Below are 72089 nucleotides of genomic sequence, written 5' to 3' on the forward strand. Positions count from 1 at the left end.
CTGCTACTTGCTTTTTGAGTCTGACACTCATCTTCATCCAATAATGCTTGTAATTGTTGGTCTTCAAACTTTTTTTGGTTGACCTGGACATTCTTTGTCTTTCACATCAAAATCACCACTTTTAAAATGTTTAAACCAATGTTCACGAGTATCTTGAGAAGGATCATGTTCACCATAAGCTTCCTGAAGTATACAAAAACTTTCAGCAGCACTTTTCTTCAAAATAAAGTAATGAATTAAAACTTCCCACAAATGCTCTTTTTTTGGCACAAAATTTGATATTTTTAAGTGTAAAAATATCTATGATGTTAACACCTTCAGAAAATTTGACAATGAAGTTTTGAAGCTTGTTGTCAATAAAACAACATAACATACATATCAAATTGCATATATATATATCAACATATGTGTAACTCTATCTATTGAAAAAAAATCCACATTATTAACCAGTACACCTGGTATCTGAAGACCAACTATTGGCACAATGTACCTCTGCAGCCAAAAGAAAGCAGCATCATCAACAGAAAATGTCTGAAGACCAACTATTGGCACAACATACCTCCAAAGCTGAAAGAAATCAGTGTTGTTGCCAGAGTATGTCTAAAGAACAGCCATCAACAAGTACTACCAATACTGGTAGGAACTGCCTTCACATAAAAAATGAAGTAAATGAGGATGCAATTATCGAACATAGTTGTGGCAAAATGACTGTTACATGTAAATTTTGCCTATCACTAAATTTATATGATGAAAAACCATCTGAAGGAAAATTTACTCAATGTTGTAGCAAAAGTAAAGTTTGTCCAAATGATATATATTTTCCAGAATACCTGGCATATTTTTAAAAAAATAATTATAAATGAAGATTCTCATTTATGATAAATTTTCCAGTAAAAATTTTATGGAAAATATTCGTTTGATAGTTCTTTTTCTTTTGCTTCAATGGGTGCAAATATTGCATCACCATCAGGATATGAGCCATGTTTTAGAATACACAAACAAGTTTAGTATCACCGTACTGGAACTTTACATCCTTTGGATGGTGTTTCTCAGAAGTTTGCTCAACTATATATTTTAGATATGGTCAAAGTGATGAGTAAAAGATTAGCAATGCCAGAAAACCAAGGTTGCTCAGAAAGACTCATGATCAACATCAACAACCTCATGCATGAAAAATAAACGAATTAACAAAATCATACAAGATGCTACATGAGGTAGAAAAGGAAGCCCAATCTGAAGCAGCAGCAAAAGGCATTGCTCCCATGGAAGTAACAATGGTGATTAAATATGATCATAATAATAATAGGTATAATTCTCCACATGTAACCGAGGTTGTTGTCATATTCAGAAATGAGGATGGAGAACCTCCTTTTGAAAGGGACTTGCTCATTCATTGTAAACTAGATCCCAATAATCTGAATGCCACTAAAATGAAACAAATCAGTATCCTGTTTCCTACATTAGATGCAATGACATATCCTATTCTTTTTTCCACATGGTGAAAAAGCCTGTGAAATGGATATTGCATTAAGACTCAGAGACGACAGTGTAATGGATATTGCATTAAGACTCAGTAGACAAAATGTAAGGACATGAGTCACACAAATACAGTATTATAGATTTCTTCTCTCTGTCTGGGACACATTCAATCTTATTTTAAATGCAGGAAAGTTAACTCAACAGTATATTGTCGATTCATATTAAAAATGGAAGCCAATTGGATAAATTTCATTAAAGCAAACCTATCTAAGTTGAGAGTTGAAAAATATAGTGGTTTGATGAATTATCTCACATCGAAACCTGAAAATGACAATGTGCAATGTGCCGACTGGTAAAATGATAATAGTTCCATCATCTTTTGAGGGTAGCCTCAGAAATATGCAGTGGCAATATCAGGATGCTATGGTAATTATAACAAAGAATGGCAAGCCTGATTTATTCATAACCATGACATGCAACTCCAAATGAGCAGATATTACAAACAATTTACAATGCATGCAAAAAGTTGAAAACAGACCTGACTTGGTAGCCAGAGTTTTTAATATTAAGCTGAATGTTCTTTTAAATTATATATATAAATTTCATTTATTTGGCAAATTAATAGCTAAAATTCATGTCATTGAATTTCAGAAACGTGGGCTGTCTCACACTCACATATTATTCATATTAGATAGTGAATCCAAATTACAAACAGAAGATAACATTGACCATATAGTTAAGGCAGAAATTCTGGATGAAGACTTTTCAAATTGTAAAATCAAATATGGTGTCCTCGACTTTTTCAAATTGTAAAATCAAATATGGTACATGGACCATGTGGAATACAAAATCCAAATAGTCCCATGTATGGAAAATGGAAAATGTTCAAAGGGATATCTGAAAGAATTTCAAAATGTGACCATGGAAATATTGATGGATATCCCAAAAACAAACGAAGATCTGGTATCACCATGTCTATTGGAAATAAAGTTGTTGATAACACTTGGATTGTCCCTTTTAACCTATATTTGTGCCTTAAGCATAACTGTTATATAAACATTCTAGTCTGCGCATTGATTAAAAGTGTCAAATATTTATTTAAATACATCTATAAAGGGCACGATTGTGCAAATATTCAAATTTCTGAAAAAATATTATCAATATGACAAAATACAGGACTTCATTGACTCCAGGTATCTGAGCACTCCTGAGGCTGTTTGGAGACTTTTTGCAATGCGAATGTATGACCAATCTCATGCAATCACAAGATTAGCTATTCATTTTCCAAATGTTCAGAATTTTTATTTTCATACTGATGATTTTGCTGAAGTTATAGATAGGGCTAAAAGGCATAATTCAACTTTGATGGCTTGGTTCTTATTGAATAGAGAAGATTCTGACATGTGTAATTATTATTATTGGGAGATTCCACAGCATTATCTATATTAATAAAAGCCTAGGTGGTCCTCGTGCCCTCGTAAGATGGCTGCCCCCATGTTGTCACAAGATGGCTGGCAGGGGAGGGCAGTTGGGGGTGATCAGGCCAGCAGGGGAGGGCAGTTGGGAGCCATCGGGCCAATAGGAGAGGGCAGTTGGGGGCCATTGGGTCAGCATGGGATGGCAGTTGGGGGCAATTGGGCCTGCAGGGGAGGGCAGTTGGGAGTGACCGAGCAGGCAGGAGAGGGTAGTTGGGGGCCATCAGGCTGGCAGGGGAGTGGTTAGAGGGCGATCAGGCCACAGACAGAAGCAGTTAGGGGCAATCAGGCAGGCAGTCCCAGATTGTGAGAGGGATGTCTGACTGCAGGTTTAGGTCCGATCCTGCTGGCCTAAACTGGCAGTTGGACATCCCCCAAAGGGTCCCAGATTGGAGAGGGCTGAGGACACCCCTCCAGTGCACAAATTTTGTACACCGGGCCTCTAGTGTGTTTAATAATTCTTTGTGGACAAAACACCAAATGGGAGGGAATAAAGTATTAAGTAATTTGTTCACTGTGAGCTTTAGAGAACCAAAACGATATTACCTTAGACTTTTGCTTCTGCCTGTAAAAGGTGCAATAAGTTTTGTTGATCTGTGAACTGTAGGAGGTGTAATTTATGATACATTTCGTGAAGCTGCTAAACATCGAGGATTATTATTCGATGACACTATCTGGAAAGATACAATTGATGACGCAATCATCCTTAATATGCCCAAACAACTATGGCAACTTTTTTGCATATATATGTGTGTGTTTGGATGTCCTTCTGAAGCAGAGAAATTATGGGATGAGAATAAATCTCATTTTATTGAAGCTTTCTGTTGGAAATTACACCGAAGAGAAGGTGCCTGTGTGAACTGTGAAATACATGCCCTTAACAAAATTCAAGAGGTATTCACATTGCTTGGGAGGAAATGTTCACATTTCAAACTTCCGGACTATCCTTTATTAACAAATACAAATACATGTGATGAATTGTACAAGCGACAACAGGCAGAGGTTTTGATAAATTCTCTGAATCATGAATAGTTGGCAACCTTTCAGATTATAACTTCAGCCATCAAAGATCAAACTGTACACCCCAAATGCTTTTTCTTGGATGGTCCAGGTGGTAGTGGAAAAATCTATCTTTATAAAGTTTTAATACATTATATTAGTGGTCATGGTGGTACTGTTTTACCCACAGCGTCTACAGGAATTGCTGCAAATTTACTTCTCAGTGGAAGAACCTTTCATTCCCAAAATAAATTACCAATTCCATTAAATGAAACTTCAATTTCAAGATTCTATATAAAGAGTGAAGTTGCTAAAACCATTAAAAAGGCCAAACTTCTCATTATTGATGAATCCACCATGGCATCCAGTCATGCTATAAACACCAGAGACAGATTACTAAGATAAATTATGAATTTGAATGTTACATTTGGGGGGAAAGTTCTCCTTCTCAGAGGCTATTTTCAACAATGTCTCAGTATTGTACTGCATGCTATGTGATCAGCCATAGTACAAACCAGTTTAAAGTATTGTAATGTTTGGTGTTTCAGAAAGTTGTCTCTTAAAACAGATATGAGATCAGAGTATTCTGCTTATAGTGAATGGTTAGTAAAACTTGGAGATGGCAGACTTGATAGCAGTTTTCATTTTAGAATGGTTATTATTGAAATCCCCTGTGAAATGAATTGTAACAGATCTATTATTGAAGTTATCTTTGGAAATACTATATCTATAGATAATATTAAAAATATATCTAAACGTGTGATTTTTTGTCCAAAAAAATGAGCATGTTCAAAGATTAAATGAAGAAGTTTTGGATATATTCAATGGAAGTTTTCACACATATTTGAGTGATGATTCCATTGATTCAACAGATGATGCTGAAAAGGAAAATTTTCCCATCGAATTTCTTAATAGTATTACTCCTTCAGGAATGCCGTGTCATAAATTAAAATTGAAAATGGGTGCAATCATGCTACTGAGAAATCTTAAATAGTAAATGGGGTCTTGTAATGGTACTAGATTTATTATCAAAAGATTGAGACCTAACATTATCAAAGCTGAAATATTAACAGGATCTGCAGAGAAAGAGATTGTTCTGATTCCAAGAACTGATTTGTCCCCATCTGACATTGGCCACCCATTTAAATTAATTCAAAGATAGTTTCCCGTGATGCCAGCATTTGTGATGACTATTAATAAATCACAAGGACAAACTCTAGATAGAATAAGAATATTTCTACCTGAACCCGTTTTCGGACATGGTCAGTTATATGTTGCTTTCTCTTGAGTTCAAAGAGCGTGTGACTTTAAAATTAAAGTTGTAAATACTTCATCACAAGGGAAATTAGTCAAGCACTCTGAAAGTGTTTTCACTCTTAATGTGGTATACAGGGAGATATTAGAATAAGTTTAATCAATTTATCAGTCATTGTTCGTATCAATATTGTTTTTATATCATGTTTTTGTATCATGTCTTTGTTGTTGTTATTGTTAATTTATTAATAAATTTATGTATTATTTTCATATACATTTTACTAATTTTCTTTCATCTCTGACACTTCTATTATAGAGAAAGGACAAATAGCAATATTAATATATTTCCTCTAATTAATTCCCTTTCAATGTACATGAATTTGAGCACCAGGCCACCAGTATATGCATATAAATCCCCCAGTTAATCTCTTCCTCCCTCCACTCCTGACTTCCCTCTAAGATTCATCAGTCTGTTCCATGCTTCTATGTCTCTGGATCTATTTTGTTCATCAGTCCATTTTATCCACTAGATTCCACATATGAATAAGATCATATGATACTTAACATTCTCTGACTGGCTTATTTCGCTTAGCATAATACTCTCCAGGTCCCTCCATGCTCTCTCAAAGGGTAAGGGATCCTTTTTCACAGCTGCATAGTATTCAATGGTATAAATGTACCAGGTGTTTTTTTTTTTTTAATCCACACATCTACTGATGAGCACTTGGGTGGTTTCCAGATCTTAGCTATTGTAAATTGCACTGCTATGAACATGGGGGTACATACATTCTTTCTGATTGGTATTTCAAGTTTCTTAGGATATATTTCTAAAAGTGGGATCACTGGGTCAAATAGGTCCATTTTTAATTTTTTGAGGAAACTCCATACTGTTTTCCATAGTGGCTGCACCAATCTGCATTCCCACCAGGAATGAACTAGTGTTCCCTTTTCTCCACATCTTCACCAGCACTTGTCATTTGTTGATTATTGCCAATTTTGTAGGCATGAGGTGATGATATCTCATTGTGGTTTTAATTTGCATTTCTCTGATGACTAGTGATGTTGAACATATTTTCATATGTCTCTTGGCCTTCAGTATGTCCACTTCTATATTTAGGTCCTTTGCCCCTTTTTAATTGGATTGTTTGTCTTCCTTTTGTTAGTTGTATCATTTCCTTACATATTTTGAAAATTAACCCCTTATCAGATCTATCATTGCCAAATATGTTCTCCCGTGTAGCGCTCCCTTTTCATTTTATTGATGGTTCCTTTAGCTGTGCAGAATTTTTTTTGTTTTGTTTTTAATTTTCATGTAGTACCATTTGTTTATTTTCTCCTTAATTTTCCTTGCCCAAGGAAATTTATTGGCAAACATATTGCTGTAAGTGATGTCTGAGATTTTTCTACCGATGGCTTCTTTTGGGATTTGTATGGTTTCATTACTTACATTTAAGTATTTTATCCATTTTTGAGTTTATTTTTGTTTATGGTGTAAGTTGGTGGTCTAATTTCATTATTTTCATGTACCTGTTCAATGTTCCCAACACCATTTATTGAAGAGACCGTAACCATGATAAAGTGGGATTTATTCCAGGGGTGCAAGGCTAGTATAATATTTGCAAATCAATAAGTGTGACATACCACATAAACAAATTGAAAGACAAAAATCACATGATCATATCAATTGACACAGAAAAAGCTTTCAACAAAATTCAACACTTTTAGTAAAAGAATTTCTCAGTAAAGTAGGACTAGAGGGAGCAAACCTCAGCATAATAAAGGCCATATATGGCAAACATATAGCCATAATCATACTCAATAGGCAAATACTAAAACCATTTCCCCTAAGAACAAAAATAAGACAGGGATGTTCACTTTTACCACTCTTAGTCAACATAGTATTGGAAGTCCTAGCCACAGTGATCAGACAAGAAGAAAAAATAAAAGGCATCAAAATTGGAAAGGAGGAAGTAAAACTGTCATGATTTGCAGATGACATGATATTGTACATAGAAAAACCTAAAGACTCCACCCAAAATCTACTAGATTTAGTAAATGAGTTTGACAATGTAGCTTGATACAAAATTAACACCCAGAACTCTATGGCGTTTCTATATGCCAATAATGAACTCAGAAAGAGAACCTAAAAATACAATCCCATTTACCAGTGTAACAACAAAATTAAGATACTTAGGAATAAACTTATCAGTGAGATAAAAAACTGTACTCAGAAAACTATAGGATGTTGAAAAAAAGAGATAGAGGAAGATATAAATAAGTGGAAGAATATACCCTGTTCATTGATTGGTAGAATCAACATCATTAAAATATCCATACTACCCAAAGCCATTTACAGATTCAATGAAACCCCTACTAAAATACCAAAGGCATATTTCACAGATCTAGAACAAACACTCCAAAAATGTATACGGAATAAAAAAAAAAAAAAAGACCCTGAATAACAGCAGCAATTTTGAGAAAGAATAACAAAGTTGGAGGGATCACAATATCAGATATCAAGTTATACTATAAAGCCACTGTAATCAAAACAGCCTGCTACTGGTGCAAGAACAGGCATATAAATCAATGGAACAGAATAAAGACCCCAGAAATTGCCCCAAGGCATTAATATTTGATAAAGGAGGCAAGCACATACAATGGAGTAAAGACAGTCTCTTCAATAAATAGTGTTGGGAAAATTAAACACGTACATGCAAAAAAAATGATATTCTTTCTTTATCCAAATCCATTCTAATCTGTTGCTTCCAGTCTCCTATGGGTGGAAAATTAGATCATTCATTTTGTTTAAATGGTGCTTATAATGGACTGGTTTTGGACAGAGGAGTGAATAAGATGAAAAATATGGAAGAAAACAAATAAATGTTAATTGTAAAATCTAGGTGATTGGCACATGACTATTTATTGTGCAATTCTTTCAACATTTTGTTATGTTGGAAATTTGAATAACAAAATTGTTGGGGAGAAAATTGTGCTTATGGTAATAATTAATAATCAATGATTGGTACATGACAGAATTGCCTAAAAATAAAGTGCATGAACTTTCATGGATATGACATAATTTAGTACACTATACTGGTTCCTCAGGTTTTTTTTTTTATTCATTTCAACATTTTTGCTTTCTCAATATGAAATAGTAAAATAAATGGCATATAGTTAACATATTTTAAGGGCCTTTGAAAAATAATGTTAGGCTTTTTTGCTGGCTTGCTTATTTTACCTTTGCTTTTTTATTATATTGGAGTTGGGGCAGCAATAAAACACAAGTGACTTTTCCCTAAAATACAAATCCTATCTAATACAAGAATAATATGCAAATTGACCATCACTCCAACACACAAGATGGCTGCTCCCATGTGATCAAATATGGCTGCCCCCATGTGGACACAAGATGGCCACCACAAGGTGGCCAGCAGGGGAGGGCAGTTGTGAGGGACCAGGCCTGCAAGGGAGGGCAGTTGGGGGTGATCAGGCCAGCAAGGGAGGGCAGCTGGGGGAAACCAGACCTACAAGGGAGGGCAGTTGGGAGTGACCAGGCCAGCAGGGGAGGGCAGTTGGGGGAGACCAGGCCAGGCAGGGGAGGACAGTTAGTGGCAACCAGGCCTGCACAGGAGGGCAATTGGGGGCAACCAGACCTGTAGGGGAGGGCAGTTAGAGGTGACCAGGCCAGTAGGGGAGGGAAGTTAGGGGCAATTGGGCTGGCAGGGGAGCCATTAGGCATCGATCAGGCTGGCAGGGGAGTGGTTACTGGGTGATCAGGCTGGCAGGCAGGTGAGCGGTTGGGAGCCAGCAGTCCTGAATTGTGAAAGGGATGTCCAACTGCCAGTGGGATCGGGCCTAAATGGGCAGTCGGACATTCCTTGAAGGGTCCCAGATTGGAGACGGTGCAGGCTGGTCCGAGGGATACACCCCCCCCCCAACAACCTCATGCACGAATTTCGTGCACCGGGCCTCTAGTCTAAGATAAATCAACATTATACTTGACATTGACTTTGAGTTCCAACCACACTATATTCCTTTAAAATGCAAGAGCAATCTAATTAGTTTGTATAAATCTGAGAGAAACTGCAAAATCAATGGTAGGCAACTGGCAGATATTTGAAATTCAAACCTATCTCTAATGGTTAAATCACATTTAAAAAACTGAATGTACTATAGTAATGACCCAGGTTATAATGGGTCCTGAAGAGCTGATGAAAGACTTGCAATGATAGAATCAGGAGAGAGAAATGGGTGGTGATTTTTTTTTTCTTATTAAAAAATCAGATGAATGTTTAGCCAACTTTTTTTGAAGTGAAGGAAATAATTTCACTAAATTTAATTGAAGTGGCTCAGAGAAAACATGAATATTTTACAAATATTCATTCAGTACCTAAACTGCAATAAGCAATGTAAGTAATTTGCTGTCTTACTTCTGGGCTCTGGGAGCTTTCTACTTGTGTCAGGTGGGAAAACAAAAACAACTTCTACATCAACATAAGAGAGTGGATTGAAAATTGGTCCTGATGGGAAAGGCAAGTAGAGCTTGGCATAGACTATTTCAGAAGCTTATCCACAGCAGTGCGCAGGATCTTGGCAACATTGGCTGTATGAAAAATGCCAAGAGAATCATGAGTCTTTGACTTCTTAAAACAACAGAATTCTATTTAAAAGATTGTTCTGCACAATTGGGCAGACAATGGCCATAGTCTTTCTTCGGTGGTAAGTGTTCAGACCATAAAATTAATTGAAGATGAGACTGACATGAGCAAGAGTCCGGAAGAGCAGTTCACTGAAAAGAAAGCCAAGGCTCTAACAATGTATCTAGGTCCGCACTGTTCTACAGTGATATGGATGGGAGCATTGCATTGCCTGTTATTATTTTTGAATACTTAAAGGAATGGAAGTCCAGCTTCTTGAGATTCATACATAAATCATCACAGACCAGCCTACATTCTGCACAGAGGAAGGCACTTAAAAATGTGGGAGCAGCAGCCCACTTAAAAATGGAGCTAGATAAACCTGTCAGTGGACATGGGATGTCAAAGGGTAGATGGTTGTGATCTCCTCTGGGATCCATCAACCCAAACTCAGCCGCGGTTGTGGAAAACTCTGACAGCATCTGTTTGCCTTTCAACAGCACCCCCAAGGCAGCTGTTCTCTGATTGTGGGGCCACATTGGCAGCACGCCTTCCTGAGTTTAATGCTTTACAATCACTGCTATGTGTGAGGACAGGTGTGGAGGTGAAAAGGGCAAGACCCATCTTTTTAATTTTTATCTGAGGATCATGATGAGAACAAGCCCTTATAATTTGTTGATCCAGGTGACACAGTGATGAGAGCATGGAGAGTGTTTAGGCTCAAGATGTTGCTCAGCCAGTCACCAGCAGTGTGACCTGGCTGAGTCCCACCCCTGGAGGCTGCAGGTTCATTCCATGTGGAGGAGGGTTGATGATGATTTGACTCCTTACACGGTTGGGTTGTTGTGGGGAGTGATAAATGTATTGCATGATGTCTGATACATCAGAAGCGCTCAGGACAATTTTGCTATTTTCATCACAATATTTCAGAGCATTTTCTTTGCATACATCAATCTTTAAAACCATAAGGAGTAGTTATTATTACCCTTTTTACCCATGAGACAACTAAGGCTCTGAGGAGTTGTTTGTAAAAAGGCCTCAAGCTTGTAGAAGATGGAGTCTCTATTTGAACTTAAGTGTGTCTGGCAGTTAGCATGGTCTGGTCCTAGTGTTAGCTCTGTGAGTCCATTGTTCAGCATACCCCTTAGTCCTGGGCAGACTGGGCAGTTGTAACCCCAGTTCTGGTTCCAAATCCTATTGCTTCCCAGTCTTCCATAGCTGGCATCATCATGCCCCAGTCTTAGCTTCTCTTCATTGATTTCTTTTTCATTTCTATCTTGGGCCACATGTACCAATCAATGATAGAGAAGTTACAACAATGCTTTGGGACCAAGTTGTATTAAAACATAAATGTACAGATTGAGCAAAGATGATGTAAGTCAGGACTACACCATTCAGAGCCACATTCCTGTTTTGTTTTTGTTTGTTTTTTTTTAAGAGATCAAGATCATTTGTTTTCTTTTGTGTAACAGATAGAAAACGGCTACTTATTGCCATACATTGTTATAGGGAAGAACTTTTAGTGGTAAAAACATATATTTTTAAAAGGTTGCATTTAAGAGTTGAACTTGTCAGTTATTCCTAAACTGAAGTTAGGAGTACGGGTCATTAGGAAGGGACACAAAGCTTAGTGGTACAATCCGTGACTGTTTGAAAAAAGCCCTGCCTTGTCCCCACCCTCATGGGCACAGAAACAGAAACACTGTGTTCATTCTGTCCTAAAAGTTCCATCACAAGTTGGGTAAATCCACTCAACATAGACACATTCCAAATATTTGCTTAATGGGTGGGCACAATTACTTAAAATAGAAATTTAGCTAGCTGAAAATTTTAGTAACTTTAATATTTTCACTGATTTTTAGCTTCAACCTGTATATACATATATCTGCAAAATATGATTTTGAAAATTCATGTCCAGGCAGAAGAAGAATAACATCTGTGAAAACTCACAAAAGCTTAAAGACATTGTGCTTTTTATTCCATGGAAAAAAATGTGGAATTGATTCATTCTTGAGCTGGAATATATTTCCACGTGAAAATAAAATTTGCCTTCAGTTTTAGAGGGAGTGTTTATTGTGAGAAAACCATCCAAAAGGGAAAAAAAAAGGTTTTTTTGTTACTAGGCATGTGAAATGGCATAGAATAGCATAAGGGATATTGGGCAAAATTCCATGGCATTCAGGAAACAGAGCTATGTTGGTAATCTGGTGTTCACTTTGACCCAGACCAATGAAACCCAATGATGACCTTTGTCTGTAAATGATCAAATATGTTAACAAACTTAAATAAAATTTGGCTAGCACTTGGAAGATGACAAGTATTTCCTGTGTATTATTATGGGAAAAAATAAACAAATATGTGAGTAAATTCTCAATGAGAGGAATAGGAAATCATGATATGGTATTTTTTCAGCCATCCTCTCTTCATAGCAAATCAATTTTTTTCAAAGCAAAGGAAGAGTTTTAGCATATATCAAGTGTCCCCTGTTTCTCATTCTCTGTGGTTGTGATAGCACATAGATATTCCATTCATTCTCAAAAGCATGCCTGCATGGTGAGTATTGCCACTCTTACTTGCCAGTTAGGAATCCAGGTTTAGAGAAGTCACACAGCCCTCTTAGGGATCCTTGGGAGCACCCTGAGGTCAGGCCTTAGCATTATCTGTGACCCTACTGAAACGCTCATCATTTGCTCCACCAGACCTACTATTCAGAATCTGCACAGAACACCATTCCAGACAATGCAGATATATGCCTGGAGATAGTCCACCTGTTCTATGCCATATGGCTACTGTACACCATGATCTCATGGAGCATTGTCTCAAATAACCAAGAGACCCCATGCCCAGTCTTCCAGCATAGACCTAGGACCTGAGATCCAGTGCCTGGGAAACTCAGGTCAGTAAGGCCTACTTGTCAAATGTAACTTTTTCAGTTCCAGGCACTTGTCTGCTCTGATATATAATTACTGCAGATATTCAGTCAAACATAGGGATCCATCCAAAATCTCAGTTACGTTCTCAAGTTCTTGAAAGTTGATGAAATTACAACCCAATTTAGTCATGGTTCTAATAGCTAGAGAGGCGTGAAAATAATTGTTACAGCTTCTGCTCAGGACAAGAGCTTTTATCACATGGAGGGTACTGTTAGCTCTTTCAACTTACTATGTATGGTAAGAGGAAAACAATTTCAAAGTTGATACACCTTTTCTAGGTTAGCTAATGGTAGTAGGTATGAATGATGTAGATAGCTTTCTATTTTCTTCTCCACATGAAGTCATTCCTTTTATTCTCTTCTTCTGCAGGGATGGACTTTCTCTTACCACCTGTGTGTTTTTTAATAAATATCTTTGGGACACAGAAAAAGGCATCCTATGTTCAGACATAACTAAATCAGTCTATTAGTAGGTAAAAATGTTATTTTAATTTTTTAACAGTGAGATTAATTTTAATAGAATACAACTTACCTATAATGTGTATTCATAGGTTATGTTTTTTTAATTTCTTTATTGATTAAGGTATCACATATTTGTCCTCATCCCCCCATTCCCATTCCAAAACCCTCCCCACCCATGCCCCCACCCTCCCCTGTTGTCCGTGACCACTGGTTATGCTTATATGCATGCATACATGTCCTTTGGTTGTGTTATGTTTTAATGATCAAAACTGACTCAGATGAAATTTGTTCTGTACTAATTTCTTACTTTTTAAATTGCCTCATTATTTTATTTTGAATCCAGAATAAGTCAGTAAAATATTCCCAAACTCTTATAACCCATTCTAGCTTTGGGGATGTTATTGCAAAGATAGATCATTATTGCTGAGGAATAACCGGGTGATCAAACTCCATAAATATAGAAATACAAGTGGTAGCCCAATTAGCAGATTTACTTTGTATGTTTTGTTGTTGTTATATGGTTTTAAAAAATATTTACCTTTTTCTAGGTATGCAATGTTGTCAATCCTCCTAATAGTTCTGACGTGTCAATATTTAGAATCAACCACGTTTTTGCATACAAATACAGTAATGCCAAACTATGGAATCCTGCGTTTCTAAAAAGCGTCATAAAGCATGGAATAGGGCACCTGAGGTCAATTGTCACATGTGATCCTAAAGCTTAAGAAGCCCTTTCTCTCTGTTGGACACACATGGCTATGTTTTGACATAATCAGAGATCAGAAAATAGAATCTTCATTTTTTTTTCTGTTGTAAATGTTTACAAAGTTTAATATTTGAGTTAAATTTGTTCTGCAGAGACCACATGTCTATGGCAGGCCAAATGATTGTGGGTGAATTTTAATAGACAATGAAATAATCTTTCCCTATTTTCTGTTAGCAAACACTGAAATTTTTCACACTATCTCAGATAAACTTTTTTAAAAAATATATCTCTATTGATTTCAGAAAGTGAGGGAGAGGGAAGGAGAGATAGAAACATTAGAAGCATCAATGGTGAGACAGTCATTGATTGGCCACCTCCTGTACACCCCACACTGGGGATTGAGCCCGCATCCTGGGCATGTACCCTGACCCGGGATATTACCATGACCTCCTTGTTCATAGGTTGATGCTTAACCACTGAGCAACACCGGCTGGGCTGATATAAACTTTTAATGTCATTAATAAATAGCTGGGTGAAAAACAGTCATTCGTAACTTTTCTGGAGACACTAGTATTCATTTTTCATAAAGACTAACATTTAATAAAACCAAAATCAATATCTAAGGGGTGTAATTGTCTTCTGCCCACCTCAGACTCATTGTGTAAGTAGATGGAAAGCAGTGCTGTTGGGGAATCATGGCCTTAATTCCCCATTAGACCACTTCTCCCAGGCCTTAGGAATTCACAGTGTACTTCAAAGCCTTGCTGGTCTACAGAGCTGTGAGCCCTCTGACAATCACAGCCCCAGGAGTTTGCAATCACTTTGATCAGATAGTGTAGTCACAACTGCTTTGAAGTAAGCAGAGGAAGTGAATTAGAGAGCAGGGTCCTTTTGTTTCCCTTGCTGGTGACCCATCTGCAGATCACACCCCTGGACACTCAACAGTGGTTCTCACCCTGCTGAACTGCATTAATTGCCTGGGCAGCTTTTAAAGCATACTGGCTCCTACTGTTCTGATTTAATTAGTCTAGGGTGTGGCAATTTCTATAAAGCTCTCCAAGTGATGCTAGAATCACTGTGCTTAAACTTTCCATTTGGAATCATAAGCATTTTCAAAAGAGCAATAAACAAACACTCCCATCTTGAGGAAAAATAAAAGAAGGAATTTACTCTAGCTTGTGATGTGGTGCAAAAAACAAGACAAAACAGAAGAAAAAACAAACAAACCCTGTAGGCAACAACAACAAAAAGAGAACATAAAGAGAGAACTAATCTTTGTTTCTAAAGTTCCAATAAGAGAGCCCCACCCAATAATATTCAAAAGAATATATGAGCCCAGATAAATCCTGATGATCTTCAAGTCATTCCTATGGAGATTGCTAAGAAGCAAAACTCAGCTAGAAAAATGACATCTCATCAAATATCATTACAACATCAGAAACCCAAACTTACTGGACTCCTACAATAGTCTACAATGGAATTCTTTCTTAAGGCACAGAATAATATCCATTTCCATGTGTCTTGCAATCATCGGATCCCTGTTTCCCAATGAAGCCATCCAAATAGCTTTAACTCTAGCTCCTTGTTGCAGAGTAGTTCTCAAATTCCATCTTGTACGAGTCATTCTTTATTGCCCTATTGACTGGCACAGAGAACTGACTTTGATTGATTCCTGTGATTCAAATTTATAAAAGCTAGACAAGCAGAATTGTTTGGACACCTGATGTCAATAGATAAAACAGAAGAAATAGCAAAAACCAAAAGCTAAAATGTGTAGCTATCCCAAATTTTCCTCCTTTACTGTTTACATGAATTATTTCTGCTTCTATTCCCTTAAGACAGAAGTGTTCTCTTCTCCTTACATTTTCTTAGATCTTTAAATGGCCTAGAGAGTTGACTTTAACAAAGAGCAAAGAACACCTCACATTTCTGCTATTACGCAGGTATAACAACTTGGGGTAAGTTATCAAAGAGTGCACAAGGCCTTTTGATTTCAAGAAAGAGAAACTTAGTCAACACTAATTTGAGAGTAGAAGCAGCTGGAATAACACTATCCTTAATCCCCTCTTAGGAACATCTTCACTGGTCTGGAAGGGTCTGTGTCCTCATGTTTCCTGCCTACTTCACAGTCATTTCCATTTAGGAACATCTTCACTGGTCTGGAAGGGTCTGTGTCCTCATGTTTCCTGCCTACTTCACAGTCATTTCCATTTAGGGTCCCTGCCTAAATCACAACCTTTCATCACTGATTCCACCTTCAAGAATATAAGCCAGGATGTCTCAAGGAAATGAGTCAGTGTTGGTGGCATGTTGGCTTGGTCTTCTGTTGCCAGTGAGTACGTCTGCAAGTATTGTCTCATTGTGACAACATGGCGTATGGTTTAACATCCTCACATGGAAAAGGTTGACTCCTTAGTCTCCTGTTCTTCCTGATTTCATATTTCCCCTCTCACTTTTCCTATAAAAACCTATTAATTTATTGGGATATCATGATATGCTTAGCAAAGTCAGGGGCACAAATAAAAAATAATTACCAATTTAGGTTAATAATGTTAGTCAGCTTAGTAAAATAGCATGAGAAAATAAAATGTTTTGGGTAAAATTATAAGTAGGTTTTTATTTGGTCTTGAATTCTCATGAAGTTCCAAATATATAATTAGTACACTTGGTGGGGAGGGGGCAAACTTCAGTGCAGCCTGCTCCCTCTTGCAGTCCAGGAGCCCTCGGGGGATGTCCAACTGATGGCTTAGGCCCGCTTCCTGCAGGGAGCGGGCCTAAGCTGTCAATCGGACAGCCTTAGCACTGCCATGGAGGCAGGAGAGGCTCCCACCACCACTGTTGTGCTCACCAACCATGAGCCCAGCTTCTGCCTGAGTGGCACTCCTCCTGTGGGAGCACACTAGCCACTAGGGGGCAGCTCCTGCATTGAGCGTCATAACAACCGTTCATTCCACCATCATTCCACTGTCAGGCCAAAACCGGCTCTCCAACATCCCCCAAGGGGTCCCGGATTGCGAGAGGGTGCAGGCCAGGCCAAGAGACCCCACAGGTACATGATTGGGGCCGGGGAAGGACGTGGGAGGTTTGCCAGCTCGGGAGAGATGGCAAGAGGGCTCCAGGGAGTGTCCAGCCCATCTCGCTCAGTCCCAATCAGCTGGACCCCAACAGCAAGCTAACCTACTGGTCAGAGCATCTTCCCCCTGGTGGTCAATGCACATCATAGCAACTGGTCGACCAGTTGATTGTCTGCCCCCTGGTGGTCAGTGCACATCATAGTGATCGGTTGACTGCCTTCTGGTGGTCAGTGCATGTCATAGCAAGCAGTTGAGTGGCCTTACCATATCATTAGCATATTACACTTTGATTGATTGAACGGTCGACCAGATGACCAGACACTTAGCATATTAGGCTTTTATTATATAGGACTAGAGGCATGGTGCACAAAATTCATGCATGGGGGGGGGTCCTCTAAGCCCAGCCTGCACCCTCTCCAATCCAGAACCCCTCAGGGGATTGGGCCTAAACTGGCAGTCAGACATCCCTCTCGCAATCCTGGATTGCTGGCTCCCAACAGCTCACTTGCCTGCTTGCCTGCTTGCCCCTAACTGACCCCGTGCCACCCCTCACTGCCCCCCGCACTGGTCTGGTCACTTCTTAGTGCTGCCCCCTGCCAGTCTGATCACCCCCAACTTCCTCCCCTGCTGGTCTGGTCACCCCCAACTGACCCCCTGGTGAACTGGTCGCCCCTCAGGGCCCCCCTGTGGCCTGGTCACCACACGCAGCCTACTGTTCATTCATTTGCTTGTCCCTCACTAACCCCCCTACCGGCCTGGTTGCCCCACGCAGCCTGCTTGTTCAGTCATTTGGTCATCCCTCACTAACCCCCGTGCTGGTCTGGTCATAGACAGCCATCTTATGAGGTTGTGATGGTCAATTTGCATATTACCTCTTTATTATATAGGATGCTAACTATAAGAAAGGAGAAAAGGTACCAATCTATTATTAAAAATGGACACTACATTCCTTATTCCTTTCAGGAAAAGCTCTACATTTGTTTGCTTTTACACATTGTTTTGGGCTCAATCACTATTCCATTTCTTCACCCATCTAGCAAATTAGACTGTTTCCTGCAGGCTGACCGCTAATGCAGACTGTTATGGAAAGCCATTATAGGTACTCTGGACATACCAGCGACTGCCTTATTCAATGCTCTGTCTACTTATTTTCTCATATATTCATATACTATGTGCATTAATATTTAAACAAATGTCAGGGTACATTTTGTAAATTATTTGGTAAAAACACTCTATCATCCTTCATCTATCACTACATGGGACACATACAAATCACTTAATAAACATGTGTTAAATCCTATCTAATAAAAGAGTAATATGCAAATTAACCATCACTCCGCTACACCCACAAGCCACGCCCACCAGCCACGCCCATCAGCCAATCAGGAGCGAATATGCAAATAAACCCAACCAAGATGGCTGTGGCCACAGAGAGCAGGAGGGAGGCTTGGGTTTCCCCGGCAATGGAGGAAGACAAGCTTTCCACCTGTCCTTGCTGGCCTAGGCCTCCACTCAAGGCTACAAAGTTTCAATGATAGAAGATACATAAATGAAAACAGAAATGGTGGCAGCCATGGAGCTGGAAAGAGCAGGAGTCTAGGGTTGCCCCCGGCCATGGAGGAAGCCAAGCTTTCCCCATACCCTGGCCAGCCCAGGACTCCACTTAAGGCTACAAAGTTTCAATTATAGAAGATACATGAATCCCAAGAGAAATGGCTGCTGCCACGGAGCAAGCAGAAGGCTTGGCTCTGCTCCAGGCTACAAAGTTTCAATTGTAGAAGATAAATAAATCCCAGATACCAGGGCCTGTGCTTGGGTCACCAGGGGGGCGTGGCTGGCTTGCAAACCACCACAGGGCCCTCACACAGGCCACCCCACACCCCAAGGGAACCCCCACCCTGATCCAGGACACCCTTCAGGGCAAACCAGCTGGCCCGCACCCATTCACCAGGCCTTTATCCTATCTAATAAAAGAGTAATATGCAGATTGACCATCACTCCAACACACAAGATGGCTGCCCCCATGTGGTCAAAGATCCTGCCCCCATGTGGACACAAGATGGCCACCACAAGATGGCCAGCAAGGGAGGGCAGTTGGAAGGGACCAGGCCTGCAGGGAAAAGCAGTTGGGAGGGACCCAGGCCTGCAGGGGAGAGCAGTTGGGGGGGACCAGGCCTGCAGGGGAGGGCAGTTAGGGGTGACCAGGCCTGCAGGGGAGGGCAGTTAGGGGCAAACAGGCTGGCACGGGAGCAGTTAGGCATCAATCAGGCTGGCAGGGGAGTGGTTAGGGGGTGATCAGGCTGGCAGGCAGAAGCGGTTAGGAGCAATCAGGAAGGCAGGCAGATGAGCAGTTGGGAGCCAGAAGTCCTGGATTGTGAGAGGGATGTCCGACTGCCCATTTGGAGAGGGTGCAGGCTGGGCTGAGGGGCACCCTCCTCCCCCGTGCAAGAATTTTGTGCACTGGGCCTCTAGTAAATGTATACTTGACAGAAGGATGTGAGTGTGTGTGTGTGACATTGCCAGATAAAAATAACTCTAGCCCTAACCGGTTTGGCTCACTGGATAGAGCGTTGGCCTGTGGACTGAAGGGTCCCAGGTTCAATTCCGGTCAAGGGCATGTACCTTGGTTGTGGGCATATCCCCAGTGGGAAGTGTGCAGGAGGCAGCTGATCAATGTTTCTCTCCCATCTATGTTTCTAACTCTCTATCCTTTTCCCTTCCTCTCTGTAAAAAAAATCAATAAAATATATTTAAAAAAATAATAACTCTAGACTTCAGTGAGGAGACACTTTATTAGAAAAGACTATTGGAATAGGGAGAACACATCAACCTCAATCTCAGCCAGCATCTCAGAATGAAGCAGAGGTAGGTGTTCTGTTTCAGGAGGGATAAGCAGTGCTACAGAACTTTGTGGGGTAGGGCCCATCATGGGGCCAGCAGATAGTGTGACTAGAGAGGTTCCATGGGAAAACCTTCTCTCTCTGGTCAGCCAGTTCTGGATTCTCAGGATGAACGAGAAGGGGGGATTTTCTGCCCCTTAGTGCTTGCTCAAGCTTGCAGTCTAGCCAAAGTTGAGGGCCCTGTGGAAATGAGAGAAGCCTAACTTGGGTTTGGTCAAGTCAAATCAATGGGTGAGTTACGGACTATTGTGAACATATAGACTATATTCCAATACATCCAAGACCATGAGACACCAAGCACTCATTGTGCCATGGAAAGAAATACTCCTTGTTACAATATGACAGTAAAGCAATTGGATGAAGAGATAACATGTTTATATATTTTCTCCCAGTATTTAGCCAAAGCCTGCCACAATTTTAAATTCCATAATTATTACCAGTACATGTGTGCCAAGAACCAATTCCAGCATGTAATAATTACAAGAGTTTTACCAAAAGGTTGGTGAAGCTTGGGGAGCTCAACAGGGTTGAGTCACATGTAGTTTACCTGTTGGAAATGGCTAAAAGGCATCTCCCCCAAACCTGAATAAGATGATAGTTAGCTGCCAGACAGCTCAGGGCATTTTATTGCCTCCTGTTGGCCAAACACCTGAACAGCTGTAGGCTATTCCCAAAACTGACAATTTCTGTATACCCTTTGATACCATACCCTTTGATACCATACCTTTTGAAGTGTATATTTCCACCTTGCCTTGGGACAAATTGTGTTTAATAAAAGGACGAGTCCTTGGTCAAATGTAGAGCCTTCTAGCTCCTTCAGTTGGAAGCTCCTCTGACCCCCAATGCCTTTCAAAAATATCTTTCATCCTTGGACTCCTTCTTAATAATCTACGTGCAGCCCTTTCTCCAGAATGCTGAATGCTTTGTAAGGCTGGGAAAAAGAACTCCAGCACATGTGGACAATTTTCAATATCCTATGTTATTTTTATACTTTATTATGAATATTTTTAATAGTCTAGTTTACATATAGTCATTTTTAGTATTATAATTATAATTAACATTTTTTGAAGCGTTTGTAAATTTTTCAGTGTTAACCTATGGATAACTCTTTAAAAGAAGGAATCCATATAGAAGATTATTTGAACAGTTTTTTTTAATTTAATAAATCTTTATTGTTCAGATTATTACAATTGTTCCTATTTTTCCCCCAGAGCTCCCCTCCACCCGGTTCCCACCCCACCCTCTGCCCTTACCCTCCCCCACTGTCCTCATCCATAGGTGTACAATTTTTGTCCAGTCTCTTCCCACACCCCCCACACCCCTTTCCCCCCGAAAATTGTCAGTCCACTCCCTTTCTATGCCCCTGATTCTATTATATTCACCAGTTTATTCTGTTCATCAGATTTTTTTATTCACTTGATTTTTAGATTCACTTGTTGATAGATATGTATTTGTTGTTCATAATTTTTATCTTTACCTTTTTCTTCTTCTTCCTCTTCTTAAAGAATATCTTTCAGCATTTCATATAATACTGGTTTGGTGGTGATGAACTCCTTTAGCTTTTTCTTATCTGTGAAGCTCTTTATCTGCCCTTCAGTTCTGAATGATAGCTCTGCTGGGTAGAGTAATCTTTTTTTTTTTTAAATATATTTTATTGATATTTCACAGAGAGGAAGGGAGAGGAATAGAGAGCTAGAAACATCGATGAGAGAGAAACATCGATCAGCTGCCTCCTGCACACCTCCCACTGGGGATGCGCCAGCAACCAAGGTACATGCCCCTGACCGGAATCGAACCCGGGACCTTTCAGTCCGCAGGCCAATGCTCTATCCACTGAGCCAAACCGGTTTTGGCTGGGTAGAGTAATCTTGATTGTAGGTTCTTGCTATTCATCACTTTGAATATTTCTTGCCACTCCCATCTGGCCTGCATAGTTTCTGTTGAGAAATCAGCTGACAATTGTATGGGTGCTCCCTTGTAAGTAACTAACTGTTTTTCTCTTGCTGCTTTTAATATTCTCTCTTTGTCTTTTGCTCTTGGCATTTTAATGATGATGTGTCTTGGTGTGGTCCTCTTTGGATTCCTTTTGTTTGGGGTTCTGTGTGCTTACTGGACTTGTAAGTCTATTTCTTTCAACAGGAGGGGGAAGTTTTTGGTCATTATTTCTTCAAATAGGTTTTCAGTATCTTGCTCTCTCTCTTCTTCTGGCACCTCCATAATTCTGATGTTGGTACGCTTGAAGTTGTCCCAGAGGCTCCTTATACTATCTTCATATTTTTGGATTCTTTTTTCTTTTTGCATTTCCGGTTGAGTGTTTTTTGCTCCTTTGTATTTCAAATCTTTGACTTTCTTGCGATCCTCTAGTCTGCTGTTAGATCTCTGTATAATATTTTTTTTTTATTTCAGTCCGTGTATGCTTAATTTCTAGTTGGTCCTTTTTCATATCCTCGAGGGTCTCTCTAAATTTATCAGTCTTTTCTAGAAAATTCTTGATAAACCTTATAACTGTGGTTTTGAACTCTATATCCAGTTGTTTGCTTTCCTCTATTTCTTTCATTTGTGATCTGTTACTTTGTCTCCGCATTTTGGCTGCTTCCCTGAGTTGATAGAGTGGCTTTGTGTGCTAGGTGTCCTATAGGGCCCAGTGGCACAGCCTCCCCACAGTTACCTGAGGTGGACACTCTTGGTGCACCCCTTTGTGGGCTGTGTGCACTGTCTTGTTGTAGTTAAGCTTTGATTGTTATTGATATCACTGGGAGGAACTGACCTCCAGGCCAATTGGCTGTGAGGATCAGCTGTGTCTACGCTGGGAGAACTTCTGTGCTAGAGACACCCTTATGAGACAAGACTTGCAAAAGCCTTTGTGCTCAGCTTGGATGGGGCAGAGTCTCAGGGCAGAGCAGACAGCAATGTTTTCCCATCAGCCCTGTCCTAATAGGCCTCTGTGTCTCAGTGCCCCGTGGTAATCGCTGCAAGTACCTCTGAGAGAAAGCCTCCTTCAAGTTCTGCCCACTGCCAGACAGTCCAGTTTCTCCCCAAATGATTCTCGGTCCCCAAAATCTCGCCCAGAATTGGAGTTCAGTGCAGTTGGGACCTTTTGTCTCCCTCCCACTTGAGAAAGCCAGCTGTGTACTCGGTTGCCTGCCCTCTCTGCGTGCACGCCTTGGTACCTTTGCCTTCCACAGTTCCTCAGAGTCTCAGTGTGCTTTTCTCTTTCCTGACAGTCCAGTTTCACCGCATATGAGTCTGGGTCCCTAGAATCTCACCCAGAACTGGAGTTCAGTGCAGTCGGGAGCTTTTGTCTCCCTCCCACTTGAGAAAGCCAGCAGTGCACTCAGTTGCCAGTCCTCTCCACACACGCATATCAGTACCTCTGCCTTCTGCAGCTCCTCTGAGTCTCAGTGTGCTTTTCTCTTTCCTTCTAGTTCTAGAATTTCCACTCAGCCAGCCTTCCTGTGGTTCTGGATGATGTCCGTTTTGTCTTTTAGTTGTAGTTTTGAAATTGTTGTGTGAGGCAGCAGTTTAGGTGTTTACTTATGCTGCCATCTTGGTTTCTCTCTATTTGAACAGTTTTAATAACTCTCCCTACAATTGAATTGGTCACCATAAAAATACATGTTATAAAAATACATGTTATAGAGAAAGCCATCATTTATATTACTGATCTATCCTCTGTCCTGTCTCCTGGGAAGCATCTGACCTTTTGAAGAACAGATTTTTCATTTAATATTACCCAATGTTTTGAACACTAGTTTCAGTTGAAAAATTGGAAGATATAAAATGCAAAACTGTGTGCTCACAGAGGTATTTTATATATTTACTAGAGGCCCGTTGCAGGAAGATTCCTGCAAGAATAGGGCTTCCTCAGGGCTATTTCTGCAAGAATAGGGCTTCCTGCAGCCATCTCCAGCCCCCCTCCTGCTTCCCTCCCATCTCCGCCGCCCCACCTGCTTCCCTCCTGTCTCCGCCACCCTGCTTGCTTCTCCGCAGCTTCACTCCCTTCTGCAGTGTTTGGCTTCCTTCTAAGCTGTCTTCAGTCTTCGCTCTGGGCCTGTATATGCAAATTAACCGCCATCTTGGTTGGGTTAATTTGCATACTCGCTCCTGATTGGCTGTTGGGCATGGCTTGTGGGCGTAGCGGAGGTAAGGTCAATTTGCATGTTTCTCTTTCATTAGTGTAGATCTCAGGTCAAAGAATATCATTAAGGCTTAGATGATAATCATTCTTGGAAACTGCAAATGTATTCAGCAAACATTGGCTTTTCTGTCTTTCCAAATACAAACTATCTTGTCTTCTTGTATAGGCAGAATAAACTTCATGACAGTATTATTTAAACTGAGTTTCTTATTAGCAAAATGTAAAAGTGGTGTTAATAAGATACATAAAATATATTTTTAAAGTAAAAACTTACTTCAAAGAGAAAGAAGCTCATGGTCAGATATGTTTTTGTTTCTCAGTGGCAGCACTGTTCAGTACCTCAATTATGCTACTGCATAGTAAGACATTCTAGTTTGTATTCCTTTTCTCTTGCTAATCTGCATGTTGTCAGTTATTCCATAGACCGAGCTATAGAACCTAGGGGTGTAGACGGAGAGCTTTTCCTTCCCTAAAGGTCTCCACAGAGATAATCAAGTTAAAATGGGCTCATCGGGGTGGGTCCTAACCCCATCTGAGTAGTTTTCTTATAAGAAGAGGGGATCAAGGCACATGCGCATATGGAGGGACAACCATGTGAGGACACTGGGAGAAGACAGCTTTCTGAAAGCCAATGAAAGAGTCTATAGGAGAAATTGATCCTGCTGACACCGTGATTTCTCCACTTAGGGGGAACGCAAGAAGGGTGGTAACAGAGTTTGATGACAATCACATATGAGATGGGAACTTGCAGATAAATCCATTTAAAAATGACCAGAAAACCATTAAATGATGATAAAATATATTTATCAAAATATGATGGAAAACCATCATTGGAAAAATAATGTTAATACTCTCTGTGATTTGAGACTGAAAAATAAACGATAAAACGTAAGTGATCTTAAGATACCAAAAAAGTAAAAGAAAAATAAATGAATAAGTTGCATTGTTTGAGAGCTACAGTGTATCCCTTAGGGCTGTAACACTCAGAAGTGCACAGCCTTGTGCTAACCCTGGGGGAGTTCAGGCCTATCAGGAGAGTCCCATTGCACTTCTTGTTTTAAGGACTTCAGTTCATGTTGAGATGTGATTTGTTTGGTTTTTGTTCTGTTTAATATATGTAGGATGAGGGCCGACTCACTTCTCTACTTTGTTCTCAGGCTCCTGTTTGGGTGGCATGATTCAGATGTTCTGGAAGAGCGAAGAGGGCAGCTTAAGTGATGGGAGTGCCAATGCCTGTGTCAGAGAATGCTGACCAGCTTCTTTCCCTTTCCAGGGCTTTCCTCATGCCAGTCTTTAGCCTTCTGGGTATTTTTCTTTTCAGAGGCCTCCCTCTCTGCTCTGTACATTGACCTTTCTTGATTAGTCATGACATGGTCCTAAAAATGTAATCCAGCCCTGGCTGGTATGGCTCAGTTGGTTGGAGCTTCATCCACATGCACTAGAAGGTCAAGGGTTCGATACCTGGTTTCTGGTTAGGTCCCTGGTTGGTGTGTATGCAGGAGGAAACTGACGGATGTCTCTCACCTCTCTCTCTCTCTCTCTCTCTCTCTCTCTCTCTCTCTCTCTCTCTCCCCTCCTCAGTTTTAAAATATTTAAAAATGTACTTCAGAGCTTTATTCCCTGCTCTCATCACATAGTGAGTTGACCCTTCAATAACCTGTTGGGTTTTGTGTCTGTGTGTGTGTGTGTGTGTATGTGTGTGTGTGTTTACCCCTCTACAAAATTAATCAAAGCTTTTGCTTATTGCATTACTAGTTTTTGGAACTCAGTTGATTTCTTACATTGGTCAGTGGTTCTTGGTAGAAGAAAGGACATATACCCCACTTTCTACTCTTCAGTGGAGCCTGTGTGTTTATTTTGCTGAAATGCTGACAAAGGGTGTTCGTGGATATCGTTGGTGGCTGTCATGGAAATTTGTATTCTTTCATTGGGAAACTCCATATATCTCTTTCTGTTTGTGTTCTTAAGCAAGGCTCTCTGACCCAACTTTTTAATAGAATTTCTGCCAAACTCAACTTGTTGGAAGGAGTGATTTACTATTCTAAGCATAAATGTTAGCAAATTGTGGGGTGAAGCTACACTTTCATGACATTTGCCAAGAACATGTTTATAACATGAAGTCTCTCTCTTAGTCTCCACCCAGAAAGGTCTCCAGGGAAAAGCTACATTTTTCTATCTGGAACCAATTTAGAATTAAATGTGGGACTGGAATGTGCATCTCCTAGTTTAGCCAGTTATTTTCTTCTTTTTAATAATGTAAATCCATTATTATTTCAATAAAGAACAAAATTAATTCTCAAGGGGTTTCTGACAGCTCCTAACTCCTAAAAATATCATTCTATTCCAGCCAAATTTTAGGTTAAACAAATAAAATTGACTGTGCTAACAATTAAATAGTAAAATCAAAGCAGGGAGGCGATGGCTATAATTTAATTGGATTGGGTTCAAGGATCTTTTTAACTTGCTCATGTTCATACTTATAATGTACTGGGGGTATATAAAGTCCAGAGCAATTACTGAATTTTGTTGATAATAGAGAAGGAAAAATTTTTTTGTGAACAAATTACACACACACACATACACACATACACATACACACACACATCTGATATTCTAAGCTTTTTATTTATAGTGTTTCTTATAGAAAAGAAATTGAAAATACAGAAAGCAAGAAAACAAATTTTACATCATTTTCTTTCCTTTGAAGAATTTACTAAGATATACAGGTAGAAAAACTCATTTCTCCATCTCTCCCATTTTAATTTTTATCAGGTTCTTTATTCTGTGTCAGAATAAAATACCCTTAACCATGGTTTTTCTGCTAATAGTTTGGCATTTAGTTTTCCCCCTCTTTGAACATAAATGTGGAGTCTTGTAAATAATAACTGATTTAGAGGGGGAGAATTTATCGACAGAAAGCAAAAGGGAACCTCATTATCATTATTTAAGTTCAAGATGTAGATATCTAATAATTTGCCTCCAAGTGATCAACTCCACTTATTACTCAATTATGTTTTTTTTATGACTTGAACATGAAATCACAATTATACAATAGCAATCTGTTCCAACACTCTGTTGATGGTTCCCAGATTCTATCTAAAAGGGCACATACATGAAAGATGAGAAACTCCTCTCTCTGGGAATACACAGTTTTTCCCACCTAAATCCTATTCAGAATTTCTATATTCTCAGCAAGATGGTGTCACTCAGTATTTCTATTTATTTCCTACATTAATTTCAGCAGCCAAGAAAAACAAAAGGACAGCATTCTTATGGTTATTTATTTTTAAAAAGCATAATGTTCCCTAAAAGTGTCATTCTACCCCCTGCTTATTATTTCCATGTTATTCTTTTTAAGCCTTGAAAAAAGTGCCCAGTTTGAGGCCCCTGCTGGATATCAAACACATCTCTTGGCCAGGCCACCCGCAGGCCATTCCTGTCCTTCAGGCTTGCTGAGGGTGATGTCATGGGGACACGCAAAAACTCATTCTTCCAGGGAGACTCTGAAGCATCTTTTGTTTGCAGGGCCAGACTCACAGTTCCCCAAGAGAGGGTGATGGGTAGACCACTTCCTCCAATGAGCATGATTTAACAAAACATCCCCATAGTTCATGATGCTCAGGATCCCACTGTATGACATCCAGTAACTGGTTTTTGTTTGTTCCATTTCCATAAATGATGCACAAACCAATATTATAACAAATGTCTCTTTTCCCCTCCTTTGACCTCCACCCTTGCCAACTTGCCACATGCTGGCTACACTATCTGAATATCTGAATCCTGGGAGACCAGAGTCTGTGTGGCAGGCACACCCAGCTCCCTGCCCCACTGGCCTTCACCAGTTGCCCTCTGGGTGCTGCCCTACCTCCAATCCACCTCTGCTGTTTAAAACAATTTTTTTAACTGTAATCTGTTTCTTAGAAAATTTTCCTTAGATTGAGAAATATAGTTCTCTGAGACATGTCTTTTAGCAGGGACCACAGGAAACAGAGGAATAGATTTTAAGTGTGATAACTGCAAGTGGAAATATTCGTTATTTTCAATGAACATGAGAAATAATGACAAGCCTTCAATGAGGTATGAAGAGGTTAAGTGGACCACAGAGATTAAATTTCTCCTAGCTAATCCATTGCTGAGAACACCCAGATGATACAATGGCTAACAAAATCTTCAGGTGGAAAAGGGGCTTTCATTGTTTCTCATAATCTTTTTTTTATTTTATTCTTTCAACTGGAAAATTATTCCCATTGAAAATTTTCAATCATTACATACGATGCAAAGACTGTTTAGCAAAGACTGTTCAGTACTGGGAAGCTGTGAAAATCCACTTTCACTCTCAAAACATCTGTACCCCCCATTGGGGTTTTGGCTCTATCTACTATACTTGCCTTCCAGTATAAACACAGGAGAACAGCAATTTCCCATTGACACTGCAGTGCATAGCTACAATCTTAGGAATAAATGAGTAAACACATTACTGAACAGCAGCATGAAAGAACAGAAACAATTGCCTGGTTGTTTCATTGCATAGGGAATTAGTTGACTGTGTTCATGTAGATTTGGGTTCATGCACCTCCTACACACACACACACACACACACACACACACACACACACACACACACACACACACAAGCACATGCTGTTTTAGCCCCAAAATTACAGTGGCTCTAGCCATCTTATCAATAGATATAAACAAACAAAAAACACTGTTTAAACTTCATCATAATCATGGTCAATGCATGCATACAGACAGATAAACTTCCTTTTAATTTGTTGGAACCAATGGCCTTAAGGGAAAGTAATATTTATTGACCTTGTAATGCATCAGGCACAATGTTTACATATTTTAGTCTTTTAATCAGTACACACACACAACTAGCTTTGGTGAATAATTTTTTATTTTTCAATTACAGTTGAGATACATTATTATATTAGTTCCAGGTGTATACCCCCGTGATTAGACATTATTCAAATAAATATCTTTAAGAATAAAATTACCTTCTTTATTTTTATAAAAAAGATGATAGGTTCAAAGAAGTAACTTATCTGAGGTCAGGAAGGTTTATATAATATATCTACACTAATAAAAGAGTAAGATGCAAATTGACTGTACCTTTGCGACACCCACCAGCCAATCAGGAGTGAGTATGCAAATTAACCAAAAAAAGATTGCGGGTTAATTTGCATATGCAGGCGCCCAGCGGCTGGAGGCTGGGAGAAACGCTCCGGGAAGGCCGAAAGGTGGCTCCGGGCCAGAGCAAAGGCGGTGCCAGCAGCCAGGGGAAGGAAGGCCCATTCTTGCATGAATCTTCATGCATCAGGCCTCTATTTATATTTCTATAGCCCAGTATATTACATATTGATAAGATGAACAGATGGTGAACAGAATTTACACATCTTATACTGCATAGGACAGATTTATGTTTTATTCTGATATGGTGACTAGCTAAGCTTTCATTATTTATAATTTACCAATCTATACATTAGCTATAAACAACAACAATCTAATAAAGACAGTCATATTTGAAAAAATGTATTTTTAGATGTTTTTATATAACCATGTTTTAATTGTACAACTTAAAATATCACTTGTTGCCTAGCCAGAGTGTCTCAGTGATTGAGCATCGGCCTAGGAACCAAAAGCTCAAGGTTCAATTACCGGTCAAGGCACATGCCAGGGTTGTGGACTCTATCCCCAGTGTGGGGTGTGCAGGAGGCAGCTGACCAATGACCCTCTCTCACCATTGATGTTTCTATCTCTCTCTCCGTCTCCTATCCTCTCTGAAATCAATAAAAAATATATTAAAAAAATAAAGTATCACTTGTTCTTAGGTAATGGATATTAACTTTATATCTATCAGTTATGTTTTGTTGTTTTTTAATGTATCTTGTTGAAAGTATTACAGATGTCCCCTTCTCAACCCCCATATTGACCTTCTCCCCATCCCCACCCCCACTCCAGGCTTTCACCGCACTATTGTCTGTGTCCATGGGCTGTGCATATATGCATATAAGTTCTTTGGTTAATCTCTTCCCACCCACCCCCCTTAGCCCCCTTTCTTCTGAGATCTGTCAGTCTGTTCCATGCTTCTATGTCTCTAGATCTACTTTGTTTGTCAGTTTCTTTTGTTCATTAGATTCCACATATAATTGAGATCATGTGATATTTGTTTTTCTCTGTCTGGCTTATTTTGCTTAGCATAATACTCTTAGTTTTACATCTATTACTTAGTAAGATGTTTTTGCAGTTAATTAATTTTATTAGCCTCTAAATTTGGTAAATTCTGACTTTATCCTATGATGAAGGTGAAGTGAATATCTTGTTATCCTTTCAGAAGGTAACAAAAGGATTAAAAATGAGATCACATATGTTTGATTGCCCTTTCAATAATCTATCTAAAAAAGAATTAATATTGGCTTCATTAGGTGTTTTTGTATACTATGACCAAAGCCAATTATTGCTTCAGGACTTCAACAAACAATGAAATTTTTGCCAAAACAGCACAGAAGGAGAGAACTGTCAATATTTCACATTCTATTTTTCTAACCAATTAAATTATTAAAAAGGAGAATGCTTAAAGGACATTTGAAATATGTATTGTGGTAAAATTTGGAATTCTTAATGAAAGAAAGACATTACATAGTAATATATTGAGTTGAAGAAGACTAAATGATAAATAAAAAGAAAAAAGGGGATCTGAGGTGCATTTCATGAAAGGAAACTGTCCCTATGTCATTGGGATTCTGTCTGGGATTGCCTAGGAGCTGGGAGCTGTTATGGTATAAAGCACATTCATCTTAGGCACTCAATAGCTTTTCTATCAATTCCTTTACTCATCTTCTTTCTCCTGGACCATCATCCTGAAACCTGATTCTTCTCAGTAAAATGATCCAGGGATCCAATTAATCTTGTAGTGGGAAAGTAAGACTCCCTTTTTGGCAGGCATTTTATAAATATTACTAGAGACCCAATTCATGAAATTCATGCAAGGGGCTCAGCCCCTGCCACTGTGGCAGCCGCCTTTGTCTTGGCCCCTGCCCACCACAGCAGCTGCCTCGGCCCTTGCAGCCCTGGCTTTGTCCTGAGGGTCATCTGGTCTAATTATCATATTACACTTTTATTATTATAGATCTTATTTAGCAGCAAAACAGATCTGCAATAATGTAATAGTCCCCCCACTTTCCACATAACCAGCCATGCAGATGTTTAAATACTTTTTTTAAAGTTACCACCAGGTAGGCACCAGAGAAAGCCTTTGATACCAAGTCTATTTTTCTCCAATGTTTAAGCTATTTCTATCATAGCACCTAATTCAACATAAAAAATTTAATATACAGTAGAATTTCTCAGAAAGAGTCACATGGAGAGAATAATATTTAACCAAAGGGAAGGAATTTTTCAGAATGAAAGTTTAGTCTTTATGACAGCAATCTGGTAGGGTAGTCCAGAGATTTAAAAGCACTTTTTATACAAATCACATGTCACTTGACACTCCATCAGTTTTAAAAATGTGTTCACTTAAAACTCCTTTATACTCTTTAAATATACAGAGGACCCCAGAAATGTTGAGATAGTATGCTATATATCTATCAATCTGTACTGTACTAGAAATTAAAACTGAAAACTTAAAAAATATTTAAGAATGATTTTAAAATTACAATAATAAACCCATTGCAAGTTAACATGACTAACATTTAAATAAAAGTAACTATTTTTCAAATTAAAAAAAAAATTAGTAAGGAGAGTGGTACTTGTTTTATATGTTTGCAAATCTCATAAGTAATAGAAGAACTGAAATTTTAAATGTTTTTTTAATATATTTTTATTGATTTAAGAGAAGAGGGGAGAGTGAAAGGCAGAAACATCCTATCTAATAAAAGAATAATATGCAAATTGACTGTACCACGGCTACATCCACAAGCCACGCCCAGCAGCCAATCAGGAGCAAGTATACAAATTAACCCAACCAAGATGACTGACGCCACAGAGAGTGCAGGAGGCTTGAGTTGCCCCCGGTGATGGAGGAAGCCAAGCTTTCTGCCTGCCCTGGCCTGCCTTGGCCTCCGCTCAAGGCTACAAAGTTTCAATTATAGAACATAAATAAATCCCAGATACCGGGGCCTCCGCTTGGGTCACTGGGGGGTGTGGCTGGCCTGCAAACCACCACAGGACCCTCGCACAAGCTGCCCCATGCCCCAAGGGAACCCTCACCCTGATCTGGGACACCCTTCAGGGCAAACCAGCCGGCCCCCACCCATGCACCAGGCCTCTATCCTATCTAATCCTATCTAATAAAAGAATAATATGCAAATTGACCATCACTCCAACACACAAGATGGCTGCCTCCATGTGGTCAGAGATGACTGCCCCCATGTGGACACAAGATGGCCACCACAAGATGGCCAGCAGGGGAGGAGAGTTGGGAAGGACCAGGTCTGCAAGGGAGGGCAGTTGTGGGCAATCAGGCCTGCAAGGGAGAGCAGTTGGGGGAGACCAAGCCTGCAGGGGAGGGCAATTAGGGGCAAACAAGCTGGCAGGGGAGCAGTTAGGCATCAATCAGGCTGGCAGGGGAGTGGTTAGGAGTGATCAAGCTGCCAGGCAGAAGCAGTTAGGAGCAATCAGGAAGACAGGCAGGCAAGCAGTTGGGAGCCAGCAGTCCTGGATTGTGAGAGGGATGTCTGACTGCCCGTTTAGGCCCGATCCTACCTGGATCAGGCCTAAACGGGCAGTCGGATATCCCTCAAGGGGTCCCAGATTGGAGAGGGTGCAGGCTGGGCTGAGGGACACCCCCCATGCACGAATTTCATGCACAGGGCCTCTAGTCTATATATACATAAAGAGGTAATACGCAAATTAGGCCAGGACTCCATAACGGGTCACAACCAGACAGGAGGAGGTTGAGCCCACAGGTGAGGTCCATAGCAGAGATGGAGACAGAGGCAGGGGGGCCTGCCCAAGCTGATGTTACAGCTTGGGTGGCCCTGGAGCAGACACAGGCAGGGGTACCAGGGGACGCTGTGAGTCAGGTATGGGTCCTGGGTCCCGCGGCTCCAGATGGGACACAGGCAGTGTGGCCATAGGACGCTGCACAGCTGGTGCTGCACAAGTCAGGTGTGGGTCCTGGCCCCTCGCAGGGTGCCTCCTCAAGTGATTTCAATCACACAGTGAGCCTCTAGTCAATGATAAGAGAGAATCATTGATTGACTGCTTATTGCATGCCCCATACTGGGGATTGAGCCCACAACCTGAGCATGTGTCCTGGCAGGGAATCAAACCAGGGAACTTCTTGGTTCCTGGGTTGATGCTCAACCTCTGAACCACACTGGTTGGGTGAAAAACTGGATTTTTATATTTGTTTCAGCATTTCACCTGTTGACTGTGTTCTTTTTGTTGAAGTACATGAAGAAAATTCTGCTTACAGTGACATGTGATTTGAATACAAGAAGTATTTTAATAGCTAATTCATATACTTATGGATATTCTTCTTTGATACTATACAAAATTCAACAAGTGGTCTTTCAAATATTTTTTCTTATGTGGAAACTGAAACCATATCCATGAACTACTCATATTGTTTTACCTGAAAATCCACTGGCTCTTGATTGGCCATTTATAAAATAACTAGAGGTCTGGTGCATGAAATTCATGCAGGGGAGGGATCCCTCAGCCTGGCCTGCACCCTCTCCAATCCAGGACCCCCTGGGGTATGTTTGACTGCCGGATATCCCTCTCACAATCCAGGCCCACTAGAGCCTAACTGCTCATCTGCCCACCAGCCTGATTGCCCCTAACTGCCCTCCCCTGCTGGCCTGGTCACCCCTAACCACCCCTGCCTCGGTCCCCACCACTGTGGCTTTGTGCGGAAGGACATCTGGATGGATGTCCAGAAGATGTCTGGTCTAATTAGCATATTACCCTTTTATTAGTATAGATTATACAACATAAGCTTTAAGGTAGAATTGCATTAGTAGAAATGAAGAGACATTTCATTAAAAAATGTATATTGGTTTGATATGATTCAGATCCACTTGTTTATGACAAAAAATCAAGTCTTTAAGAATAGGATTGCTTGCCCTAGCTGGTTTGGCTCAGTGAATAGAACTTCAGTCTGAGGACTGAAGGGTCCCAGGTTCAATTCTGGTCAAGGGCACATGCCTGGGTTGTGGGCTCGATCCCCAGTAGGGCATGTGCAGGAGGCAGCCGATCAATGATTCTCTCTCATCATTGATGTTTCTATCTCTCTCCCTCTCCCTTCCTCTCTGAAATCAATAAAAATCTATCCTATATAATAAAGAGGTAATATGCAAATTGACCATCACTCCAACACACAAGATGGCTGCCCCCATGTGGTCAAGATGGCTGCCACAAGATGGCCAGCAGGGGAGGGCAGTTGTGGGTGATCAGGCCAGCAGGGATGGCAGTTGAGAGGGACCAGGCCTGCAGGGGAGGGCAGTTGGGAGCGACCAGGCCTGCAGGGGAGGGCAGTTGGGAGGGACAAGGCCTGCAGGGGAGGTCAGTTGGGAGGGACAAGGCCTGCAGGGTAGAGCAGTTAGGGGGGGACCAGACCTGCAGGGGAGGGCATTTGGGGGTGACCAGGCCAGCAGGAAGGGCAGTTAGGGGTGACCAGCTGGCAGGGGAGCAGTTAGGCATTGATCAGGCTGGCAGGGGAGTGGGTTGGGGGTGATCAGGCTGGCAGGCAGAAATGTTTAGGGGCAATCAGGCAGGCAGGCCAGCAGTTGGGAGCCAGCAGTCCTGGATTGTGAGAGGGATGTCCGACTGCCCTTGAGGGGTCCCAGATTGGAGAGGTTTCAGGCTGGGCTGAGGGACACCCCCCATGCATGAATTTCATGCACTGGGCCTCTAGTTTAAATAATAAAAGGATACGAATGCTCTGCTATCAAAGCCAAGTAAGGTGTGTCCTTCGTTGTCCCTGATGAAGTCTGAGCAGCTCAGTAGCTAAGTGACTTCACTGGGTTCTTACCAAATAAAATCCTTGGAGAAGCAACTAAACCACCATGCATTTAGGATATAAAGACCAAAAGTTGGGGAGGACAGAGTGTTTCTGGGGTAGGAGACAGTGAAGGTCAGTTGCTGGGATGTAGGGAAGATGCCAGAATGCCCAGTGCCTGGAAGTACCAGAGGGTCTAGGATATACAAATCTGCTGGGGGGAGGTTCAGGCCCTGTGCTCTGAGAGGTCAGGTGTGGAGGGAGGGCAGGGGTGTGGTTCCAGGGAATCCCCTTCCTGCAAGGTTCCTCCTCCTCCCCTTAACCCCCTAACCCAGCCGTGGGCAAACTACGGCCCGCGGGCCGGATCCGGCTGTTCTATCCAGTTCTCTTGCTCTCCCCTCCGCTCCTTTACTTGAATTTATATTAGTTCACACAAACCCTCCATCCATGCTTTCGTTCCGGCCCTCCAGTCCAGTTTAAGAACCCATTGTGGCCCTCGAGTCAGAAAGTTTGCCCACCCCTGCACCTGTCCATTTGGATAAAGTGGGTGGGAAGCAGGTACACAATGCCTGGGTGGGACGCCCCTCAGTCCCAGATCTCTCTGGGGTTGGGGAGGGGTGTTTTTATTGGTTTATTTGATTCTTTTTACAGGTTGAAAGGGGTGGCAGGGGAGTGTCGGCCAGACATTGTTTCCTTCTGCTTGCTAGCCAGAGCTGCCCTGCGTGATGCCTTTTCCCTTCCTTCCCTGCTGCCCAGAGCTAACTCGCATGAGATCGCCAGCGATGAAACTGGAGCCCCCGTTGTATTGCATGGAGATTGCATTCCACAGGAACCTGTCTAATCCAGGGAGGGTTGGAATCATTCACTACTGGAAAGTTTTGATTTAAACCAAGCCGCCACTTAGATAGGTGCCAGCTGAGCCATTTGCAGAGGGTTTATCATCCCTTCTGGCTGTTTCCTTAGAAACCACAAACTCAAGATAGCAGAGCAGGGGCAGCACGCTTCTCAGTGCTGGCTCTCCTCAGACAGCTGCTGAATTTACTTGAAGGATGTGGACTAATTTGTAAATGATACTAAAGTGTGTGCAATTAGGTCAAAGCATTATGCAATTGTTTCCTATTAATTTGTATGATTGAGGGTCCTGAGTGTTTGAGGATGTCAGCTCTCACAGAGCATAGTGATCTTAACTATTGAATTTAACCAAAGTCTCCAGTGACTCTTTCAGCCTGGAGGCCTCCGGGCCAGGCATAGCGTGCCTGCTCATACCTCTGCCAGTGGCCACTGCTGCCTGGGCCACTCCCAGGCCAGGCGGCACGGCTTGTCTGCTCCCGACCCCCGGTTGGGCAGCCTCCAGGCTGGGCAGTGCCCCCGCCAGTGGCCACTTCTGTCGGGGGCCACTCCCGGGCAGCGCCTGACTGGTAGTGACTATTAAGCACCTGACTGGTTGTGGCTAATTAGTATATCTGGGCTAATTAGCATATCCCTCTTTTATTATATAGGATGGCATCATTAAATGAGTGGACTAAAAAAGCTGTGGTACAATTTACACAATGGAATACTATGCAGCTGTAAAAAAGAATGAACTCTTATCTTTTGATACAGCATGATGGACCTGGAAATTATTATGCTAAGTGAAATAAGCCAGTCATAGAAATACAAATTTAACATGACGTCACTTATATGTGGAATCTAATGAACAAAATAAACTAACAAAATAGGTCTATAAACATGGAGACATGGAACAGACTGACAGATCTCAGAGGGAAGGAGAGAGCGGAGGTGGGAAGAGATTCACCAAAGAACTTATATTCACATGCATAGCCCATGAATACAGACAATAGCGTGGTGAAGGCCTGGGGTGGAGCAGGAGTCGAGTGGAGGGGGGCAAAGTGGGAAAAATGAGGGAAATGTAATATGCTCAATAATAAAAATAAATTTTAAAAAATATTGGCTCACTGACTTGTAAAGATCTTCCAAACGATGAAATGTTTCATTATATAATTTGAAAAAGACTGATTTCTTAATATGAACACAGATTTCATCAGAAAAATCTTCAAATATTGGGAAAGTCTCAAATTCATGGTACCATATAAACATTTTCCAGTATTTTAATTTTCACATGGGTGCTCTAATTTTGTCATTGGCCACAAATACTGTCAGTTGTCTTCCTTGAAGTGACAGGCTCATTTTATTCACTTTTAAGAAAATGTCTATCAAATACCCAGGACTCAATAGCCATATTTTTGTCTTTAAGTCATTCTCCAAGTAAAACTGTCATCACATGGGGAAAGTGGCTAGTTGAGCTTGCAACTCAGTCAGACAGTTTCTTTTCCTCAAGACATTCATTGTATCCTGCTACCGCAGAAGTGCTTTATATGTACTTTCCATTTTTTAACCCAAAATAATGAGAAAACATATATTTGAGAGTGAAGATTTAATAAAATTAATATTTTGTACTGCTTCAACAGGGACATTTTTAAATGCAACTGGCTTTTTTTCTTTCTGTGAGTGCATGGCAGTGAAGAATATGATGACTACCAATACAGTTTGGTGCACCTGTCTTTTTTTTTTTTTTAACTTTTTCTTATTATCATTGATTCCAGAGTGGAAGGGAGAGAGAGAGAGAGATAGAAACATCAATAATAAGAAAAAATAATTGATTAGCTGCCTCCTGCACGCCCCCTACTGGGGATCGAGCCTGCAACCCGGGCATGTGTGGACCAGAATCTAACCTGGGACCCTTCAGTCAGCAGGCAAATGCTCTATCCACTGAGCCAAACTGGCTAGGGCTGGTGCCAAATATCTTTATTTTGAATTTTAATGGAAAGTTATAAAAAGACTGTGGCAGGTGCTCAATGTCTGCTTTTGAATGAATGAATGAATGAATGAATACAAAATATGTGTATACTAGAGGACTGGTTCACTAAATTTGTGCACGGGGAGGGGGGTCCCCTCAGCCCAGCCTGCACTCTCTTCAATTCAGGATATCCCTCTCACAATCCTGGACCACTGGCTCCTAATTGCTCACCTGCCTGCCTGCCTGCCTGGTCACCCCTTACTACCCCCACTGCTGGCCTGGTTGCCCCTAACTGCCCCCCTCCTGTCAGCCTGGTCACCCCCAAATGCCCCCCCCCCCCCGCTGGCCTAGTTGCTCCTCACTGCCCTCCCTTGCCAGCCTAATTGCCCCCAACTGCCCCCCCCTGCAGACCTGGTCACCCCTCACGCCCCCCCCCCCTCCCCCGCTGGCCTGGTCGCCCCACTCAGCCTGCTGTTCAGTCATTTGGTCATTCCTCACTAACCCTCCTGCCGGCCTGGTTGCCCCATGCAGCCTGCTTGTTCAGTCATTTGGCCGTCCCTCACTAACCTCTCTGCCAGCCTGGTCGTAGGCAGCCATCTTGTGATAGCCTGAGGGTTAATTTGCATATTACCTCTTTATTATATAGGATGTATCTCTTCCAGGTATCTCAAAGAGTTGTTAAGGGGCATCTTACCTAATAATAGGCAAACATGTAAATTGACTGTACTTCCGCTACACCCACCAGCCAATCAGGAGGGAATATGCAAATTAGAAGGTCAAAGATGGCAGTTGCCCAGCTGCTCCAGGCGCGGAGTGGTGGGGCAGGGCAGGACGCCTGTTATGAGAGGGAGGGCAGGGGGCAAAGGGATCTATAGGAGTGGCACTCCAGCTGCAGCGAAGACCAACACTGCAGACTCCAGAGTCGTTAGCAAAGATGAAGACGGCAGACTCTGGCCGGAGTCTGTAGCGAAGCAGCCAAGACGAAGATGGCAGACTGTGGCCTGAGTCTGCAACAAAGATGGCAGCAGACTCTCGCTGGAATCTGCAGCAAAGGTGGCATACTCTGGTCAGAGCGAAGGCCTGGGTCCCGGGTGCAGGAGAAAAACCGGTGCTGGAAGCCAAGGGAAGAAAGGCCTATTGCATGAATTTCTTCTTGCAACGGGCCTCTAGTCAAGAATAAAAATCTGTTTATAAATGACAAAATACACAAATGTAAAATACTTGAAAGTTGTCACTATTAGTCCATTTTACCTCCTTTCAGTAATGAGCAGGATATAGCTGAAATCAAAAGTATCTTATTTAGTGCCTTTTATTTGCTTTACATGTGCTCCCTTACTTGCCCCTTCTTTCTGCATTTGTCCTTGTGTGTTGAAATATCTGTCCTGTTTAGTCCATGACTTGTATTGAGCATTGAGTGAATTCAGAGTCAGAAGCCACTCCTGTGAAATTATTCTGGATCCACTTATTGAATGCAAAACATTGTGTGATCTTAAACCAAAGTGGTAATAAAGAATAAAATTTGAATGACTTGGTTGGGGGAAAGGGCTCATAAAAAATAAGGCATTTAAAATGAGATTTAGAAATAATACTAACAAAGTCAAAGGGGTATGATGGTATAGAATGATGGTTAGCACTGAAGGATATACATATGGGTGATTATGCATAGGTGGTGTCAGTCAAGGGAAGACTTAAATTGAGGAAACCTATACAGTCTTTTTTTAGCATTTGATGTGGAACACTTATGAAGAAATGGTGATATGATCCAACCACTCCTTCATTATGCTTACTTGGGTGGTATTGTGGATGATGGATTAGAGACAATCCAAGGAAATATATCCTATACATCAAAGGATGAAGGTGTGAGTAAATAAAAAATGTTAAAAATAATTTTAACTTAGAAAATTATTATTGTGGACCACTGAAAAATAGAAATGCTACTGTAATATTCTTTCTAGCCAATATAATAACTAGTTCCTTTAAGGTACTAGACTTATGGGGCTTCTCTATACATATCTAGACACAGTTCTGATGGTATATTTTTTTGGTAGAAAAATAGAAAGAAGCAGAAGCAACAGTTACTGGTCACAGAGAACAGATTCTCTCAGAGAATGGTCTGAAAACCCTGTATTGTTTCAGCAAAAACCTCCATTCATTTTCTAGCCAGTGAGAAGTGCATCCCATCCTTGTACTTAACTCCTGCAAACAACAGCACAAATTATTGCAAGATGTGAGGCTTGTACAATGGGGTCTTAATTCTGGCTTGTTGTTAGCCCAGTGTGCTCTCTGGCTGGAGAGAGAGCTGTCCTGATTAGCAAAACACGTCGCAGCACGACTCCAGCTTCAGATCACTGTCAGGTTCAGAATAATTGTAGCAGCTATTTATAAAATGCTGTAATTAAAAATAGTCTTGCAGTAGGACTGCTGATTATCCCAATGCTTTTCCCGCTTAGACATTCATTGTTTAGATGACATGCATAGTGCTCTCATGATTACAATATTTAAAATATTTTACGTTTATTATTTGGAAGGCATCAGACACTGGATTTAAGACTTTAAAGCCATTGTTTTATAAAATTTAATGTTCACAAAAACCCTAGGAGATTGCATATGAGAAAAACTTATATGTAGAGGTTAGGTAGCTCACCTAAGTAAGTAACTTCCCAGACTAATTATGGAGCTGGAACTACACTCAATCGTAATTCCAGCGACCATGTATGTCCTTCTTGAGAAGATATTTCTATTTTTTATAACAAAGGATGTGTGCAAAATGAAGATGAAATAAGGTTTAAATCTCAAAAACATGACATACATAGTTTGACATAATTTTATTTTAAATAAAGTTAATTCTATTTACATGTATTCAATGGGTTAAATCAATATCATTCATAATAAAAAGAGATTATTTAGACAGTTACCTGGACCTGCTTTGTGCCAGGTACTATGAGAAGTAACTTTTGCCTCTTTCATTTTATTTAATGTATGTGCAATAGAAATCTCCACCTGTCTTTTGTAAATTAGAAAATCTACACGCTATTGCTCATAGCAGAGCCAGGATTTGAACTCAGATATTTTAACACCAAGTTTCTGTCATGAAAGTGATTCTAGTATGAGCCACTTTAGGAACTGATTTCATTCTAGTGAAACTGGGGGGTGAGTGGATTTCATGTTTTACTTTGAATGTTTAAGAAGAGAAAACCAGGAGGAGGGAGGGTTGTGTCACAAAGTATTTGATAGCAAAGTATTTGATAGTAAAGCTCCTGTGAAAAGAATCCATTCTTTTGCTTAGCATTGAGAATGAGAATCTACATCTTTGTAGGATTTCTCAACTCTGGCCTTAAACCTTAATTTTTTTTTTCTTCTGATGATCCTCTGATAATAATTCTGAAGGTCCTTAGAGATCAGAAGAAAAATGAGTTTAAGAGCTTCATGGTCACCCAATTTTTTTGGCTTTTATTTCAACTCTGACATTCAGAAAATCTGGTAACATTTCCTGGGGCAGTATCTTCTGTGAAGTGAGCTAAGAACCCCCCTGCCACACAGTGAACTCCTTAGGACAGGACCTCTCTACTTACTCTTGCTCAAAACTGAACCCCCAGAACAGTTAGGACAGTACCTAGGATATAGTTTTTCTATGTTTTCACAACTGGATCAACATGCTCCTAGCTGGTAGAAAAAGGTAAGGCCAGAATATGATGAACCACAGAATAAAAACACACTTGTTCAAGATCATTAATTTTACTCAATAGTTTGGGAAAATAACTATTGTAAAGAAAAATCACATTATTGAGAATTAGAATGTAAAATATACATGAAGATTTAGTGAATCAGAATGCAAACTTCACAGCAAGTGAAGGAATCCAGATTCTCAACATTTATTCTTTTACTGATATCCCACAATCTTACTATCAGGAGACAGCATGGAAAGATCTCACTCCATAAAGAAGAGAAACATAGGTCTTGTGCTCAGTCTTCCATGTTTTCAAGTCCTTGAGAAATCAGTATAATAGATAGTTTAAATTGCCTTACTTTTAAAACACACTCTTTTAAATCAACAAGCAGTTTATTACATTTTTTCTTTTTAAGTAAAATTTATTGGGATGACATTAATTAATAAGATTGTATAGGTTTCAAGTGCACATTTCTATGATTCATGATCTGATTATGGCTTTGTGTGCCCACCACCCAAAGTCAAATTGAGAAGGCTAAAAGGCTAATTCCAATGTAACCCTGATGATTGGGGGGGCTAGCAATCTGAATCTGTGCCAGTAACCTAATGTACATTCTTGATAACCTATAATTAATTCACTGCTCCTTTCTCCACAATCTGGTCTTGCAAGACCTGTTACCTAAATGTTCAAATTTTACAGAGGCCATAAACCATGAACAATACACAACCCCCAGAGGGGGTTATCAGCACTAATGCCAGGCCAGGCACTTAGATATGGCCTCAAGGCCCCCATGCCAGCACAGGGGCTTTTAGCAAAGCCCACAAAAGGTCAAGATGCCCCTTCCATATTTGGGAGACAAAGAAACCAAAGGGGATAAAAGAAGAGATTCCACCATATTGGTTTTCTCAGCCTTTGGAGGCAACTCCTCTGATACCGCTGGCATAATAAAGCTGTGTAACTCCATTTCTCTAAGTGTCACTTGGGTTTCTTTGGTTTTCTACAACATCTGGTTCCTTGAACTGGGAAGCCCAACCACGCTGGTATTTCTTGGCCTCCAGTGAGTGGACCTGGTTTGGGGCCTGGGGATATGGGATAGGCCTCCGGGAGGCACGCCCTGCTGGTTTTAGCAGAATTGAACTGATGACTCCGGGTGCTCCCAGAGCTCAGCCTAGGACCTGGCCAGCATCTGCAGAAAATGGATAGACACCTCTGGACCTGTCAACATAAATGGTAAAGTAGGGGCACCACTCAGGCCCACTCCAAGAGAGTGGAAGGGGAGCTTGATCACCACCCAGGAAGTCATATAACACCGTCAGGTAAATTAGTCAGGAATCATCAGGTAGACTGTTTAATCTCTGAGTGACTATCTGGTGAAAGTGTGTGAGTGAGGAAGGAGAGGGCTTGCACTCTCCTATCCATTGTGTGGCTCCATGACCTCGGTTATGGAGTTCGAGTGGACCCTCACCTGGGGTTCCATGATTCATCATAAGGCGTAACGGTGACTCACCCCACTTGGAGGAGACCAGGCCCGGGATTTATATGGGTGCACCTTAGCTAAGATGAATCAATGCTCCGATGAGGGATGCAGCCAGGTGGGCAACTGAGTGGATCTGTGAAAACAGGTCACCCCCTCCCTTGTCTGTCTCTTGCCACCGATCATCATGGGGTTGGGACAAAGTAAATCCACTGTCCTCAAATGCATGTTGAAAATTTTTAAAAAGGGTTTCATTGGGGATTATGGTATTAAAATGGATCCCAAAACACTGAGGAAATTCTGTGAATTAGGAATGGCCAGCCTTCAGGGTTGGCTGGCCCTTGGATAAAGGTTCTTTAGATGAAGGACTGGTCAGGGCAGTCTGGAATGTAGTCACGGGAGACCCCGGACACCCAGATCAGTTTCCCTACATAGACAGCTGGTTAGAAATTGCTCAAACCTTGCCACCTTGGGTCCGGTTCTGTGTCAATATAAAGGGACAGTGTAAGGTTTTAGTAGCAGGAAGAGGAGAGCAGGCAACAGAGAAGAAGGGAACCCAGCCCCCGGTTCTGCAAGGACCTCCTGGAGAAGCTCTGCCAGTTTTACCACCTCCATATGTGCCACAGGTGGCACCTGGTGCTCCCCCTGCTGGTCTGGAAGGTCCAGAAAGTCTAGAAACACTGCCCCCCTCCGTCTCTCCTCAACCAGGATCTCCAGAGCCAGTTGGGCGGTGCTTTCGTTCAGCCAACCAAGGGCCCAAACCACAACCAGCACATCAGATGCCTCTCAGGGAGATTCGGGGTGCCCAAGTACTTGGTGAAGATGGGACCTTGCAGGAGGCAGGGCTGGTCTATTATTATCAGCCCTTTACCATAAGTGACATCCTGAATTGGAAACATCACACCCCAGCTTATTCTGAGAAACGTCAGGCCATGATAGACCTCCTAGAAATGATCTTCCAAACACACAAGCCCACCTGGGCAGACTGTACGCAGTTTCTTATCCTGCTCTTCAACAACAAGGAGCACATGAGAATAGTAATGGAAGCTTGGAAATGGCTCCAGACCCAGGTCCCAGCCGGAATTTTAGACACAGACAGATGAGCCAGGGAGGTCCTCCCAGAAGAAGAACCCAATTGGACTCTGAACTCAGAAGACAGAGTCTAGCCTATATCTTTCCAGAAGCCTGATGAAAATACAGTGGCTTTCTATGAGAGACTATGTGAGGCATACTGGGTCTATACCCCTTTTAACCCTGAGGCCCCAGAAAATGAAACTATGGTAAATGTGGCCTTTGTAGGCCAAGCTTTGCCTGATATAAGGAGAAAATTACAGAAGCTGGAAGAATTTGCTAGAAATCGCAAACAAGGTTTTCATCAACCAAGACAGGGTGGCAAGGAAGGAGAAAGAAAAGAGAATACAAAGAAGGGCCAATATAATAGTGGCAGCTTTTAGAAGTTCAGACAGATCAGAAAGGGAAGCAAGAATACAGATCAGGGGGAAAAGGAAGAGCGAGCCTGAGATGAGACCAGGGTGCCTATTGTAAGGAAACAGGACACTGGAAATATGAATGTCCCAAATGGCAAAGTAAAAAAACAGGGCCCCTTTTACACCTAGTCGCTATCAACCAGAGCCACCAGGAGCAGATCTCATTGGGCTAGCAATGGCTGATTCCGACTAGGACAGACCAGGCTCTTTTCAGCTGGGCCCCCACAAGCCCATGATCAGAATGAAAATTGGGGGCCAGACTGTGGACTTTATGGTTGATACGGGAGCTGCGCACTCAATAGTCACACAGAAAGTAGCACCTTTCTTGGGAAAGGAAGTCACCATTATTGGAGCTACTGGGGATCAGTCCTGTAGACCATTCTGCCACCCTTGCTGATGCCAACTTGGCAGCCACCAAGTAATTAATGAATTCCTGTACTTGCCAGACTGTCCAGTGTCTCTAATGGGTAGAGACCATTTAGCCAAAATGGGGACAGAAATCACTTTTGCTCCAGATGGCCCAGCACAGCTTTGCCTAGGTGAGGAGACCTCCCCAATGATTCTGTCCTTAGCAGTGCCAAGGGAGGAAGAATGGAGACTTTATACACCCAGTCAAAGGCTTCACCATTAGAACCTGAATTAGAGAAATAATTTCCGCTGGCGGAAGGGAATCCTCCAGGCCTGGTTAAGGACCATGCCCCAGTGCTAATCAACTTAAAGTCGGGCACAGTCTGTTAAAATCTGCCAATATCCAATTCCAAGGGAAGCATGCCTAGGAATCCAGGTTCACTTAGACCAGCTGCTCCAGTGGGGACTTCTTAAATGATGCCAGTCACCATGGGACACTCCTCTTTTACCTGTTAAAAAGCCTGGGACTAATGATTACCACCCCGTGCAGGACCTGTGGCCTGTTAATGAGGCTGTTATAATCCTGAATTTGGTGCTACTGAACCCCTACACTCTTCTGGGACTCATTCCATCAGAGGCAATGGTTTACATGTCTAGATCTGAAAGACGCCTTTTTCTGCCTTCAGCTGGCACCCTCCGGTCAGCCCCTGTTTGCCTTTGAGTGGGAAAACGCAACTACAGGGACCAAGGAGCAGTTCACCTGGACCAGACTGCCACAAGGATTCAAGAACACCTCTACTCTTTTTAGTGGAGCACTAGCATCTGATCTAAGTTCCCAAGACAGGACTTGGGATGCGTTCTACTTCAATATGTAGACGACCTTCTACTGGCTAGCTCCACATGAGCTCAGTGCTGGGAAGGAACGCGAGCCCTTCTGAGACTCTTAACTAAAACAGGTTACCGGGTATCCAAAAAAAAGGCAAAAATCTGTCAGAAAGAAGTCAAGTATCTAGGCTTCCAAATCACCCAAGGGAAACAAAGGCTAGGGACTGAAACAAAGCAGGCAGTATGTGCTATCCCAGTCCCTAGCAACCGGCGGCAGATTCGGGAATTCCTGGGAGCAGCAGGGTTCTGTCGAATATGGATCCCAGGGTTTTCAGACCTGGCTAAGCCTATCTATGAAGCTTTAAAAGGGGAAGAGAATGCACCCATCGACTGGGTCCTGAGCAGGAGAAAGCCTTCATCATCATAAAGGCAAAGCTCACTGAGGCCCCAGCACTAGGACTACCAGATGTGACACGGAACTTTAACCTCTTTGTTCACAAGAACAGCGGGGTAGCCCTAAGAGTTCTAACCCAGGAGTTTGAACCCTGGCAAAGACCAGTAGCATATCTCTTCAAGCAGATTGACTCAGTTGCCTCGGGGTGGCCCCGTGTCTCAGCGCCCTTGCAGCCATGGCATTGTTAGTCAAAGAAGTGGATAAGCTTACCCTGGGACAAAACATAAATATAAAAGTACCTAATTCTGTTGTTATTCTAATGGAAGCTAGGGGGCAGCACTGGCTGACTCATGCTCAGATGACCCAGTATCAGGGGCTCCTATATGAAAATCCATGGGGATGACTAGAAGCAGTGAGAACTCTTAATCATGCCACCTTTTTACCCGCTGCTGAGGGAGCCCCTGAGCATGATTGCCTAGAAGTCCTAGAGGAGGTTTATTCTAGCCAACCAGATCTAACAGACAGGCCCTTACAGAATTTAGACTTAGTATTGTTCACAGACAGCAGTAGTCTCTTAGATGAAGGAAAAAGAGGAGTTGGATATGCAGTGGTATCAAACTTTGAGACAACTGAGGCACAGGCCCTGCCTGAAGGATGGTCAGGCAGAGGGCAGAACTTTGGGCCTTAGTCAGAGCCCTAGAACTCAGTAAGGATAAGTGTGCCAACATCTACACTGATTCACTCTATGCCTTTGCTACCCTGCATATCCATGGGGCTATATACAAGGAAAGGGGGCTCCAGACAGCTGGAGGAAAAGGAATAAAAAATCAGAATGAGATCTTAAAGTTACTAGAAGCAGTCTGGGAGTCCAAGGAAATAGCCGTCATTCATTGTAAAGGTCACCAGAAGGGGAAAGACTCAATGTCAGAAGGAAACCGATGTGCTGACACCGCAGCCAAGCTGGCTGGTAAAGAACAAGCAGCACCACATGGATCATGTTGGCCCCCGAATTACCTGAACCTCCAAAATACACTCCTCAGGAAGAGGAATGGGCCCAGCAAGAAGGAGGCAAGAGAACGAAGGAAGTCTGGTGGATACTCCCAGATCATAGGGTCTATGGCCCAGAACAGTTAGCCCATAAGGTAGTCCTCCAGCAGCATGAACTTACTCATTTAGGGAAGACTGCCCTAGAAGCTTTGTTAGGCAGATACTACCTAATTGCCCGTCTTCCCTCCTTGTGTGCCTCAGTCTCTCTGCGTTGCCTCCTCTGTGTGCAGAACAATGCCAAACAGGGTCCTGTAAGACTGATAGGAGTTCAGCGCTGTGGACAAGTTCCCTTTGAGGACTTAGAAGTAGATTTTACAGAAATAGGGCCTAGCGGAGGAAATAAATACCTACTAGTCTTTGTTTGCATCTTTTCAGTCTGGGTCGAGGCATATCCCACTCACACAGGAAAGGCAAGAGAAGTCACTAAGGCATTGCTGAAGGACGTAATTCCGTGGTATTGAATGCCTCTGACCATAGGGTCCGATAATAGCCCAGGCTTTGTAGCAGAAATAGTACAACAGGTAGCTAAAGCTTTAGGAATTAAATGGAACCTACATCCAGCTTACAGGCCTCAGAGTTCAGGGAAAGTAGAATGCATGAATTGGACTCTAAAGCAGGCTATGGCTAAGCTATGCCAAGAGACAACCTTACCCTGGGCAGATATCTTGCCTCTTGTACTCCTGTGGGTATGCTGTACCCTGAGGACCAGGGTAGGTTTCTCTCCCTTTGAAATTCTATATGGCAGACCCCCTCCCTTAATTGGACAAAGGGAGATTTGGGGGAAATAGGGAACTTAGAAACCCAGAAGCAACTACAAGGACTTGGAAAAACTGTCTTTGAGGTCCACAGATGGGTAATTGATTAGTTACCCATCTCTCTAGGAACAGCCGTACATCCTTATAAACCTGGAGACCAGGTTTGAGTAAAGGATTGGAAAAAGAAACCCCTCAAGCCTACCTGGAAGGGACCCTATCCAGTCATATTAACCACACCCATAGCTCTCAAGGTTGCAGGATTGAGCACCTGGATCCACCACTTGCATGTGAAGGCAGCTCATCAGCCAAGCAGTGATCAGTTCGGGTGGAGGGGACCCCAGATCTTGAGAATCCCCTCCGGCTATGCCTCAGCAAGGAAACAAAGGCCTCATCGTGAATTATTGGACTACACCTTGTCATGCCATCCTTGGCTACATCTGCCTCGCAGGAATAGTCATAATACTACTCTTTGTCCTAGCGGTTCCGTGCTGTGGACCCCCACTGAACATGAATAGAGGGAATAACATGCTCCTACTAATAATATCAACTAGCACATACTTGCCTCCCTTAGGGGCCACTACCACGTGTCCTTGCTTAGAGCCTCGCTACCCAAATATGCTAGATCAGGTAGTCTATAGGAAAACCCAATCAAGCCACATTTTTGTTAGCTATACTTACCAGCCTTTGCTGCATGTTATGCCTCTGCTACCGAATGCACATGGGGTGGTGGTGGTGGGATTGTATTGGATGGGAAAAATTAAGCCCAGACAAAAATGGGTAGGGCACATATGTCAAGGAAAACCAGACTCAGTAACTTGCTAGACTCGCTGCATCCATGTTGGCTACCCTGATGGGGGGGCGGTGTCTAAGACCAATCCCAGGAGACAGATATTAAAAAGACTATCAGGCAGCTGTTTGAACATAAAGCACCCAGGTTACCTAAGCTGAAGACTCAGCCGCAGAAGCAATATGATCTAGACCCCCAGCTTTATCAGCTCCTCAATTCAACCCACCACCTCCTCAATATTACCAACCCCTATTTGGCTAGTACTGCTGGCTTTGTCTTCCCCTGGGACCACTCCTATTAATGACTACACTAGTAAACATAACTAAATCAGGGAACTTAACGGAAGAAATAATAGGACCTGACAAGGCTAATATGCAGCTAACTAATGTTGCCCCTATTTGCTTCAACAGTACCCAGGACCAACACCCAACAGGTCACCTCCCAGATGAATTATGCAACTCTATCCTCAAGGCTGAAAACACCACCTACCCCAGGTGCCCCCTGCAGGAACATTCTATGTGTGTGGGACCACTGCTTACCTCTGCCTGCAAACTGGACGGGAGTGTGCACTCCTGCCTACTTAACCCCAGATATGTCTATTATACCCAACAACCAGTCCATTGAGACCCCCATTAAAGCAGTAACTAAATATAAAAGGTCTCTGCAAGTAATCCCCCTTCTAATAGCGCTCAGAATTGCTGGTAGCATAGGAGCTGGAATAGGGGGAATAGCTTACTCTGTCTCCTCTAAGTTTTGACCCAAGAATTTTCAGAAAACATAGAGAGAGTAGCTGAGAGCCTAATTGCCTTGCAGGATCAAGTTGATTCCTTAGCCACAGTAGTACTACAGAATAGATGGAAATTAGACTTACTAATGGCAGAGAAAGGTGAAATCTGCCTCTTCTTAGGAGAAGAGTGCTGCTTTTACACCAACCAGTCAGGCATTGTCAGGGATAAGGCTAAGGATATAATCGAACTAGCAAAAAAAGAAGATAGAAGCTATCCAAGTCCACGGCTGCTTAGGGGAAGGGGGTCTTGAAATGGCTTCTCCCATTGGCAGGACCACTGCTAATGATACTCATAGCTATAACATTAGGACCATGTCTTCTAAATGTCTTAACTCACTTTATCTCATCTCGCCTAGATGCCTTTAAACTTCAGATGGTTCTACAAACCAGAAGAATTCCCTACAAACCCTTCTAAGAGGAAGAAATGGGATGCTAACCCCTTGGTCATTATCCCTTTTCAGCAGGAAGCAGTTAAGAGTGGTCGCCGTCCCTGTTCATTGTAACATCCTGTAGTAGTTGTACCACAAAGCTAAGAAAAGCTTGTGGGACAAGAGGGGAGAACGAGAAGGCTAAAAGGCTAATTCCAATGTAACCCTGATGTTTGAATCTGTGCCAGTAACCTAATGTACATTCTTGATAGCCTATAATTAAGTCATTGTCCCTTTCTCCACAATCTGGTCTTGCAAGACCTGTTACCTAAATGTTCACATTTTACAGAGGCCATAAACCATGAATACACAACCCGCAGAAGGGGGTTATCAGCACTGGCACCAGACCAGGCCCTTAGTTATGGCTTCAAGGCCCCCATCCCAACACACGGGGATTTTTGCAAAGCCCACAAAATGTCCAGAAGCCCCTTCCATATTTGGGAGACAAAGAAACCAAAGGGGATAGAAAAGAAGAGCTTCCACCATATTGGTTGGCTCAGACTTTGGAGGCAACTCCTCTGAGACCACCGGCGTAATAAAGCTGTGTAATTACATTTCTCTAAGTGTCACTTGGGTTTCTTTGGTCTTCTACAACAAAATCATCTTCTGTCACTGTATATTTGGTCCCCTTTACCCTTTACTACACCTCCAACCCCTTCCCTCTGGTAACCACCATACTGTTGTCTGTGTCTAAGAGTTTCCATTTTATATCCCACATATGAGTGAAATCATGTGGTTCTTAGCTTTTTTCTGACATTTTGCTTAGCATAATGTTCTCCAGGTCTAACCATGTTGTGCAAATGGCAGTATTTCATATTTTCTTGTGGCTGAGTACACACCTTTTATTGGACTGAAACTTTGGATATTAAAGAAACCCTACATGTAATTGTTATATTCTTGCTATTTGCTATTTATCCTTAAATAAATTAAAATATCAGTGTATTGAGCTGTAATGTGGCAACTTTTTAAAATTACCTTTAAAATTAAGGCTTTAGTTGTTGAATTTAAACTCCATTATGGTAGGATTGAAAACTTCTGGTGGCATTAGCTTCCTATTGCTACATTACCAAAAATGTAGCATCTTGAAATGACATCCATTCACTAGCTCTCAGTTTGATAGGCCAGCTCAGCTGGGTTATCAGCATAGACTTTCACAAAGCCCGGGGTTTACCAATGAGAAAGCCAACCAGAAGATTCTATCTTTTCAGGTCAAACACACTGAACATGGTAGGGACTCTCTTATGCATGTGTTCAGTTGCCCTTTGCAATGTGCTTCAAGTGATCCATGTTCTTTGATGAGAAAGAGAAAGAGGTTAACAGCTAAGTTAATGACCACTCTATGTCTGGAATAAGTATGCCTCACAGTAACTCTCTGTAGTACAAAAATTAATTACATCCAATTTTGTGTGGAAAATTAAATTCAGATTGAGGAACTCACTGGGCACCTGGTAATGGGTCGTCACTCACAATGTTGAACAAGGTCTTCATCTTAATTTTGCTTCACATAGATTTTTCATTTTATTCAATGGCACAAAAAATTACTGTTAAATATTGCAATAAGCAAGGGAGGTACCCTGAGAGTTTTCAGGAAGAAAGTGAAGAATAAGAAATAGAAATCTCTTCCCATTGGTTAAAATTGTACAAATGTTGGTGCTACTTATAGAACTTGGTCTGTGTTGGATGCCTCCCTCCTCGAAAGGAATGGAGTAGTTGTGGAATTGGAGAAAACTCTGTCACACACAGCCTGCAGCCACAGCTCAGAAAACAACCATCATGAAGTGGGGCAGTAGCACTACGAAGGCCTCACAAGCCTTATGGTGCCATTTCTTCTTTTAATGCTGTTTGTTATACCATCACCACTCCTATTGTTATCAGTGTCCTGAATACCAAGTAGATAAGAGAAGTACATTATGTAGAATTGTGCTTCACGTACTCAATGTATTATTTATAATCCCATTTTCAGAACATAAATTATTTATTTTGCTTCACTCTTCATCTACACTAAAAATTCTTGCAGACTCAAGTGTACTCTCAGAAAACATGGAGGCTTGTTCAGAATAAACAGGAAAGTTAAGAATCATTCGACTCCATTCTGGACATCTGCTCAGAAATCTCTTCTTACCTGGTTTTGATGAAGACTCATGTACTGTTTTCTCAATACCTGGATCTTCAAGACCACCACTGAAAGCTGGAGGACCTCTACTCAGAGTCCTAGAGGAAGAATGACCCAACCAACATCTTGATTTCAGAGTTCCTGCTTTCAGAAGTGAGAGAATACATTTCTGCTATTTTAAACTACCCGATTTGTGGTAACTTGTTATGGCAACCCCAGGAAATAAATATAAACTCTATCAATATTACAAAGGATTTTTGTTTCAGTCTTTACTATAGGGTACTCAAAAGGGAATCATGAAAAAAAAAAGAAGAAGAAAGGCACAGCTCAGTAAACTCTCAAACAAGAAATCATGGAAAATAGAAAAATTCCACAGCTCCATTCCTCAAGTTCTCAAATCCTGTTGAAAAGTTTTGAAACTACCTGCCATCTGGGAACCTCCCCTCCCCTCCCCCATCAAGTCAGGGAAATCCTCAGAAAAATAATGTATTTTAAATATGCTGAAAGTCTTATTTGGCTTCTTTTGAAAGTAGCATCTGATGGCTTCCAAGCATGAAATGATTGAAAACTAAGCCATCTATTTAACTCAAATAACTGCCCCTCTAAAGAAGAAATATCACTGCTGCAGGAGTTGTATCAATTCAGTAAGATAACCAAATACCTTTGAGAGAATTGGTGCCATTTTAACAAAATTGTGTTTCTCACTTAAGAAGTAGAAAATACACAGTTTTATTTTAGAGATTATCTAGACTAAAACTGGTCTTTGGAGAAATGATAGTTTATCCTTAAAGTGCTCACACTTACAACTATTAACTAAACATAATGAGCTGGTTAGCCAACTGATTCTATTGAACTAAAGGCTAGTATCTGAATAAAAAAGATAGAGAGAATTCTGTGTTCTTGTGTTGAGTCCAAAAGCATCATACAGTGTGTTTTATATTAGGTGTTAACACATTCCATTTAAAAATGAATTAAATATAGCTATTACTAAAAAAGAAAATAGCACTGGGCACATTCATTATCTAAGTAATTCTCTAAACCAGTCACATTTGCTGCTATTGTGTGTTTCAGATTCCTATCCATCACATGAGAGTTGGCCCGGATCTTCCCTCAGAAAGATCCTTCCAGGAGGGAAGTGCTCTTTAACGAATCTCCATTCTAGTATCTTCATTTATTATTTATTACACATAAAACTTAGCAGGGCAACCTGAGCCAAAACGTTCAACTCATTTGCATGAAAGTAGGCTCCTTTATAACTTTATTCCTTCTGAGAAAATTATAGGAAGCAAAAAAAAAATTCTTTCGAAATGAAGTAGCTGACACCACATTTATTAAAGCTGTGAAACCTTCAAAGCAGATGACTTATGATATTTCATCCTCAACAATGGTTTTTGCCAGAATGCTGCTACACTTGGAAAGGATGATTAACGGAGCAAACACTCAGGTTTAAAGGCAGCATGCTGCTAATTCATTCCAAAAATAAGTTCAGACTTGCTAGCAAGAGGAAGGCATACAGGAAGACATTTTTCTAAAATCATCTTTTTTTCTAAAATCATCTCTTTGCAATATAAGTCCAAAAGCTCATACAAAATCTAAGTAATTCTCAAAGGGTTTTTACATATGAAAACTGGTAAGTTGTAATAAAAATATAAGTGTTTTGCCATAAGCCCACAACACATTCAAATCCAGGACACTGCATTCTCATCCAAATCGATACAATAGGTAAACCAAAACAAGTAAAAAAATTGTTTAATGCATGCAGTTACCCCCCGTTTTAATGAGTGGTTCTTAATTTGAAGTTTAAAAGGAGAGCTGGAGGAAAAGAACAGAAACTGCACAATTGTGTTAATGCAACCACTGAAGAGTAGCGGTGCCGGACGGCTGATAGGCTTTTCTAAAACACAGACCATGATTAATAGGACAAATTATGCTAATGACAGTGTTGTAATAGCTCTATTGACCTTAGGAAAAAGCATTTAATGACAGTGTTGAGCAAGTGAGGCTTCTCTAAGATCAATACCAAAGGAAGCAAATTGTTGGGGATTGTCCTTATCTATGAATACAATCTATTTCCAAACCACCTGGACTTATACCTTAGGGAATTCAAGATACCAAGCTGGCAAGAACAAATATTTGTTTTAAAAATGTGTAGATGGAGGCAATAACATCAAAACGATGGCCTTAGGTAGATGTGGAAAATTAAGAGTCCTAGAGTAAACTTAAATTTAAATTAGATGAATGAGTTTACTTTTGGCAAAGAGGGAGTAATAGGAAACAGATGTACTCTTCTTCATGAGACAACTAAAATATTGAAGCAAATATATGAACAGTGAACATCCTATCTAATAAAGAGGGAATGTGCTAATTGACCCTCACGCCATCGCAAAGATGGTGGCACTCACAGCCAATAAGGAGGGATTATGCTAATTGACTGCCACAACCTCAAAGATGGCAGTGCCCACAGCCACAATATGGCAGCACCAGTCCCCTCAGCCTCCAAAGTCCCCCAGTCCCTTTAGCCCCCCAGCCACCCAGGGCCAGCCTGAGGTGCAGGCAAGTCTTGGATGGCGGCTGCCAGGCCACCCAGGGCTGGCCCGAGGCACATACAAGCCTCAGATAGCAGCTGCCCAGCCAACCCCCAAGGTGCAGGTAAGCCTCAGATGTTGGCTGCCCAGCTGCCCATGGCCAGCCTGAGGTGCAGGCAAGCCTCAGATAGTGGATGCCCAGCCGCCTAGGACCACCCAAATCTCAGGTAGCCAGGGCCAGCTGAGGCTTGCACTGCCAGCAATGGCAGCAACAGAGGTGTGATGGGGCATCACCTTCCCCTGATTGCCGGTCACCTTCTGCCTCTGAGGGCTCCCAGATTGTGAGAGGGGGCAGGCCAGGCTGAGGGACTCCCCGCCTCCAGTGAATTAATTTTCATGCAACTGGCCTCTAGTCAGGAAATAAAAGAAAGAGGGAGATAAATAAGGTGAGTCCTGTGGTAGCCCCAAGTTTCTTCATGGGCAAGTGTTCAGGCTGAAGAGGACCAAGCACAGTGCAAAAATTTCCCTGGGTTGAGGAGACAGATTTGAGATTTTAGGGAGGACAATGTCAGTCTATGAATAATGAAGTGGAGAGAGCAGTTCATGGAGAGAGCCTGGAAGTGTGCAGAGATATCCCCTGGAATCTTCAGATGAGTACTAATGAGCTCATACATATAAGAAAACTACACAGAGGAGGAGAGTAAATAATCCTTGTAGTGAAAATAGGGCAAGGAATAGTGTATGTTCTGCAAACAAGCTTGGGAATCTTCATATTCATGGCCATCAGATTGCATTTTCAAAAGGTATTGTCTCAATAGTGGAGCAAAACTAGACTAGACTAAAGGCTGCTTAAGACCTCTAGAGGATTCAATTTTTTCCATGTAGCTTACTTGCATTCCAGATCAAGGGTCAAGCATATTATAGGAATAATAATACCTAGGATCCAATAAGGTAAAATTTATAATGCCTGTCATCCAATACAAATAGGTGGCATGCATAGAAGGAGGAAAATATGACCCAGGTTAAAGAGAAAAATCTATCAGTAGAAATAGATGCAGAAATGACAATGATGATAGAACAAGCAGACAAGGACATTAAAATAATACATAATTGCAATTGTATTCCATATGCTCAAGAAGCCAGAGCAAAGATTGAGAATGCTAACTTGAGACACAAAAAATATAAGAAAAGAACCAAACTGATCATCTGGAGATTGAAGCTATGAATCCGGTATTACTCTGAAACAAAACTATGGAAAGAAAACTACTGACCAGTATCCCTTATCAATATAAGTACAAGAATTCCCAATGGCATTTTACCAAATTGAATCCAAAAACAGTACAAAAGGAATAATATGTCATGATCAAGTGGGGTTTATCACAGGAATTCAATTTGGTTCAACATTTCAATACATCAATCCATGTAAGTCACCATATTAACAGATAGAAAAGAAAAACTATAGATGGGATCTCAATAGGTGCAAAATTCAATATTTTTTTCCATAGAAAAATTATCAGGAAAATATACTAATAATGGAATCTGTTATCTGTCTAGAGTTAATACCATACTTAGTGGTGAATTTCTAATAATAAGAACAAGGATAGGATTTTGCTCCCCAACCCTTCTAGTTAACATTCTGCCAGTGATCATGGAAGTAGGTGAGGAAGAAAAAGAAAAAAAGCAACCGAATTGCAAGCAAAGAGGTAAAACTGTCTTCTTAAATACTCTAGAGGCCCAGTGCATGAAATTTGTGCGGGGGGGGGGGGGGTCCTTCAGCCCAGCCTGCACCTTCTCCAATCCAGGACCCCTCGGATGTCCGACTGCCGATTTAGGCCCAATCCCGGAGATCAGGCCTAAACCGGCAGGCAGACATCCCTCTCACAATCCTGGACTGATGGCTCCTAATCAATCACCTACCTGCCTGCCTGATCACCCCTAACTGCCCCCTGCCAGCCTTGTTGCCCCTAACTGCCCCCCGCTGCCAGCCAGGTCACCACCAACTGCCCCCTCCCTGCCAGCCTAGTCGCTCCTAACCGACCTCCCCCCCTCCCCCCACTGCTGGCCTGATCAACCCTTACTGTCTCCCTCTGTTGGCCTGGTCACCCCCAACTGCCCACCTCTGCCAGCCCGGTCACCCCTCACTAACCCCCCTGCCAGCCTGGTCATAAGCAGCCATATTGTGAGGGCATGATGGTCAATTTGCATATTACCTCTTTATTATATAGGTTAGAAAATGATCATCTATATAGAAAATCCTAAGAAATCTACAACAAAATATTTAGAGGAACTAATAATTAGTTTAATAAAATTATAGGGCATAACATTATTTTATTTAAATCAATTATACTTAAGAGCTAAAACTACAAAACTCTTAGAGAAAAGCATAGGGCAAAAACTTTATTACATTAGATTTGCCAATAATTTCTTAGGAATGACTCCAAAGACACACACCCAAAAGAAAAGCGATATAAACTGGTCTTTATGAAAATTAAAACCTTTTGTCTGTCAAGGCACACTATCAACAGACTGAAAAAGCAACCAATGAAATGGCATAAATAGTTGAAAACCTGAAATCTGATAATGGATTAATATCCAGAATGTTTAGAGAACTCCTAAAACTCAACAACCAAGAACCAAACAACCCAATTCAAAAATAGTAAAAAACTTTCATAGACATTTCTTCAAAGAAGATATACAAATGGCCAATAAGAACATGAAAAGAGGCTCAACATCACTAATCAGCAGGGGAATGCACTTTTAAAATTGATTTCAGAGAGAGGAAGGGAGAGGGAGAGAGAGATAGAAACATCAATGGTGAGAAAGAATCATTGATTGGCTGCTTACTGCATGCACCCCCTCCCCACCTAGGATCTGGCTTGCAACCCAGGCATATGCCAGGACTAGGAATAGAACCATGATCTCCTGGTTCATAGGTCAATGCTCAACCATTGAGCAACACCAGCCAGGCAGGAAATATATTTTAAAAATGGACACCACTGAAGGTCCATTAGAAAGGCTACTATTTTTTTAAAAAAGAAAGAAAATTACAAGTGTTGATGTGGATGAGGAAATTCGAACCCTTGTGCACAATTAGTGGGAATGTAAAATGGTACAGCCTCTGTGAAAACAGTATGGCAGTTCCCCCAAAAGCTAAAAATAGAATTACCATATGCCCAAGCAATTTCTACTTTGGGACATATACCCAATATACCCAAATCACTAGGAAGCATGATTTGGAATAGATATTTGTATCCCCATGTTTATAGCAGCATTATTCACAAGAACTGAAACATGGAAGCAACCCAAGTGTCCATCACAGATGAATGGATAAATGAATGTGGTCCATACATACAATGGAAATTATTTAGACTTAAAAGAAAAGGAAATTCTGACATGCCACAACACAAATGAACCTCAAGGAAATTATGCTCAGTGAAATAAGCCAGCCACAAAAAGGTAAATACTGTTTAAATCCACTTATATAAAGTACTAAGAGTAGTCAAAACTATCCTATATAATAAAGCAGTAATATGCAAATTGACCATCACTCAACACACATGATGGCCGACCCCATGTGGACACAAGATGGCCACCACAAGATGGCCAGCAGGGGAGGGCAGTTGTGGGTGATCAGGCTGGCAAGGGAGGGCAGTTAGGGTGACCAGGTAGGCAGGGGAGGGCATATAGGGGTGACCAGGCTGGCAGAGGAGTGGTTAGGGGATAATCAGGCTGGCAGACAGAAGCAGTTAGGGGCAATCAGGCAGGAAGGCAGGCGAGCGGTTGGGAGCCAGCAGTCCTGGATTGTGAGAGGGATCCCAGAATGGAGAGGGTGCAAGCTCGGCTGAGGGACACCCCCCCATGCACGAATTTTGTGCACCAGGACTCTAGTAAAGACATAAAATAGACTGGAGGTTGCCAGGAGCTATGGGAGGGAGGAATGGGGTGTATTGTTTAATCAGTAAAGAGGTTCAGTTTTATAAGACCATAAGAGCTGTGGATGATGGTGGTGGTTTCACAAATGTATGAATGTACTTGTTACTGCTGAAATGTATATTTAGAAATCGTGGAGATGGTAAAATTTATGTTATGCATATTGTACCACAAAAAAGAACTAAAAATTTTTATTTCTGTATACTAGGAATGAACATTCAAATATTGAAATTAAAAACCAATACTATTGCAGTAGAAACAAAAATATGAAACACTTAAAGATCTAATAACATATGTATAAGTCCTATACCCTAGAATAAAAGATTACTAAGACAATTTAAAGAAGACTTAAATAAAAGGAGAGATATATTGTGTTTATAGAGTGGAAGATTCAATATTGTTAAGAAAGCAATCTTCCACAAATAATTATCATTGCAATTTTATAATTTTGTACCAAATTTTCAAGGTTAGACTTTTTATTCAAGAACGATAAATCTCTAGCCCCATCAGCTGCAGCTCTGCTCCTGCTGACACACTTTTCACATTTGCAACACTACATAGAGGCTCAGTTCCAACTGGAACATTTATTGATATTATGAGCCTTTGGGATAAAGCTGAGTATAATTCAGGGAGAAGATTTTCAGAAGCATTTTCTTTCAAGAAGGAACTGAGCACTAAGAATTTACTGTTTGTACAGTTATAAAATGTGCTTTATCTTTACTGAAAAAGATTCAGTGTCCAAAGCAAGAATTTAGTTTATTTTATAGACTACAGGAAATATTTTTCTTATAATTATTATTAGAGGCCTGGTGCATGAAATTCGTGCACAGTGGGGGGTCCTCTCAGCCAGCCTGCATCTTATCCAATCCAGGATCCCTCTTATAATCTGGGACCACTGGCTCCTAACTGCTCACCTGCCTGCCTGCCTGGTCACCCATCACTGCACCCCCCCTGCCAGCCTGGTTGCCCCATGCAGCCTGCTGCCCATCACTGCCCCCCCTGCCGACCTAGTCGCCCCATGCAGCCTGTTCAGTTGTCCGTTCGGTTGTTTCGGTTGCGATGGTTGCTTAGGCTTTTATATATATAGATAAACACCGTCTTTAGAAGACTGATTGGAAAAATAAAATATTATCTTTTCTCTATAAGTTTCTTCTTTTCTTTATAGTTTTTATAATTCTTTTGTTATACTCTTGTTAAATCTTTCCCATGCTGTTTTTATCATGGGTGGTATATACAATTTTGGAATTTTTCCCTCCTTGGTAAAATTTGATGTGACACAGTTGATATGTTTCAAATTCATCCTGATGTAATGTTTAAAATTTCCTAAAGGAGGCTTTTTGTTTCTTTGGGTTTTTTTGTTTGTTTGTTTGTTTGTTTTTTGAGAAACCCATACCTAGATAAGTCAAATTTGCAATTCTTAAATTCCAATACAACAAATACTTCCAAAGAGTTTAAAATCATAATTTAACCAAATATGTGTTAGCCTACTTTGTATTATCATTTTATCTTAAACATTGTTACTCTGTGATAATCTGTTATAATGGTCTTACTAGAGGACTATTCCAAAGGACTGTCCCTTAATATTTACATTATTTTAATCTACTTTCCTACTCAACTATTTAAATGTTCTTAAAATTGTACCTGTATATATACAATTAATAGTTTTCCCAAACATTGCTGTAAGTGCAGATTTACATGTAACAATAAGAAATACATATTTATGATTCAAGTGCTTGATACAGTTTTTTATATAGAACACACAGAAGATTTCCCTGGTGGTAACAACAGCATCTGACAGTAAACTTCAGTATTAACAGCTAATCATAATATGCTTTGTTCAAAGGACTGATATCTTTACCTGTTCAGGTATGATGGAAACCTAGAGTCTCACAGACATGACTCAAGCTCAGAGGCACCAGAAATGTCAAAGTAGGTGCCTGCTTTTGGGCCTCCTGAATAGCCGATGAAACACAGCAGGTCTTGGCAGAACATTGAGACTGACAATAGACACTGATGTTTCCATATTAAAAAAATAAGATTGGTCAGTGAGAAAAAAAATACTTCCCAAAATTTGTAGACTGTGTAGACTTGGTTTTTAACCCAAAAAATCTTATATTGAAAAAATCAAATACTGTAACTGCCTTAGAAATGATACCAAGATTGAAGTGCCTAGCAAGCTAGAGACATAATAATTTTATGAAGATTTTATTAATAATGATCACTTAAAATAATTTTACTCTTTTCAGAAAAAAATACTTATTAATCCATCACACTGGTAGGAACTGCTTTCAATCTGGAGAATGTAACAGTCATCAAAACTCAGGCCCTTTTCTTCAAGGCACTTTTAGGATGGCAAAGATATTAAACACCCTTTTTGATGTTTTGAGAGAATAAGGTATAACCTCAGCATTCCATTAATTCTGAAAAACATATTTAATTAAGAGTTGAATGTGAAATATGTCTATTATATACACATCCACATATATACATATAAGTTAACATATATGCAATGCCCTTGACATCCATTCAGTGTCTCCAGCCACAGATAATGTTTCAGCTGTCTTTGACTATGTCTGTTCTGATAGACCAGGACCTGTATCTACCAGTTGTTAAACATTTTTTTTAATATATTTTATTGATTTTTTTACAGAGACGAAGGGAGAGGGATAGAGAGCTAGAAACATCGATGAGAGAGAAACATCGACCAGCTGCCTCCTGCACCCCCCCCCCCACTGGGGATGTGCCCGCAACCAAGGTACATGCCCTTGACCGGAATCGAACCCAGGACCCTTCAGTCCACAGGCCGACGCTCTATCCACTGAGTCAAACCAGTTTCAGCAGTTGTTAAACATTTTAATAGCCCTCTGCATATGTGTGTGTGTGTGTATATATATATATGAATGGATTTTATTTATATGAAGTTGATGTAAGAAGCAATCAGAATTTTAAAGGAAAAAAAAACACTTCTTAAAATACAATAAAGATTAGATAGAGCCCTAGCTGGTTTGACTCAGTAGATAGAGCGTCGGCCTGCAGACTAAAGGGTCCCAGGTTCAATTCCAGTGAAGGGCACATGCCTGGGTTGTGGGCTAGATCCCCAGTAGGGGGCATGCAGGAGGCAACCAATCAATGATTCTCTCTCATCCTCTCCCTTCCTCTCTGAAATCAATAAAAATATATTTTTAAAAAAGATTAGATAGATAAATAGATAGAGAGACATATATAGATACAAAAACAAGAATTGCTTTCTGGTTTTTAAAAAAATACAAATAAAGCTTTTTGTTGGGAGTCATAGATACAATAATTTTCATAACAATAAAAGTCTTTTAGCATTTGATTTAGAATACATTGTGTAAAATGATTCACAATTGGGCTTCTCATTCTGTGTGTCTATGAAAGTGAAGTAATAAAACAAAGCAAAAGCAAAGGACAAAGAGAAATATACAGGCACTAGTTGCATCTTATAACCTACCTTGAGAGTCTGTGTTTTTGCCAGTTTTCTGTTTTATTCTGTTCTATTTTACCTGGTTTGGGTTGTATATAGAATCACTTCTCGTTCTCCACCCTATATAATAAAGAGGTAATATGCAAATTGACCCTCACACCCTCGTACAAGATGGCCACCCCCATGTGGTCAAAGATGGCCACCACAAGATGGCCAACAGGGGAGGATAGTTGTGGACGATTGGGCCATCCAGGGAGGGCAGTTGGGGGCAACCAGGCCAGCAGGGGAGGGCAGTTAGGGGTGATCAGGTTGGCAGGGGAGCAGTTAGGCATTGATCTGGCTGGCAGGGGAGTGGTTAGGGGGTGATCAGGCTGGCAGGCAGGCAAGCGGTTGGGAGCCAGCAGTCCCAGATTGTAAGAGGGGTGTCCAACTGCTGATTTAGGCCTAATCCCTGAGATGTCCCAGAATGGAGAGGGTGCAGGCTGGACTAAGGGACACCCCCTCCCAGTGCACAAATTTCGTGCACCGGGCCTCTAGTATAAACTATAAACTCATTAGTAGAATGGATGTGCACACCCATAAAATTATAAATGATTGATACTCAATAATCTTTATTTTATTTTAAGAAGTGTTTTTCCTCTTTAAAATTCTGATTGTTTCATGCATTAACTTCATATAAACAAAATCCACTCATTCCCATATGTATGAGTTTACTAAGGCTGCTGTGACAAAATACCAAAAACTGGGTGCCTTAAAAGAGCAGACATATATTCTCTCATAGTTCTGGAGGCCAAGTCTAAAACCAATACTCAACATACTTGGTTCCCTCTAAGACAGTGGTTCTCAACCTTTCTAATGGCGTGACCCTTTAATACAGTTCCTCATAAAATTATTTTCTTTGCTACTTCATAAATTATTTTCATTGTTACTTCATAACTGTAATTTTGCTACTGTTAATGAATTGCAATGTAAATATCTGTGTTTTCCGATGGTCTTAGGCTCTACAGCAGTGGTTCTCAACCTATGGTTCATGACACATGACCCACAGGTTGAGAACTGCTAGCAGGATCGCCTAAGACCATCGGCTATTTACATTACGATTATAACACAGATATTTACATTACAATTCATAACAGTAGCAAAATTAGTTATGAAGTAGCAACGAAAATAATTTTATGGTTGGGGGTCACCACAACATGAGGAACTGTATTAAAGGGTTGCGGCATTAGAAAGGTTGAGAACCACAGCTCTAAGAGGTTCAGAGAAAGAATCTGATCCTGACCTCTCTTTTGGCTTCTGGTAAATGCTGGCAATCCTTGGTGATCCTTGGCTTGTAGATGCATCACTCTAATCTCTGCCTCTGTCTTCACAATGCCCTCTCTGTGTACATCCATGCCTCTTCCCTACTTCTTATAAGGATATCATTATACTCCACTATGACTTCATCTTAACTTCATCATATAGCAAAGAGCCTATTTCCAAATAAGGTCACATTTACAGGTGCTGTGGGTAATGATTTCAACATATCTTTGGGGGGGGGGACATAATTTGTCTTAGTCACTTCAGGCTGCTATAACATGATACCATAGAATTGATGGCATGTAAATAACAGAATATATTTCTCACAGTCTGGAAGCTGGAAGTCTGAGATCAAGGCACTGGCAGAGTCAGTGTCTGGTGAGAGCCTACCTCCTGGTTCACAGATGACCATCTTCTAGCAGTGACTTTACATGGTGGAAAGGGTGTGGAAGCTCTCTGGTTCTCTTTTATAAGGGCACTAAGGCCTCCCCTCCTAATATCAGATATAGGGTTAAGTTTCAACATATGAATATGGAGAGGGACACAAACACACAGCCTATAGCACAAGTCAACCACTCATTACAATGCAGTCAAGTCAGATATCATTAAATGTGTTATTGGATGCAAATATTCACTGAAACTCAGATAGTTAATACTAGAGCATAGCTGGCAAACCACAGCAGATCAAAGGCAACCACTGGTCAGTCATGAAGGTGAACATGATAAAAGTTCTGTGAACTTACACTATCCAAAGCATAAGCAGTGTTAAAAGACATAGCCATGCTTTATGTAGCAAGTGGACAAATGAAAGTCACCTTGTTTGTTTTTATATTTTTACTCTAGAATTGATAAGAGTAGTTCTTTGTTTGGGTAAGAACATGATAAATAGCCTTATATATTTCAATAACCTGCCATAATCTAGGGGTTTATGCACAGAGAATTATAAATGTATCATTTGTGCTACCACTTGACATGTGAAAACAATGATTTTGAAGAATCAATTTCTCTTTGTTGGAGGACATACTGAGGCATGGAGCACCTTTCTCGGATAGATTAATCATTGAACTTGTTCAGAGGCAAGCTGTGGAGCAGCTTGGAAACTCTTTGTTCAAGGGAGACATTAAATGTCAGAGGAAAATTGTCTGTTAACCAGCTGTTCTTTAGCTGTATCGCCAGTGAAAGCAGACCTTCTTTCCCTTAGGCTCTCTATATTTTTCTTGTCAATTTTTGCAAAGATAACCATCCCAAACAATTTGAAAAAGAAGGCACATTTGAAAAATGGTGTCAACATTTTAGTTTTATAATTTCTTTTCAGAAAAAAAATGATCGTGAAGGAAACGAATATCTTAAGACAAGAACAATTAGTTGTACTCAAAAGTTAATTATGGCCCTAACTGGTTTGGCTTGGTGGATAGAGCATGGGCCTGTGGACTGAAGGGTCTCAGGTTTGATCCTGGTCAAGGGCATGTACCTTGGCTGAGGGCACATCCCCAGTAGGAGTCGTGCAGAAGGCAGCTGATCGATGTTTCTCTCTCATCGATGTTTCTAACTCTTTATCCCTCTCCCTTTCTCTCTGTAAAAAAAAAAAAAAAAAAATCAATAAAATATATATATTTTTAAAAAGTTAATTATGCCATTTTTGTTAGTAGTTCAGCTTTCACTGCTAACTACTATCTTCTTTCCTCCAAAGTCTCTAGTCAAATTTCTAAGTGAAAGAATTTGGTGTATCTTCGTACTCTAGAAGTTATAGGTGACAGGCCAGCCTAGAGCTTATTAGCCATGGACCAGGTGCTCATCCTTAATCTCCAAGCTGAACAGTTCCATGTGGCAAATATGCTCCCCTTTGGACTTCAATATATGAGGGCACCTTGATTGACATGTCTAAGACAGGAAGAGACCACATTCCTACTTGTTTTAGAAGGGTGTTTTAAAATATTTATTTAATACCTATACCTTTGGGGTGAAATATGAATTTTTTCTTATTGTATTCATGCAAAGTGTACATGCCAAATGCTCTAGAGATGTTAGATGTCACCACTAACATGTGGTGGTGAGGTAGTGTGTAGTCAAAGAAGGACTTCTGAAACACATTTCTCATGGTATGTGTGATAAAATCTAGCAGTAGGATCATAGAAGTCTTGTTCAGACTCTGATAAGAAAGAAAATTTTCTCAATAAGCATAGAAGGAAAAAGTGAAAAAAGGAAAGAAAGTATTTTAAAAGGTGATAATCACACTTTATCAGATATGAACATAGTCTAACTATTCTGTAAGTTGCTGCACCATAATTGGAGTATATTTGTGTAGAGCCAGAAATAGTCTCTGGTACATGTGGGAAAGGAGTAAGCATTTTGGTCCTTTTTGTTGTGGAGGAAAAAAGATCATAGTCCTCATATCTCATAGGTTCCCTTCCCTTGTCAGAGAGAGAGAGAGAGAGAGAGAGAGAGAGAGAGAGAGAGAGAGAGAGAGAGTTTTCCTTACACAGGCACAGCCCAAGTTTGAAACAGATGTTTAAGGACAGTGATGTGACCACACATGAGATAAAGAGGGAACAGAGGCAGCCCAGCTGGTGTTGCTCAGTGGTTAAGCATCAACCTATGAACTAGGAGGCCACGGTTGGTTAGATTCCCAGTCAGGGCACATGCCTGGGTTTAAGGGATCAATCCTCAGTGGAGAGAGTGCAGGAGACAGCCGATCAATGATTCTCTCTCATCATTGATGTTTCTATCTCTCTCTCCATTTCCCTTCTTCTCTAAAACCAATAAAATATATATTTTTTAAAAAGAAGGAACAAAGGCACACAGTGAGGGGTGAGGATTGGAAACTAGCCATTGCTCTCATATCCCCCACCCCAGCAATCATTTTCTTGAGAGTTGTGAAAAGTACCTGAAAAGAACTCAGGTCAGAGGACATGATTACAAAGGGACATGTCATTGGAGTCTTAAGCGTTTCCTACTGCTGAGTGGCAAAACCTTACTGAGTGCAAAGTTGGGGAGAGTAGGCTTGCTACTGTAGGTTGCCTGAAATGAATCCCAGGGATAGAAAGCTAATGTGGGCCCCACAAACTGCTCTCAAGCTAATGTGAAGGGGGTCTAGAGGAAGAACTATTTCTACCTGCCCCAGAATCCTATTTCCTCCTTTATCTGCTTTTAAAGTCCTCACTTCATGTTAGACATTGCATTTTCTGCTCATTGCCCTTTGCTGGTTGTCAGTGTTTAGACTTAGAATCATCCAAAGGCAGTGGAAGGATATGATTCTGACCTGTGGTGAGAGAATATTAAACACCACAATTGCAACTTCAATTTCATTTGAAGATTTTTGGTAGCTGAGGGAGAAAAAATGGAGTATGTCCCATCCACAGGCTTTCTTTCTAACAAGTAAAAAGGTGATAATCATTTGCAGAGAAACTTGCCCTCTCCTGGAATTAAACTGAAGCAGGAAATTATTATATGGATCTGAAATGTCACAGCATTACAGTGGGCAAAATCAGAGGTGACACCTGGGTCACACAGCCCTTCCTTCAGGCCATGATTACAAAAAGGATCCACACAGTCACTGTGTGAACACCAGGGTATCAAAGACCTTCTTTCCTTTGTAGTTATAAACACAGCATCTGTGAGACAGTCATGCTTATTAACAGGTATTCAAAATAAAGATGTCACAATTAATGAGCGGCAATGATTCCACATACAACTGAGTTTCTATTCACATCTATTTGAACTGGGAGGCACTTGCATGGTTCCTTGCTGTGCATGGTGGAACCAGGAACAAGAGTCATAGAAAAGAGCGACAGGCCTCTGGCAGAATTAGAGGAACTGGTCATCCTCACTTATTTTTAATCATGTTAATGGAAGGGTAATTATTCTGTGTTCAGTTGCTCCCAGCAAAACAGTGGGCATTGTTTAGATGTCAAATGTTTGCTAAAAAGTTCATGCACTTTTTTTGGAGTGGCTTTGGGGAGAAGAACGCGTAGATGATGTAGTATGAATATCAAAAGGCTGATGGTGTGTGTTTCTCATTGAGCCTATTCCTGATCAGGAGAAGAAAATGGTAGAGCAGAAAGTATTATCTGCATTTTCAGGAAATGTATGTTTATTCTGAGGCTGTAATTTGAGGAGTCAAGCATATACTTTTGCCCCTGGGGCCATTACCACGGGTTTGCCTAGTACCAGGGAGCTGAGAAACACGCAGCCGATGAGACCCTACTGGTGCTGGTATAAATGCATTTATAGAAAGACGTCCTAGTTTCTGTATCTTCATTAGGTGGTGAATGTTGCTTTTCTTGTGGACAGTCTCACCCAGAGTAATGCAGGTTTTGGTGAACACCAGTTTTCCTCCTACACAAGACAGTGAGCCCTAGAATGCCCCATGGTCAGCGGCACACCGGCTGTGACTCACTGGATCACTGCTGACTGGCCAAAGGAAACATGAATGGCTGTGGCTGTGTCTGCTGGTTAAGGCCACTGGCAGAACACCGTGATTAGAACCACTATTCCCTCGGTGCTGTGGGTCAAGGGCAGAGCTCTTGCAGGCTATTTATACTGTTGCAGGAATTCTCTGTTCTCAACATTACCAAGGTTTATATAAGTGGTCATTAGGAAAAATTGACGGAGTACATTCTGTACTCATAAGTGTTTTGAACATATTCCAAGAGGGCTAAGAGGAAGGGGGAGGGAAGGGAGCGAGATTCTCACATTTTTGTAAAGTTTCACATCCATAAGGCTTTCATTATCATTAAAAAAATCCTGACTGTAATTAATAGTCCAAAGTCATGTAAACCCCCTACACTCACTGAGGCCCTCAGACCCAAATATGAGAATGTGAAAATATCAATTTCACATAGGAAGAAAGTTTGCCTATCTGGGGTTTTAAATAAAGGATTTTACCTCCACATCCCCTTTCCTAATGGCCCTATAATTTTTTTTTCTGTTAATGATCTTGTGTGCAGTTTTAACAATTCTTAAATCAAAATACAGTAAAAAAAATATCATTCTAGTCCAAGGCCAAAGTATACTTTTAATATACTGATTTTAAGTTTAATTGAAGTTAACAGTATCATATAATCTATCAGGAATGTTTCATCTGCAGCTTCAAACTTCTCGGAAGTACCACCGTGGAACTGTATTCCAATCACTTGTATTTTTATTGGAAACTCTGGTGATAATCTTTGAGTGTGTGATTTTTTTAAGTCCTTAGTAATTAAACCCCCTTGGATAGCAATTTAAAGAAGTCTTACTCTTTATACTAAATTCTACATATAACTTGAAATATCGGATGCTTCCCTGAGCTTTAATGAATTTAATAATGTTAATATACTACTTAATAATTACTCACTTCCCTTAGATAGTAATAAAAACCCAAATATACCCTTGAAAACTAAAAGGCATAGAAGAGACTCTTTGTGATATATGAAACATCACTTTTTATTATTGCAAGAGTAGGTATGCTCTGTCCAGGGCCCGCTGTGTGTGTGTGTGTGTGGGGGGGGGGTAGGATCTGAAGGTCCCCATGCTTATGGCTGAAGATGCCTCATGGCCTTCTTGAAAGCCTTACTGATTGTGTCTTTGAATTTGTCCCTCCCCGAACCCCTCCTGCTCCCCTACCCTGGGCAATCCCCACCTCCTCTCCCCCTCCCCCACCAATTTCTAGTTTCTCTCCCTCTCCTGTGATAAGCATCCTGATAGGTGAAACTCCCTGGAGGGGACCTATGACACCTTTTGAAGGATCCAAGTTTAGGCAGATGAGGGGAGCTCAGAGAAAGCCTCTCCCTGCATCTGCTGCCCTTCCAGTGCCTTCAGCTAACAGCAGTCAGTGCCACAAAGAAGCCTATTTTGGGGAGGCCTGTTCTGCTACCCTTCTGGCCACAGCAACAGAGAAACAGATGTCTGAAACAGAGGGGGCCAAAGAGAGCGGTGTTGCTCCTCGGGCTGCTTGGCTGGCCTCCGCTCAGTGGGACCTCTGGGTGGAGAATGCCCATACCTGTTGGAGGCTCAGGAAGCCACAAAAACAGTGATTACTGCAAGGAGTGACATCTGCAACTCGAGCAGCCAAGGTAACCTGGCAGTAACACTTCTTAAGGAGGGGGAGCTATGGAGGAAAGGGGACATCCGTTCTTGGATCTGGGTTTCATTTTCAAGCTGGGAAAGTGAGGAAGATGTTATGACATTGAGTCGGGATGGTGTTAAGTTAGTGGAATGTAAATATAAAGTCTGCATTGAAAGAAGAACACGATGCATGCAGAAAATACAATATATCTAAAAAGGGCAAAATTCATGAGCAGTGAGAGCCAACCTGCACTGTTGGGAAAACTCAGATACTATTTGGTGAAAAGTTGGACTCCAGCAGTGACCCAGCTGAAAGAAAGGAAAAGCTTTAGAAATACAGAGTCAGAACTGAGAGCAGTTTCAATATTATTGGAAAGGAGGGGCTGAGGAATGGGGAGGACTTGAGGCTGCCCCACATAGCTGACCCAGGATCCTGTGCTTCCTTTGTCAAGGTAGGAGAAGTGCAGGGCAGAAGCAGGCATGAGCATGGACCATGACACACATAGAACGACTTTGGGGATGAATTCTCTGCTCTGTAGCTCAAGACAGAGGTGTAGGCTCTGGGTAGAGTTAAAGACACCACAGTGAAAGAGATCACTGGACAGTGTGGGGGATAAAGCCGCAGGGAAAACTACAATTAAAGGGAAGATATAAGAAAGAAACTTCAAAGAAAACAGAATAGGAGGAAACCCAGGAGGGGAAATAGAACTACAGTCAAAAGAATGGTAATTGTGTCAGTCCGTGTTCTTTCTCGGGTTTCTCATGGATTTATGAGTGTGGCAGCCATTGAGAGGATCCAGGTGGGCCGATTTCAAGAAGCTCAGTGAAATAGAAGAAAGCATCAAATACATTGATGTGTGGCTGAAAACACTCCCCAAACCCAATATACTACTTTGGTAAGGATTATTTTGAGCTCCAGACAATTGAGAAGAAGCAGACAGCAGAAGAAAAGCTCTCTGCCCAAATAGTTTTCCTAAGATCAGGACATACATTTGTAAAGGTGCCCCCTCCCCTCTCTTCCAGGAAGGATAGAAGTTAATCACCAGAGACAATTCTAGACCCCAACCAGCCCAGAGACAGCACTAGAGGAATCTACAAAACAAGCTCACTAACTAGCCTTTATATTTCATTTGTTCACTTATATATTTACCTTCCCATAATTTGCTGCCCCTAGAAACTCAAAGTCCTTTTCTTTTGTTTTGTCACTTTTTAAAAAATGTAGTGTTCATGACCTTATCCCCTTGGTGTCTGTGTCCATTGGTTAGGCTTATATGCATGCATACAAGTCCTTTGGTTGATCTCTCCCCTTACCCCCGCCCTCCCCTACCTTCCCTCTGAAGGTAGGGCAGTCTGGTTGATGCTTCTCTGTCTCTGGATCTGTTTTTGTTCATCAGTTTATGTTGTTCATTGTATTCCACAAATGAGTGAGATCATGTGATATTTATCTTTCCCTGACTGGCTTATTTCCCTTAGCATAATGGGATAAGGACACACATGTAATACCTTAATCAATAAAGAAAAAAAAAAAACCACAATGAGATATCACCTCACACCTGTCAGAATGGCTATCATCAATAAATCAATAAACAACTAGTGTCAGTGAGGATATGGAGAAAAGGGAACCCCTGTGCACTATTGGTGGGAATGCCGACTGGTGCAGCCACTGTGGAAAATAGTATGGAGTTTCCTTTAAAATTTAAAAAAGGAACTGCTGTTTGACCCAGTGATCCCACTTCTGGAAATGTATCTGAAGAAATAAAAAATGCTAATTTGAAAGACTATGCACCCCTATGTTCAAATGCAGCATTATTTACAATAGCCAAGATTTGGAAGCAGCCCATCAGTAGATGAGTGGATTAAAAAGCTGTGGTACATTTACACAATAGAATATTACTTGGCCCTAAAAAAGAAGGAAATCTTACCTTTTTCAACAGGATGGAGGGACCTGGAGATTATTATGCTAAGGCAAATAAGCCAGTCAGAGAAAGACAAATATTGTATGACTAGAAGCTCAGTGCACAAAATTCGTGCACTGGGGGGGGGGGTGGGTTCAGCCCAGCCCAGCCTGCACCCTCTCCAATCTGGGGCACTTGGGGATGTCGGATGTCCGACTGCCAGTTTAGGCCAGATGCCACAGCAGTTGGACATCTCTCTCACAATACGGGATGGATGGCTCCCAACTGCTCGCCTGCCTGCCTGCCTAATTGCCCCTAACCACTCCCCTGCCAGCCTGATCAATGCCTAACTGCTCCCCTGCTGGCCCAGTTGCCCTCAACTGCCCTCCCCTGATGACCTGATCCCCCCAACTGCCCTCCCCTGCAGTCCTGGTCACCCCTAACTGCCCTCCCCTGCCAGCCTGGTTGCCCCTAACTGCCCTCCCCTGCCAGCCTGGTCCCCCCCAACTGCCCTTCCCTGCAGGCCTGGTCACCCCCAACTGCCATCCTCTACAGGCCTGGTTGCCCCCAACTGCCCTCCCCTGCAGGCCTTGTCCTCCCTAACTGTCCTCCCCTGCAGGCCTTGTCCCTCCCAACTTCCCTCCCCTGCTGGCCTGGTTGCCCCCAACTGCCCTTCCTTGCAGTCCTGGTCAACCTCAACTGTCCTTCCCTGGAGGCCTGGTCATCCCAACTGCCCTCCCCTGCTGGCCATCTTTTGGTGGCCATCTTGTGTCCACATGTGGGAAGCCATCTTTGACCACATGGGGGCGGCCATCTTGTGTGGTAGAGTGATGATCAATTTACATATTATCCTTTTATTAGATAGGATGTCATCCAATAAATTCAATTTAAAAATTTTTTTAAAAGAATAAAGTTTCTGCTCTGCTTTGTGGGAAAAAAGAATGTAGTGTTGTTTTGTTAAGATGCTCTATAAGCCATGTTCTAACTACCCATTTCAGTTACTCATCACTAAGTTCTCCCGTGTGTACAGGCACTG

This window comes from Plecotus auritus, assembly GCF_963455305.1.
Source record: "Plecotus auritus genome assembly, chromosome: 1".
Lineage (NCBI taxonomy): Eukaryota > Metazoa > Chordata > Mammalia > Chiroptera > Vespertilionidae > Plecotus > Plecotus auritus.